Consider the following 61,440-nt stretch of genomic DNA (forward strand, 5'->3'; position numbering starts at 1 on the left):
GGGAAAAAAAATTGCACTCAAATTGTCACATGTTTGTGAAGGAGCATGGTATAACGGAATTATTACATCTTTTGTTGCCAGGCCATCCAGTCTTTAAGATCTAGGTCTGCCATTTACTAAATATGGAATCTGAGGATTTACCTAACTCTCTGAGGGCATTTGTTTGACTGTATCCTGGTTTTCATAATACCTATTAAAAGTGATGTTGAGAACACTATCAGATAACATATACTAAAATGCCTAGTGCATAGTAGAACTCATAGGGCATAATGCCTAGCACTCACAGAAGCCACCATACATTGCTTTAGGGTCCTATTATGTGCAAGGAACTCGATTAGGTTACTTAATCCTTACAAAAGTTTTTTCAGTCATCATCATGATAACCATCATTATTCCTATTTTATAAACAAACAAACAAACAAAAAAGAATTACAAGATAATCTAGGCAAAAATTCAAAGTCAAACCACAATAGTTTGAAGCCAAATGTTTCTACAAAGATGAGTTATCTTATACCTCTTATAGTTCCCATTTCAAGTTCCCTGGCAATTATGAAACAGAGGTTTCACTGCAGAATAACGTCCTCATTTAGTCAATATTCCATGCCTTGCCCTCTTTAGCTTTACTTCTTTCTAAGCAATGATCACTACTTTTATTTATTATTCCATCAGGACCTTGTTGGCAGACCTAATTAAGCAAATGTAAGATGCAGGAAAGTTTATTTTGGGTAACTTATCTCCATTTTTTCCTTCATTGTTCCAATAATTCTTTAGTGTTTCTGCTCTTAGATTTGTTCCCAGAGGGAGAGTGGGATCTGATCTTGAACTTCTTCTACAAAATAGATTCTCATCTTCTCTTACTATTTATTCTACAGAACAGAGGCTGTTTTATAAACTAGTTTCCATTATATTGTCAGTGATATAAAATGACATAAATGCCTTTTTGAGGACATTTTCTTCCTTACCTACACTGCCTTTATGGCAATGATCCTTGCCATCTCTCTCAAAATATTATGTTTGTCAAAGTGTCACTCAAATGTCATTTCCTCTATGCTTCTTTGCCTTATCCCCAGATTTTTCTTTGCTTCCAAATACCCACAATACTGCAAGTCACTTTTTTTGTGTTCTTTGCATGCTTAACTTCCTATATTAGATACTGCTTGTCTTCTCTTTTCCTCCACTAGTTTGTGTTTTTTCTTGTGTGTGAACATTTACTCCCTTACCATTCTTTTGGTGCTCACTTTTAGCTGGGCCCTCTTCAGGTGCTGCAGAGATTGGTGAGAAACCAGAAGTTCACAATCCAGTGATGTCAAAAGAAGCTTTGAGAAGCTGGGAGAGGCTTTGGAAAAAAGGTAAAGTGTGAACACAGTCTTGAAAAAATAATGAAAGCTCTCAGGTGTGCAAACAAGAAAGGGTATTCCAGCCAGAAGAAACAGCCTGTAAAATCATATGAAGCCGTGACAGCACATGAGTAAAAAGAGGATTTGCAGAGGAGGCAATACGTTTACCTATAGATGGAAGATCCGACACAGGAACACGGAATCCCCCGACTAATCCTGTGTAGACATGTTTGGCATCACTAACCCGTCAAGGTTCTCCTTCATCCTGAGCTCAGATGTGACTCCAGAGCTCTTTTTTTTTTGAGACGGAGTCTTGCTCTGTCGCCCAGGCTGGAGTGCAGTGGTTCACGCCATTCTCCTGCCTCAGCCTCCTGAGTAGCTGGGACTACAGGCGCCCGCCACCTCGCCCGGCTAGTTTTTTGTATTTTTTAGTAGAGACGGGGTTTCACCGGGTTAGCCAGGATGGTCTCGAGCTCCTGACCTCGTGATCCGCCCATCTCCGCCTCCCAAAGTGCTGGGATTACAGGCTTGAGCCACGGCGCCCCGCCGAGCTCTTCTTAATGAAACAGTCCAGGCAACCACTGTTAACCCATTGAAGTTTCCACAAGATATGAAATCTCTTTACCAAAAACACACTAACTAAAATGTGTAAGTTTCTATTTGTTAGAATTTCAGTCTACTTGTGGCATATATTTTACAGTAGGTGAGGTTTCAATGTGAATAACTCAAATTAGTTCTCATTGGTGACAGCCTTCTGTATATATGTGAGTAAGATAAGGGTAACAAGATGCTACTGTTGCTGAAGAGAGGGCTTGAGCCTGGAAAAGAGAGGAAAAAATGATAAAAGGGGAAAGAGACCTGCCATTCCAGCAGGGAGGCCAAAGCAGGAGGATTGCTTGAGGCCAGGAGTCTGAGATTAGTCTGGGCAACAAAGCGAGAACTTGTCTCTACAAAAAAAAAAAATCATAGCAGGGTGTGGTGATGCATGGCTGTAGTCCCAGCTACTCAGGAAGCTGGGGTGGGAGGACTGCTTGAGCCCAGGAGATCAAGGCTGCAGTGAGTAGTAACCAGGCCACTATACTCCAGCCTAGGTGACAAAGCAAGACTCTGTCTCAAAATGAGACCAAAAAAAAGTGAAGGTGGGGAAAGAAAGGGCATGCTGAGTCAAGCTTGGGGAATTCGGTTACCTTTTTGCTTTGTATCATTCAGAGGAGTGATAACAAACAAGCCAAGTTAACTAGAGTTTTAGGTGAGGACCTGAAATAACCTTCCCGGGCTCTGTAAGAACCTTACCTTTTGGTAAGTGTTTCAAAATTTTGCTACATTATTCATTTGATTCTGTTTGGTACATATTGTATTGCTCCTGGAATTATATCCCCAAATAAATAACAGTAATGTCTATATCTTTACCGTCACAATGTTCACATGCAATATTTCTTAAAGCTCATGACTGCCTCCAGCCGGTCTTGAGACCTCCCACTCACTCCACTCTTCACCATCTGAATACAGAGTTGTATGTGACTTGAGATACCCGGTTGTCTTAGTCAGCTCAGGCTGCCATAACAAATATAAACTGGGTGCCTTAAAGAACAAGAGTTTATTTCTCACAGTTCTAGAATCTGGGAAATCCAAGATTGAGATACCACCCCACTTGGTACCCCAGTGAGGGCTCTCTTCCTGGCTTGCAGATGGCTGCCTTCTCGCTGAGTCCTCACAAGGCAGGGAGAGGGAGGGTTCTGGTCTTTTCCTTTTCTTATAAAGATGCTAATTTCATCATGGTGGCCCCATTCTCATAACTTCCTCTGAACCTAATTCCTTCCAGAAGGCCATACCTCCAAATACCATTGCACTGATGGTTAGGGCTTCAACATAAGAAATTTGGGGAGGAAGGGAAACAAACATTCAGCCCATAACACCTGTCAGTATTAACTTAGCTTTATAAGGCACTCATAAGTTATTGAAGCCTTTAGACATTGTTTACAAGTTACTCCCCAGAGAGCTGCTGAGAAATCAGCATTATTATGGCCTTTTAAAGATAGGGAAAAAAAGGTCAAGTGTGGTGGCTCACGCCTGTAATCCCAGCACTTTAGGAGCTCGAGGCAGGAAGATCCCTTGAGCCCAGAAGCTAAAGTCTAGCCTGGGCAACATGGCAAGACTCCATCTCTACAAAATATTTTTAAAATATCCAGGTGTGATGGTGCACACTTGTGGTCCCAGCTACTCAGGAGGCTGAGGCAGAAGGATCTCTTGAGCCCAGGAAATCGAGGCTGCAATGAGCCTTGTTTGCACCACTACACACCAACCTGGGTGACAGAGTGAAACCCTATCTCAAAAAATAATAAGAGAGAAAAAAAGGCCTTAAATTTAGCAGGTTATATTCTAAAGGATTCACAATCAATAGCAGAGTCTTTTGATAACTAATGTCTCTTTTGCCTTTTGGTCATAAGCATTGTGATTGACCAAGAGAATCTAATAAAATAATTTATTTTCTTAGTTATCTTAAAATTCTATTAAATCTCCACAATATGCTAGATGTTGCATGGATTATAAATCTGACATATATTAAGATGAATAAGTGAAAAATATGCCAAATGTATAATGGCCCATATTTATCTCATATATTTAATGTGTTTTATATTTTGATTTGGGTGTTTAGACATAGTAAGATATTCACATTATGCCCTTCACCCTTATTTCGCTCTGTTCCCCAACCTGCCAGGTGACCACAGGAACCGTAACCAATGACAAAGATGTCATACTCTCTGCTTTGAGGCCTTAGGCTTCTTGGTGTACCACTGAGAACCACTCCAGCTCCTCTTCAGTGCCCAGTTCTGTGGTTTTATCATAGCAATTGGTAGATTAATAAATTTTTAAAGTAAACTTGATTTATAATGACAGAAAATGCATTTGAATATATAGTATCCATATATATATATACACACACACACAAACATCGTAAATGTACAGAAAAATCCTGAAAGATTAAAAAAATGCTTTTAGAATATTTAACTTTTTCAGTAAATAATTTCAAATGTACAGAAAAGTTGGAAGTAGAAGAGAGTACAAAAATAATCCAAATACTTGCCTTTTACACAGATTCACTTATTAAAATTTTACACCATTTGCTTTATTATTTCTTTTTTTGTTTTTGCCTGAACCATTTGAGGGTAAGTTACATAAATCATGGTCCTTTACCCGAAACTTTTCAGGATGTATTTCCTAACAATCATAATCATCTCTTACATAACTACAGAACAGGTGTCAACTTAAATAAATTCCACATTATATCATAGTGTTAAACATAATGCTTTAATCTACTATCTGAATTCCAGTGTTGTCAGTTGACCCAATAATATCTTTTATAGATTTTTTTCATCTTCCAGCTCACAGATCCAATTTACTACTGCATTTAGTTGTCATGCCTTTTTAGCCTCCTCTAATCTTGACTATATTTTCAGGGTTTTTTTTGTTTTATAACATTGGCATTTTTGAAGAATATAGACCCACTTCGTGTTAACACAGCATTCCTCATTTGGGTTTTGTTTAATATTTCCTCATTATTAAATTCAGGTTATGCATTTACAGCTGGAATCCTACGTAGGTGATGTTGTATCCTCACAGGATACCTCATCTAGAGACACACGATGTCCATCTACCACTCATTGATGGTGTTAATTTTGATCACCTACCTAATCAAGGTGTTCTTCAGTTTCTCCACTATGTAATTACTATTTTTTCTCTTCCAACTAATGAGAAATTTGTGGGGAGATATTTTGAACCCATGGAGATGTCCTGCTCCTCATCAAATTTTCTTCCTTGATTTAGTGTAAATTGATGAATCTTACCTTGATCCAGTTAGTGCCACGATGGCTGCTGAATGCTGATTTACAACTCAGTTTGCCTTTCACATTCGCCAGTCAGCGGTTACTCAGCACTTTGTTCTTAAGCAAGATTCCTCTCTTCTCTCCATTTATTTATTTTTTTAATCACCATGACTCTCTAGCCTTCTATATTTTCATTACTGTACCTAATTATGTAAAACAAACTTTTAATAGTGGTTATCTCTGGTGAGTGGGATTTGGAGAGAAGGCTTTGAAAGGGAGATTTTCACTTTTTATAAACTCTTTACTTTTTTTTTTTTTTTGAGACAGAGTCTCTCTGTCACCCAGGCTGGAGTGCAGTGGCGCAGTCTCATCTCACTGCAACCTCTGCCTCCTGGGTTCAAGCGATTCTTCTGCCTCAGCCTCCTGAGTAGCTGGGATTACAGGCATGTGCCACCACGCCCAGCTAATTTTGTATTTTTAGTAGAGATGGGATTTCACCATGTTGGCCAGGCTAGTCTCAAACTGCTGACCTCATGATCCTCCCACCTTGGCCTCCCAAAGTGCTGGGATTACAGGCGTGAGCCACCACGCCCAGCCAAACTCTTTACTTTTTAAGCTTTTCACAATAGCGCATATCCCTCCCTCTTTTTAAAAGATTGAATGAAAAAAATTTTTAAATGGTAAAGAAAGTATTTCCCCAGGGACACTGTAGAGGCAGAAGGAAGTAATAGGAAATTGGCCTTGAGACAGTGTACACTGTTAATACCTGTCTCTTATTTAAGATATGCACATAAGAAATGCAAATTTTTGGAGTTACACTGATGGCTCATGCCCTGTAAACTAATCTTCTTGTGATCAACTGGCTGGGTGTACATATTAACTAGTTAGAATTAGCTCTGTAGAGTGGGGTTTAACACGTGATAGATACTAAATTAACTGTCATCAAGATATCTACACTTATTACAGAACTTTATATGGTTTCAAGAAGATTTCGAGAAAATAATGAGGACATGAGTCTTCACAAAATGAGATATCCATGAATTGTCAAATTATTTTATTTTCTTTAAATGAAATTAAATCAAATCCAACCTGCCACTCAAATAGGCTGACAAAAAGATATAATTTAATATTATATTTCAATATTGTTCTACCTCATTTCCATAATCAATTAATATATCTCTATAAAGAAAATTTACACCTGTTTTGTTGTCCTCTTTACAGCATACAAAAAGAAACCATTTTTTTAGCCTGAATGAGAGATGTTTCAAGGACAGGAACCTTCAGAAAAATCAGTGGCTGGATGGAGGGGTGATAAGTTCTCTGAGTTCCTCAAGAGCTGAATATGTGAGCTGAGCACAGGGGACATTTCTTGCCTGTGCCTTTCAGAAACTGAGTCTTCTTGGAAATTTTTCTTTCTTCCAGAACAGTTCCAAATCCACTCATTGACAGGGCTACTCAGAGTCTATATTAGTCTCACAGAACTTGGAGTCTCAGATAATGGAGTAGCCATGTGGGGCTTAAACGGAGATATGAGGTTTTTCTATTGGTGGGAAGCCATGAATTGTTCATTCAAACCAAATCTTCAGTCAAGCCTCTTCATCCTTGAAGCCATTCCATTTCTCCTTTCTCCCTGACCCTTGGGTCATAGTCCCCTGCTCACATCCATCCGTGTTTGGGGAAGAATGAGAGGGTAGTGCCACTCTCCTTGCTTTTCATCCATTACCAGGTGAAGGTTTAGACTGTACTTTCCTGTTTCAAATTTCCAGTTTATTATTGTCTAAAAATCTTTCCCAAGCACAACCAGTTCCCTATTACACAGAAAGTACCTGGTAAGAGCTGGTTAGCTTTTCCCAGTTTCTGAGCACAGTGTGCAGAGCTGTGACTCAAAGTGAGTCAAGCAAAAGAGGTGTCAATTGCATGTGACCTCTACTGAGACAAGAGTGGCCCCACTGGAACTCCCTCTCCTAAAGAACCCCAAAACACACTCAGCTTTTTCATCAAAGCACTTACTGTGTGGTTAGTTGTGAGCATGTAAATTTTCCTCAAAAGCACAATAAAAGAAGGGTGATTGCACACCCCTAAACTCTAAACAGCTATCTTACACATGTGTCCCTTCTGATGATGAGGGTAAGCACACATTCACTGGGTATTTTGGTTGTGACAACTATTATTCCAAGAACTTTATGCACTTTGTCTCATTTAATCATCACAACAACCTTATAATTATTATTTTTTAAGAGCTGGGGTCTTGCTCTGTCGCCTACACTGCAGTATAGTGGTGCCACCAAAGCTCACTGCAGCCTTGAACTCCTAGGCTCAAGTGATCTTCCCGCCTCAGCCTCCTGAGTAGCTAGGACTACAGACGTGCACCACTGCACAGCTAATTTCTTTTCTTTTTAATTTTGTAGGATCAAGGTCCCATTATGTTGCCTGGGTCTCAAATTTCCTGGCTTCAAGCGATCCTCCCACCTCAGCCTCCCAAAGTATTGAAATTACAGGCATAAGACACCATGCTTGGCAAGAGGTACTATTATTATCATTGCCTTTTACTGATGAAGATACTGAAGAAACGAAATGGAAATTTGTCTAAAGTTGCACAGTTTGTAAAATTGAAACCCAGGACATACGACTTCAAATTTCCTTTATCCGGTCATGTCATCCAGTTTGCCTGGGACTAAGGCATTTCCCAGGATGTGGGACTTTCGGTGCTAAAATTTCAAAATGATACTGGTAGAGCTGGTGTTGCTATGGGGCCAGTCTTTTTCAGGTCCCAGGCTCTCTCCAGGTGCCTCAGGCCACCACATTGGTGGCAGGTTAAAGTCTATTGCAATTCAATGGGGGTACCAGCAGCCAAACATTCACAGAAGCAGATTCTCTGGTGAGAATGAGAGAAGGGTATCCAGTGTGGCTATCCAGGGGCCCCAGTTACCTAAAACTTTGAAAAGTAGCATTCAGAGATTTTAATTGCCACCTTAATTCCCCATCAACTCTCTCATGGGCCCTTGGGTCAATCCACAGAAAAGGATCTGTTTGCCTGCACCTTGTCTCCTGCTATGGAAGGAAACAGTTTCTTTTACCAGCTTCACCAGTTGAGAGAAGTTTGGCAAAGGGATTGGGTATAGTCAGATTAGGCTTTGCAGAGAGAAGGATATTCAGCTTTGCTCCTGCCCATACCAGGGCTGAATGGGCCAGTTAACCTTACTATGAATATAGTCAGCTTTCCCGAGCTTTCTGGCAACATTTGGGATGTCTACCTACAATCTTCTCTGGTTTTAAGCACCCAGAACCATCTGTCAAGTACCTTGAACTAGTCTCGGAAACACATGACGTGAGAGCACTAGTGGCTTCCTGAGGTTGACACCCTCAGGCGTTCCAGAGGTCATCTTCCTTTCTCAGCTACCTGCCACCTCATTATTGAGCCTTAATCAAGACAGAAATGTCTTTTCTCTTGGGATGGAAATTGTGTCTCCTAAAAACACTCTGAATTTCTGGTAGGTAATCATCTCCAGCTTAATCTAAGTGGCCTTTTCCAGGTTCTATCATCTGTCCCATCATGTTAAACCATGTGTCAGATGGCATGTCCAGGTTTGGGGAAATGATGTTTGCCTTGTGCCCAGGATTCTGACAACATGACTCCACCATCTTCAAGCAGAAGTTTAATTTTTAACAATCCATTCTGAAATGATGGTCTTATAGTCATGCCCCCCAAAAAGTATTCTCCCGGTAATTGCTAAACACTAAAATGGATTGTATTTACCCTAATTTAGTTTCTTTATCTTCTGCTGGACAATCTTATATGTGTAATTGTGTAGTAACTTTCAAACAGTCTCACCATAGTACTCTAGTCATATATCACTGGGGACTATATTCATAGTCACTGGGGACTATATATTTGGGTGAAAGTGCACACCCAAATCTACACCAGAGTCACAGCTAGGCTGACCAGTCATCCAGTTTGTCTGGGACTAAGGCATTTCCCAGGATGTGGGACTTTCGGTGCTAAAATTTCAAAATGATTTGGCTTCAGTGCTAAGAGTTGTAATCTACCCATGGCTCTGATATGGACCACACAAATACTTTGGTAATTCCAGTGGCAGGGGAGCCGGGGGGAAGGCACATAGAAGAGATATGAATCATAGCCCACATATTCGTGTGTGGTGAAAAAAAGTCATATAATGTATCAGTCAGGGCCCTGGCAGGAAAAAGCATGATAAAAGGCAATTAATTGAGAGTTTTAACAAAAAAAATACCCTAAAATGTGTAGGGAGGATTAGGGGAGATGAACCAGGAATGATGAAGCACCCTCAGGGCTAACAACAGGAAGCTTAAAGATCCTAGGGTTTGAGAGTGCAAAGAGAGGAAATCGTTTCCAGAACCCAACCCAGACTAGACAGGGCCCCCAGACAGGATTTGCTGCCTTCAGGAAAGGGACTCCATCAAACTATAGGGAAGGATCCTTGGAAATAAATATCCCAATTCATTCCATTCTCTTCTTCTGCAGTGCCCTCCAATGACTGGACCCAACTGGAAGCCAGAGCAAAGAAGTCTGTAGAAGCTGTTCAAAGTGGTTAATTCTCTGGGGCACAGAGCAGGGAGAAAAAAAGGTAAAGAATGGATGTTGGAGACCCCCCCAAAAAAAAATCAGCCTACATTATTTTCTTTCACTTAAAATTAATTTTATTTGGGGGAATCCACCCCAAATCCATCCCCTCCTCTTCACACCTATCCCATCTTCAATAGAGCATGCTGTTTAGTCTTTAATCTAGATTCTGACCACACTTACTGATGAGATGAACACTGTCCAACTTGCAGGAATGCCCAAGTCCAGTGGTTCTATGGCTCTGCACCACAGTGTTCATGGGAATCTTTGCTAGAACTGAGAACCTTGAGGAACACGATGCTACTCAAATGTGCCTACTATGAAGATATCCTCCACGTTTCGAAGTCCTTCCAAAGAACACAAGAGGGAACAGCCACAGTCCCAGTTACATAGATGAGCTTATTGTTTTTTCCCCAGCCTTGAGATTCTCCTTAACTTGAATTCTGCTTTTGTGTATCTTCTTTCAGACACTAACTCTTTTCCCCTTCCACTCTGAATTTCCTGGCATAATTTCTTCAGTGGGCTTGGATTCTCACAAAATTAAGAGGGCGGGGAAGGGGGTTCTTCTGGAAGCAGCTTCTGCTTTCAGTCCTGCAAACTACCAAATGCCAAACACTTAGCTTTCTAGAATAAGGAAAAAGAAAATCACCGAAACAAATCCAGTTAGTCAGAATTCTCTCTGACTCTTCTATTGCAATATGAATAACACGCAATTTAATTTACATAATCAAGTTGGAATTTTAAATGGAGTTGGGGTAGCATAGCAGAGGAGAAATTGATGTTAATTCTAGCTTGTATATAAGATAGAAACAAGAAAAAAATATACACATAAAATATCAATGCATATAAAAATGGAAAAACAGTCATAGCCTTGTCACTTGCCTGACTGCACATACATCCTTTCCCCTCCACTCTTTGCCTCCGTATTTCTGAGCCTCAGAGCTTGACAGAGATGGAGGGAGGCAGGAGGATTAAGGTAAGCATATAATGATGTAACTTCCCCTATAATATTTAAACAAACTTGCCTCTCTGAACGTGTACTTAATTACTGTCCAGAGCTGATAGTCTCACATAATCTGCATGGATAAGGACAAGAGGAATGAATGTCAGCGTAGAGCTGAGGAGATGGTCCTGACTTTGGACCCTGATGAATCTCAGTTTGAATCCCTATTTTATGACCTACTATCTTTATGATCATAAGCAAATTGAGTAACCGTTCGGAGTTTTGGTTTTCTTACCTATAAAATTGCAATAACACCAAACTTACTGAGCTGGTGTAAAGGTTAGAAATAATAAATACAACGTCCCTGTTTAGTATGTAGACCATGGTAAGTACCAGATGAAGAGTGCTTCCTGTTCATATTCAAGTAATTATCCCACCCTCAAAACCACAGAATACAGCAAACCAGAGAAAGGCCTAAGAAGTTAATGGATTAAAAAAATGAACTGGCCAAGTGTGGTGGCTCAAGCCTGTAATGCCAGCAGTTTGGGAGGCTGAGGCAGGTGAGGTGGGAAGATCACTTGAGGCCAGGAGTTTGAGGAACAATAGCAACAGAGCTGTATTCCCAGCTACTCGGGAGGCTGAGGCAGGAGAGGCAGGATCTCTTAAGCCTGGAAAATACAGTTTGCAGCGAGTTATGGTGGTGCCACTGCACTTCAGCCTGGGTGACAGAGCGAGACCCTGTCTGTAAAGAAAATAGAAAAGTAAAAAAGAAAAATGAACTGGACTGAGAGTTAAGGTCAAATGAAATTAAAAGAGTCTCTACTCATAAGATATTTTTGTCTCTTCTTTCCAGTTTTTGTTTGCAGGAAATGAGAGGGATCCTCTGATTACCAAATTTACTCTCAACAGGGGCTGGTCCCCATCTGGAGCAAAAGGCTTCAGTAACCCCAATCCAGCATTTTCCCGACAGACTTCTAACTCAAAGAGTACTGTGGCCTATTTCTGCAGGTATGTACAGCTTGCTTAAGAGTTTCAGCCATAATGAAGGTCAGGAAAGTGCCAACTAATCTTGAAGGACCAGGATATACTGAGATCAGAAACCAAGGATAAGGTGTGCCCAGTTATACCTGTTGAGTCTTCATAGTGAATCTTATTTCCTAATCTATAAAGAAGGGTTGAGCGATGGAATGGAGTGTGGATAACCCTCCACAGCAGATTCCTACTCCTGTCAAATCCGGACAGTCAAGTCCTAATTGAGTATATTTTAATGACCTTTTCACAAACAGCCCAGACTACATCCAACCATTAACCAATTCCCTGCCCACAAAGATTGTAGTTACCTCAAAGGGACACCTCAAAGTCATTTTGTCACATGATGGAATTTCTCACCCCTCACATTTTGATGCTACCAAACCAAGTTCCTTCTTGGTACAATTTAACTTGTGTTCTTCTGTTTTACACTTATTAGATACATTAAAATAGCTAGTTATACACATCAGTGCAATTCAAATAAAATGGCATTCTTCTATTTTCTTAGGCCCCAGTATGTGTAATGGGTCCTTTTAGATGTCAGCTTCTATATTTTAGGGAAATATTTTAGATTTCCTAGTAGTTATAGGTTATGAATCCTGAATTTGAAAAGAAATTCATGAAATCGACATACAGGAGAATGGGAGTAGCCACAGTCAAACAGTATATGTCTTTACTGGAACATACTTTTTAATATTGCCTTCTATTCTAAAATACAGGTTTTTAGCTTAGTGGGTCTTTTTTAGGATGGCCCCCAAAATAATAATAATAAATGTATATAAATCATCACTCAACTCACCAACAAGAAAAAAAGTAACCCCCTCAGAAAACAAACCAAACCATTCCAGTTGATTCTTGCAATCTTGTTTTTACAAATTAACCTACTTGAATTTAAGTTTATCCCTTTGATATTTCAAGACTCCTAGTTTTGTTTCTTAATTTTTCATGTAAAATTTCACTGTGGGTACTTCTAGAGTGGTATAGCTTTAAACGCTAAAACATTTATCTTGAAAAACTCTAAAATTGATCTGTCTTTATCAATAAGACCATTCTATTATTGATTACTCTTTTTCATCTTAAATGTAATAAAAAGTCAAAGAGAAGAAAAAGCTGGCTTGAGAGTTAATGTTGCAAATCAGTGTAGGCTGCAAAAAAGAATACCAATAGAATAAAAATTATTTTACTAAAACTATTTTAAAATACATGTTTTATGATTTAAAGTAAAATATCACTAGGTTGATGTGTTTCTGGAAATTGGCAACAAGCTGATCTGTAATTGGAAATGGTAGTAAAATACATGCTAGTCAACACATGGGTTCCATGGTCTGAACGTTTGTGTCTCTCCACAATTCACACGTTGAAGCCTAATCACCAAGGTGATGGCATTAGGAGATGGGGCCTTTTGGCGACATTTAGGTCATGAGCACAGGCCCTCACCAATAGGATTAGCACCCTAATAAAAGAGATCCAAGGGAGCTTGTTAGCCTTTTTGTCCTTCCACCATGTAAGGACCCACTGAAGGCAACATCTATGAAGAACAGGCCCTCACCAGACACCAAATCTGATGGTGCCTTGATCTCCGATTCCCCGCCTCCAAAACTGTAAGCAATACATTTCTGTTGTTTAGAAACTACCCAGTCTATGGTATTTTTCTGTAGCACCCCAAACAAACTAATAGGTATCCCGTCATAATACTCGTCTGTGCTTAAATTCTGCTCCCTACCATCCCATGCTTACTAAAAGAGCAATAGTGATGGATGCAAGGGATTTGACAAAAGCAGAATAAAAGGAAATAAAAAACTAGAAATATTTTGCTCACAGTGCAGTAAGATTTCTGGAGATCTAAATCCTTGGAGAAGCAGATATTATACTTCTTGTTTATATTTACTCCATAATGTCAAAATAAATACATATTCAGATCTACATTAACAAATACTACTATTTTGTGGTCGTGTGTGTGTGTGCGCGTGTGCGCGCATGAGCACGTGTATTTATTTTTTGAATATATATATATTCATTTGGAAGTTAAAACTCGGATTGGAATTTTAACAAATCTTTCTCTCTTGGAATTTTCTTAGGAGCCAGTTTTCTTTCTCCCAAATTTTCTCATTCTCAGTTTCTACTCCAAAGTTTCCATGTTAAAGGAACATCAAAATCCAATTAAACATGTCTCCAAAAAATGAGTATGAAATAGATCATTATGGTGAGCCACTAGGGATGCTAAAGAGATCAAATGAAAGTCTGACTAAAAGGAAGAGTTCAATTTAAAGAGAAGAGAAGGAAGAATTTTGAAGGGCAAAAACTGAAGAAGAGACATATTGGATGATTTTCCTCCCTATTTGCTGTTTGAGAGTGCATTTTCCTGTTTGCTGTTTGAGAGTGCATTTTTAAGAATTATCGTATCTACCAAGAAATAAAAGACTCTATATCTTCTAGACAATAATCTAGATTTGATAGTCTCTGAGATTTAATTCCTAAACAAGTACGGACATAAAGTGAGGTGATAAAGAAAGTTAAAAGAATAAAGAAAGTGGATTAAAACAGAAAAAAAAAGAGAAAAATAGTATTGCAAAAAGAGACAGAATAAAGCTTTTTTAGGAAGAAGAGAATATATTTTATTCATTGCTTCAGAAAGTTTCAAAATGCTTCAAATAAAATTGCACACAGCTGTTTGGTTTCCTCTCCAGAGGACCTAATTGGAAAGATCTGAACATTATCTTCTGTGGCCAGACAGCCTTGCTTTCTTTCTTTTCTTTGTTTTCTTAAGACAGGATCTCACTCTGTCACCCAGGCTAGAGCACAGTGGCATGATCACAGTTCACTCTAGCCTCAACCTCCCAGGCTCAAGTGATCCTCCCACCTCAGTCTCCTGAGTAGCCCTGAGTAGCTGGAACTACAGGCATGTGCCATCATGTCCAGCACAGCTAATTTTTGTGAATTTTTGTTTGGTTGGTTGGTTTTGTAGAAACGGGGTTTTGCTATGTTGTCCAGGCTGGTCCTAAACTCCTGGGCTCAAGCGATCCACCCACCTTGGCCTCCCAAAGTGCTGCCTTGCTCTGTTTTTGAGGGGACTCAATGATAGAGCATGGACATTTTGTCAGTCAGAATTTTATGGTGGCAAGGGCACTGAATTGGGTTTGAGGAGACTCGGGTTTTGGTTCTAGCTTCGCCACCAAATACATAAATTAGTTTGAGAAAGTCGGTTAATCTCTGAACTGCAATTCCTTGTTTCTAAAATGAGTGGGGTTGAGATGGATAAATTTCTTTCTAGTTCGAATTTATCGGATAATCTTTTCAAGTTCTTCACCAAAACTGTATCCATCTGCTAGTCTTTAAATAAACACTAAGAACACATCTACATAGTTGAGAAAATAAGTAAAAGCAAAACAAATGCAACAACGTCACTTAGAAGCTGGAACTTTTATATAAAATCAATATATGTTGAAATAATCAGGTTTTTTAAAACTTCTCAGTAATTGCTTTTTTTTTTCCTCCTGCTTAATAATTTCAGGTCTACAGGTGCAACATTTTCTGAACTCTAAATCCAGCTTCCCATAGGGGAGAGTAAAGTCACAGCCAATTCCCCACCATATTCTTAGTTCTCTTAATGAAAAGGAAGAAATCCTATAATACATTTTCACTATGGTAGGCCAATATATGTGAAAGTTAAATAAGAAGCATAGTCTATAAAGGCAGTGGTGACATGGAATGGATATTGTAAATTCACTTTGTTTACATACCCTAGAGATTATCAGTGACATCATTATAGAGTTATTCAGAATTACAGCATTATGGTTCATATTTGGATATTATATGTTTGGATATAATATCCAATTACATGTTTGGATATAATATCCAATTCTTTGGCTATTATATGTCACAAAGGAAGCTCAAACCAGCCCAACAGGTAGCATTATCCTGATGGGTAACCACAGACTAATGTATGGTCCACCTTTCAGGACCGGGACTTTTACCCAATGGAATCTTGAAGAATTATTCAGGCTAAACTTCTAATTGTCTAGAAGGCTTGTGCTACTCAATATGGTAGTCATCAGCCACACTGAACTCTTTAAATGTAAGTTCAAATTAAGATGTCTTAAAAGTGTAAGATACACACTTTGAAGACAGCACCAAAAAAAAGAGGAATGTAGAATACATCATTCATAGTTTTACTCTTGATTAAATGTGGAAATAATATATATTTTATATTGATTGGGTTAGGTAAAATCTATTAAAATTAATTTCATCTGTTTTTCACTGTTTTATTGTGGCTGCTTGAAAATTTAAAATTAAATATTTGGTTCACACTTGGGACTCAAATTATATTTCCATTGGGACAGTGTGGGTCTATACCATAAATTCATCAATACAGGGGCATTCCTGTCCTGTTTTGCATGATGTTCTCAACACTGAATTGGAATGATTAATAAATGTGCTGAATGCACTATTACTGAGTGCCAAACAGAGCATGATAACTAAGGTCCACTCTCCCCCTGAACATTGCTGGAGACATCCTGAAATACCTTTACTCTCTTATTCTTGAAATTTTCTGTTCCAAACTGATCATTTCCCTCATGTTCTTTTTTGTATTAATTAAGTTTAGATTAATACTTCACTGTTTTCCAGTTTCAAATATGCTAATATACAATGCTTCCTTACTTTAAGCTCCAGTCCCTTGAATAACTTGAATTCTCCTCAATCTCCTTAGTCAATTAATTGCATTTTCTTCCTTAGGGTGATATGCTAGTCTCTTCTCAATTTAGCATCAACCTTAGCTTCTTCAAACGCAGAGACTACATTTCCCAGAATCTCCCTCCTGGCCTGTGTATTTCCAAGTTGGAATCTGCAAATGAGAGGCTTTCGCTCAAAGTTTAGAAGGAAGAAGAGGAGGAGACCACTATATTCCAGAGTCAGTTACAGAAAGATGCATGGGCATCGAAGCTGCTTCCAGATGAACTTCTTGAGGACTTACTGCATCTGTGGTGCTGACTGAGATAGCAGGTACAGAAGTAAAGCTAATGAAGTTTAAATTTCAGGGCTCCTATCTTGTGCCCATCCTTTCTAAGACTCTAGGAGCAGTCCTAGCAATTTAGTATTCATAGCAATTTAGTATTCATAACTTTAACTCAAAAAGGGCTCTCTAAATTGTATGAGTTTTAAGTGTCACAAAACCTCAATCCAGCCCTGAATTGCTGAGAACTTCCGAAAGATCTTGTGGCTCCAGTGGCTTCAGGAGAACTCCTGAGAACCACTGTCTTGGGGACTGGAGTCTGAGATCTTCAACGGAGCTTCTCTGAGTTTCCCTCCTTCAGCTCTTCCAAGAGTTGTGAAAGCTTTAACTTCCTCCATGCTAGGAACAGAGTGGCATTTGTTTTTATGATCAAATCAATAATTGCTTTAAAATGATTGCTGTCAGCAATTAGATTATAATTCTTTGTTGACTTAAACTTAATAAATGATGATATTGTCTTACAATAGAAATGTTGACAGTGAAAAATAATTTAACATCACATCAAAAGACCTTATGACCAGCTCCATTCTGGTCAACATTGGATACTCATAATGGTGTACTTGACAAAGTCTTTGCTTAGCAAATATGCGTGTATGAATTAGTGAATGACGGAATGGATAAATTTATGTGTATCTGTATCCAAGTTGCTTCCTAGTTATGATTATGAAAACAACATAGATCATGTTTGTTCTAATTTTCTTTAGATTTATTTAGCCCAGTACCAAGAACTTCCAGCTGCTCACTGCTTTTTTTGGATGACAATGATATGTAGTTTTGGGAGCCAGTCCAGCACAAATTCTAGGAAATCCCAGGGTGCATCTGTAATTATTTTAGGGTCTTCCAGAGGTTGGAGACCACACCTGTTAGTTATGAATTATTTCCAAGGACGAATTTTTTTAAAAGGCTTTACTTTTGGATCGGTTTGAAGAGTTCAATCGCTTTTTTCCTGTAATGTAATTCTGAAAGGTAATGGCAATGATAATCATTTTGCTGAATAAGAAAGTCAATGGTCAGTCCTCACCAGAATAAATCATTCTTATAATTTAATTGTAATTAAGAGCATAACCTTTCAAATTAAGAAATAATTTAATCATTCTCAGAATTAGACCAGCATTTTAAAAGCATCTGCATTTATATAACATCGCTGTATGCTCCATATTGAAGTCAAACTAAAATATGAATCTAACATTTAAGAGTTTGTAATTTTTAAAATATTGATGAATTACATAGAAAAGCTCAAAATTCCATAATTTGCCATTTTTTTCAAATAATTTCTTTGTGTTTTTTGTGGATGAAACATGAAAGTAAGAATTCAGGAAAGCTTCATAATTGATAGCAAATGTGCAGTTAAGTAATTGAGTTTGGAAGAATCTGGTCTGTTTTCATTCTGTAAAAATGTATTATGTCCAAACTCTATGCTACATACTGTACTAACCAGTGAAGATACAAAGATGAATTACACTTGATAGTTACCCTACTGATGTAAGGTAGACATCGACATTACAGATACATTCCTGGAAAAAATTTGGTAAACTGTTTGAGGGAACAGGCAATAACTTAAAAAACAAACAAAACGAAGGAGCTTTAAGTGGACCGGACACTGGAGTTACACATGATAATCTCATCTACTTTTCATGTCACCTTTGAGAACCTCTCATAAAGAAGGAAACCGACTCTGGGACATTGAATCTCTGTCCCAAGTTAACCTGGTTAATAAAGAACAGAACCAGAATTTATACCTCGTCTGTCTGAACCCTAGGGGCCAAATAATCCTGTATTCCAGACAGTCTTTGGGTATAGATCCCAGACCTTTTGGCCCTGTGTTTAGTACCATCCAGTCCATTCTCAAAGGGCCATGCGGGCTCGTCAAGTTGGGAATAATGTTGATTGGGTGATCTGTTTCTCTATACCTCTCATCCTGGAGGCTAAGAGGGCTCAGTTCCTTAAGCTTTCACCAGCTGGCAGAGGCAACTGGAGCAGAAGGTAGGACGTGGATTTATTCAGCTTTTTTCAAGTACCTTATTAAATATATATTGACAGCTCATTATTTGTCGCGGTTAAATTGGTGTAAACTCTGAATTTACATTAAATCTGTGAGGTCAATTTCCTCATCTGCGTGTTACAGATGAAATTATCCGTATATTACCTTTCAGGAGTAAGTTGCCAAATAGTCTTAAGGTTTTATTATTCCAGTTCTTAATGGCTGTGCTACGAATAGCTGCTGAAGCTTGATATATGTTGAATGACTGACTAGATGCAAAGGATTTAAAAACAAGTGTTTGAGACAGTAAAGCGCAGAGTAGTTTGGGTGCCCTATTTTACCTCTCCTATAGGTCAGCTGCGGGTGTCAAGATGGGTTGAGGGAGGAGAGCCCCTGCATCCCGCTCCAACAAAGGGTCAGCAGCGCGGGCTCCTCGGAACGCTCCAGACGACCACCCAGGCGCCTCGTTCACCCTGGCTTTCCTTGGCTCTGCAACGCGGCCCGCGCGCTCGCGTCCCGGCGGATTGGAGCCATGGAAAGGGCACCGGGCGCCTTTAAATGCTAATGAGAGCCCAGGGCCCGACTCCCAAGCCAAGTTTCCCCACCCTCTCCCCTCGCCCGCCCTTCCCTCCCGGGCCGGTGCGCCGCCTAGAAAAACTTGTGCGGGGCCATTTTTGGGGCAGTAAGATCGAGCGAGGAGCCCAAGAGCGAGCGCGCAGCCCAAAGCTCGAGCCGCCTCCGCCGCGCGACCCCACCTCGGCCGCCGCCGCCTGCGCCGCGAGATCTGCCCCGGCCTCCCCGAGAGCGAGCCCGGGCCGCCGCGACCACCAGCCGCAGTAACCGCCGACCAACCGCCACCGAGGCGCCTGAGCGAGAGCAGAGGAGGAGGAGGCATGAGCGAAGCGGGCGAGGCCACCACCACCACCACCACCACCCTCCCGCAGGCTCCGACGGAGGCGGCCGCCGCGGCTCCCCAGGACCCCGCGCCCAAGAGCCCGGTGGGCAGCGGTGCGCCCCAGGCCGCGGCCCCGGCGCCCGCCGCCCACGTCGCAGGAAACCCGGGTGGGGACGCGGCCCCCGCAGCCACGGGTACCGCGGCCGCCACCTCTTTAGCCACCGCCGCCGGCAGCGAAGACGCGGAGAAAAAAGTTCTCGGTGAGTCAGGCCGGGGAGGGCAGGGGATGCAGTAGTGGGGCGGGCCCGGCCGGCCGCGGAGCACGTGTGGGCAGCTCGCGCTACATCTCCCACCCGGGTTGGAGACGCTGACAGCACGGGGTCCCCGGGGGTCTCCGCGTCCCCAGTTCCGGCTGCCGCTGGCCGCCTCCCTTGCTGGCGCTCCCAGGTGAGCGCGCTGCGCCCTGCGCTCCTCGCCGACGCGTGCACCTACCTTCTGGTTCCGGGCCAGAAAGTTTAGGTCTTAACTTCTGTCTACCAGACGGGCACTGTCGCGGATTGCCGTGGTGGAAAATGCCTGCGTTTGGAGAGGAAAAGAGAGGCGGTCTGGGAGAGGGGACCTTGGGTAGAGATGGATGTGGACGTAGGGGAAGGACGGACACGTGGGCCTGGCACTTTGGGGTCCTTGCTTGGGATCTGGGAAAGGAGAGCATTTCCTTTGGGGAAGAGGAAGGCGCTAGAAGGAAACGGGGAGGGAAAGATAGAAAAGTTTCTTGCCAGAAAGGGTCGGGTGTCTGTCCCTGACGCCCTTCCCACATGGGCATGGGAAAGACGCCATGCTCCTGTCGGCCCCATGCCAGCAAAGAGGTGTTGCAATCGTCTCCGGGAAACTTGGATCTTAGTCCCACGTCCTCCTCCCCCTCTCTGTGCCCACTGCTGCAAACAGCCATTCAGTGTCCACCAATGGCTACACGCTTCCCTCTTCCCGGACTGTGGGAACGCACGTGGTGTAGCAGCTGAAAAAACTTCGTCGGAAGTAGGAGTATGACGTTAGTTCAAAACATTGTTACCTTGGCACTTGTAACCTAGGAAGGGAAACAGGAAGATGAAATGTTCAGATTTGGAGGGGAGCAGTGGATGGAAAGGGTTTCTGTGATGGTTGTTGGTTTAGTCACGTAACTTAAGCGTTCTGTTCTTAAGTAACGCCCTGTGTGAGTTCTTAAACGCTTGCAAAGCAGGTGGGTGGTGAATAACCTCCCTAAAGGGTGTGTGTCCATATCGTTCACTCTTAAACAGGAACACAGGAATGTTAACAGATGGTGTAGGATGCTTCGGAGACATTTTCACTATTTGGGGTGCGGCATGTTTGTCTGATCTCTCTGAGCCCTACTTCCCCTTTGGGAAGAAAGTTGAGGGAACAATGTGAGAAAAGTGTAACACCTTTCAATATTTCCCACCTTGAGAGGACTATTTTCCTCTTTTTTTTCCAGGGCTTTTACTAAGTCCCTACCAAACAACATGGTAATTGTAACCTGTGTAGGTTAAGAAACAAAATAGGCCTCATTTTGCTGGACTAAAAGTTGCTTAAATCTAGTCAGTAGTACATTGTGATGTTGTTTCTAGCAAATATTTATTGGAACACTTTCTGCCAGATGTCTGAGAGAGACAACCTTGTGTTCTCCAAAGCACTGTTAAGATAACATTCTTAATGATACCTTATTTTTGTAGAAAGCTTTTGCGGTTTTTCACTTAATCCTGTACTCTTCTGAGATTGGGAAAGCGGATACTACTATCTTTAAAGATGAAGGGAACAGATAAATGAAGGTTGATTTCCTCAACCAACTGCCTCTGCAGATCCCTGGTGATGAGTCTGATGACTTTTATCTTTCCATTTTTACTGCATCTCTCTAAAAATGAAGGACAGCCCTTTCTACATGACGCCTCAACACTGTTTGTCTCTGTCTAGTGTGTCCTGCCATCCCCTTTTCTTTGCCAAGCAAACACATAGATGCCTAAGATGTGCTAGGCACAGTGCTGACTAAAATGGATATGTTCTAGTATTTGCAAATGGGCCTTAAATTGAGTTTATAGGCACATAGACCAGGAAAAATTGTTTTCACAAGTGCAAAAAAATTTTCCTTCTGATAAATATTATGGAAATCTATGGTGTTCCTCCCCAAACCTTCCCCTTAGTGTATATGTAGTGGGTTTATGGTTTAAAGCAAGAAGTGGGAATGAATTTGATCATATGAAATCCTCGGAGAAGTATTTGTGGAATTACAAAACTTTTTTTTAAACTACATTGGAGAGTAAAAATAACCTACAGCCTGGATTGAGGCTAGCCCTGAGAATTATTTATCATCTTTTCCCTGTATTATTAGTTTTGCCTTTTTAATCAAGATTATTCCATCAACAATGCTAGATATTAAAAAACAGTTCCAGTCTTTATATTTTCCCAGGTAATTAATTTTTTGGGCAAATAAAAAGAGGCACTAAAAGCATGTTATTTGGAATATTGCCTGACTTAAATGCATATGCATGTATCAAAAAACGGGCCTCTTCTGTGTACCTTTGCATCTAAAACATCAACTGTTTTTTTTTTTGTCCTTTGCCTTGCTGCTCCAATTAGAGTGGCCTCAAGCGTAAGATTGCCTGGGTTTGATCTCCCCTTTGGAGAGATGAGAGATCTTTGGAATTGAAGCTGGAGAATGCCTAATCAATGTAGACTGCATAACTTTGGAGATATAAAGACATGTTTTTTGTTTTTGTTTTTCTTTCCCCCCACAAAGAGAGCTAAAGTATTTTCCCAAGTATATCAGTCTAGCAAAATTCAGAACTAACCCTGCCTACAACAGAGCGAGTCCTAATTACTATTTTAGTTTTGAATTTAAAAGTGAAGCCTTATTGTTTATCCTTGGAAATTATAAACTTTGTATTTTATGAAGAGACAGCATGGATTGATGTTAATAATTACTTTCATTCTCTACTGAGCCTTTTTTCTTTATTTTGTCTTTAAGGTAATCTATTATCAGGTTTCCTGTTTCATTAAGTCTCGATAATTGCTTTTTGCACTTACTGAATTTAGACAGGGACATTTCCTAGAAGTACTGAATTTGTCATTCACGATTGATTCCAAAGATCATATATGAAATAGTTGAGATAAATATAAACCTACAAAATACAAGTTACATGAAGTTTTATTTTGTTTAGATTCCTTCTCTTAATTCTGCTAAAACCAGGCATTGTAGAGAAGTGGTCCTGTTCATGAGGTAGAGACAGCGATCACAGTAAAGAGGGGGATTTTACGGAAAATGCTTAAGTTTGATTCGCACAACTGTAGAGAGCAAGGTAAACAGAGAAACAAACCCAAATTCATCATGTGGTTTGAAAAGACCTGTTATATCATGTCTCAGGGTGGTAAGTACCGAACTGGATTGAGACAGAAGCAGTTCTATTATTATTCTTGACTCCTCTGATGGGCTCCCATTTGGCAACTGGACAAGTTGCTTTACGTCTTTCTAGAGTGCCTGTTAACAAGGAGCCACCATGTTTCTCATTCAAGTTTGCCTAATATTTCGAAGTATGAAAGTGATGTATTAAGGTCTTTCACTGTTTTGTGAAAGTAGCCCCTCTTTTGAACTTACAACATTTGTCTAGCTTAAAACTTGTAACATTCTTCTTGAACATTTTTTTTTCCTTCAGTGTTTCTCAATTTTAATGATTACAGAATTGTATAGACATAATCACTGCTTATCTTGTGACTTTCCTGAAAAGTTGAATAAGGAAGAAAGGTTTAGTCTTCTGAAAAGTGTTTCCTTAGACTGTCTTGGCTTGCTCCATTTTCTTTTTCTAATGTATTTTGGAATTAAGCTTTTAATGGTTTCTTTAGGTATGTTTAGGCTTTGTCTAATGTTATCAAGATCTTAGTGATATGAGCTTTATCTTTTTGTAGGTCAGATACTAATTTATCTGCTTAATCCTATTTTAGCCACCAAAGTCCTTGGCACTGTCAAATGGTTCAACGTCAGAAATGGATATGGATTTATAAATCGGTATGTGTGTGTGTATATTTGCATGTTTTAAATTATACTTATATTGTGGCACTAACAGTTATAAATCCCTTATCATACTTCATTAATGGCTTATATAAATTTTTTAGGTTTCTAAGCACTGTAAATATTCTTATTTCTAAGCTACTGGTTGTTAAATATTACTTAAAATACATTTCCAGGACACTAATAAATAACTTATTTCGTAAAGTCTAGTCATTAAGGAAAAAAAGGAGGAGGGGATAAAATCAGAAATGGGAAGGGCCTTAGGATAAATGAGACAATATCCATAATTTCACAGATGGAGAAATGGAGTCTTAGACTGGTTAAGCTGCTTTCCTAAGGTCACCCAACTAGTCAGTACTTGAGCTGGATCTTTAACCCACTTCTGGTCCAGTCCTATGTAGAAACTGTAAACTGTGGCCGCTTTTAACCATACAGGAATGAGAACACAACTACAAGATGTTGGGAGTATTCTGAGGTTTTTACATGATATCGACATTTTCTTGCTTTCCCACCCTTTCTTAAAGTTCCTCCAATTTCTTGTCTCCTTTGGTGGGGTGGGGGTGGGGGACTGTTTTAAGTTTCAGTGTAAGGAGAGCCTAGTTCACAGCTGTGCCCTGTCCTTTTAACTGTCTTGCTTTGCTTTTGCTGGGAGGAAAATCTAAGGCTCTGATTACACACCATGTGATTCAGAAAGAGACAGAGGAAGGGGATGTTTCTGTATGTTGAGTCTATGAGCTTGGATCTAAGCACTGTGGCAATGTGGAGGAAGAAGGTGGGTGGCTTGTGGAGTTAGAAATGTTTAACAAGGATTGATTTTAGGTGTCTGAATTGAGTGTAGAAAATAAGTGAAAATATATGTTGTGTTTTGAGGACTTGGGATTTAAATTCATAACACATAGGTTCTTTTAAGTTTTTCCACATACCTACTACCTTTAATTGTGAGCTTTTTGTCTTTCAACAGAAATGACACCAAAGAAGATGTATTTGTACATCAGGTAAGAGGGATTATAAATACTACATTTGCTATGTGAGGAGGGGTATGTAATCTTCTGTCATCCCTTTCCCAAAAGTAAGTCCTGTGGATTATTATTTTAATCTAAACTCTTTCTGTGAATTATTTTGCAACAAGAGCTCAGTTCCACATTTTAAGATTGGCAAATAATTTCTTCTGTCCTGTCATATTAACTGTTTTCAAATAGTTTTATTTTTGCAGTTTTATAAAGCAATATTTGGTTAGACCACTTTCTAATTTTTAAAGACTTTGAGTCCTTAGGCAAAAAAAAAAGTCTGTTTCCATATTAGCATCCTGTTCTCCTGATGTGGTTCCTCCTTAGTGTTTGCCTGGAGCCAATCTGGCTTCTGCCTGGGTAAGTGTTGGTTAAAGCTCTTCTGTCAAAGCAGCTCTCAATTGAAGTAAATAGCACAGAGAAGCAGATAGTAAGATGAGAAAACTTCCAGTTTCCAGGGTAGCCCTCACTCTTGTTAAATGAGGCATGTTAGGACATATCCAGGTCAAAAGATGCAAATTCCCTTAGATTTGCAGGAAACAGAGGCAATGGGTAAGATATGGAGCTTCTCTGCTATTGGTGCCTCAGTTTTTCTTTGCTTTGATAGCCTAGGATGTTATTTATTTTGTTATTAATATATCCTAGACTTCCTTTATAAAATAGGCTAAGAGAAGGAATACTATCCTTGGTGTTCTTTTTATTTAGTTTTCAGTGAATTGTCTGAAATATGTGTTCTCAGAGGATAACAGTAAGGAAGATATAGCAGCAGGTACTAATGCCAGCCCGTTCTCTTGCAATGCAGAAGTCAAGAATACATCTGATTTTCTGTGTTTTTGTTTCCTTCTGTTTAGGTTTGTGTGTGTATTGGAGTGGCAGTAGGAGTTGGAGATAGTGGTATCTAGCTATGGTTTCTATTGTTTATATTTCTACTTGACTGGATATATCTCAGTTGTACCTAGATAATTTGAGTAGATTTATTTTGTTGAGATACAGTGACTTTTAGGGTCATAATAGAGTTGTTTATAATACTTGGAGGTTTGAGGTTAATAGACCTTTTGGGGTAAGAATGCTGAAGACTGCTAGAGGTAAAGATCCTCAGAAGTTGCTATATTGGTGGCTGGCTTTATTAGCCTGTGAGTATATGACCCGATTCCAGCCCCCGTGAGGTTGTGTGGTGAGTCACCTCAGTGTGTTGAGGCCTGCCCAGTTTAACAGGAAAAAGGGAGAGAGCCGGCAGGGAGGGGCTGTTTTTGGAATGGCTGAATGTTCATGCTGCGTGCGCATATATCCCGTCCTGAACTGCCTTTTTTCCTCTATGGGTGAGGTCTCTGCTCTATTGGCTCACTATTTCTTTTCCCTCCTACTCAGAGTTAGGGGATGGGCTGGATTACACATGCTTAATCGCTTTGTAAAATAAGGTTGACCTAGTTCCATAGAAACTCAAGCCCCTTTAACTGTTTAGAGATACCAGCCAAAGAAATGGAAATGCATTGCAGGAATTATTTTCTGCCTTCATTGATTGAAAAAGAGAGAACAGTACCTATTCATAAGGAGATACTTAGATGTAGATGTTTAATGAAGAATAGCATCTTCACTAACCTTTTAATGTATTATAGGAAACATAGGATTTGTTGACATATGAATTGTGTGATGGGGGAAATGTTGAATAAATATCATATAGGTAGACTACAGGGTTATGAATTCCCTCTCCTCCACTTCCCCAATCATCCCTGGGGCTGTTACTTTTGTGACTTCAGATAAATCACTTTAACTGTTAGCTTCTTGTTAACTCATCTGCAAAATGGGAGGGAGGAGGGGGGAGGCCAGATTATTGCTAATACATTCTGATTCTTGAGACAATTTTGTTTACTCTGTCAGAAATAGTTATCCCCTTGGCATTTTAATTTTTTTTCTTTATCACTGCCTCCTTTCCCCCTCAAGCCTAGCTCACATTTTAAAAACCCCTATTGAAGTGAGTAGTTTCTGTTGTCTACAGGAACCTCTATCCCTAAAATATGTGTTTGTGTGTGTATGTAAGATCTCACAAAAGCATTTTTTTGCCCTTGCTGATGGAGCTACAGCTTCATCTTTGGTTTGAGGTAATTAATACAGCTAATATGATCAGGTGATGAGCCTGGGACAGTAGTGTGTAGTCACTGCACATACTGCAATTATAGGAAAAACATGTTCTGTTTAATCTACCTGTCAAGATGAATAGCACAAATCAAGAAAGTAATGTGGAATATAGTTTTATAGTGGTTTTTTTGTTGTTGTTTTAGAGCTCCAAGTTAGTGGGAGAATGATGGAAAAAAAATAATTGATCAACAGTTTCTTCAGGTTCCTTCTAGTGTACTTGAAAGCAGTGACATCTCTGGCCAGTATTGAAATATACTTTGAATAAAATTTTCTGTTCTCTTTACTTCAAATAAAATTTTCTGTTCTCTTTCCAGACTGCCATCAAGAAGAATAACCCACGGAAATATCTGCGCAGTGTAGGAGATGGAGAAACTGTAGAGTTTGATGTGGTTGAAGGAGAGAAGGTGAGAGGAAATCGTGGTTGGGTATCAAAGTGCTGGCACATAGTTTTGTTGCACAGTAAATTGTCTGTCAGCCCCTTATTAATTGACATGACTTTGGAATTTTTGTACAATAGCAGGAAGTGACTTTTATACAGAATCTTTTTTTTTTAGATGGAGTCTCCCTCTGTTGCCCAGGCTGGAGTGCATTGGCGCGATCTTGGTTCACTGCAGCTTCTGCCATCCAGGTTCAAGTAGCTGGGATTACAGGCACCCACCGCCACGCCCGGCTAATTTTTGTATTTTTAGTAGAGACGGGGTGTCGCCATGTTGGCCAGGCTGGTCTTGAAACTCCTGACTTTAGGTGATCCACCTGTGTCGGCCTCCCAAAGTATTGGGATTACAGGTGTGAGCCACCGCCCCCAGCCAGCAGAAATATTTAAACATTCTGCAATAAAGATACTTTAATTCTTATTTAATAAATGATCGACTCTGATTATGGAAAGAAAAGCTCATTTCTCAATTTAAAAATAACTTTTATTTTTGTACCAAAGGTATGTATTTTGAAATGCAGATTAAAATTTAACTATCTTATTATTACAACTGCTTTGCAGCTGGGCGCGGTGGCCCACACCTGTAATTCCAGCACTTTGGGATGCCGAGGCGGGCGGATCTCCTGGGATCAGGAGTTCGAGACCAGCCTGGCCAACATGGTGAAACCCATCTCTACTAAAATTACAAAAATACCTGATTGTGGTCGCACACCTATAATTCTGGTTACTTAGGAGGCTGAGGCAGGAGAATTGCTTGAACCAAGGAGGTGGAGTCTGTACCTCTGAGACATTGCACTCCAGCCTGGGTGACAGAGCAAGATTCTGTTTCAAAAACTAAAAGAAAAGAAAAAAAAACTGCTTTGGGGCAGAAGATTTCTTTTATCAAAGTAAAGTTTTCAGGCTGACTTGTAAGCACTTCTACCTACAAATAGTACATGGTAAAGTATATTTTAATCTCAATAAAAGGAAATTGAAATTGAATATTAATCATTTTGTTTTCTGTTTGGTTTGGATTTTGGGAAGCTGAAGATATCCTGATAGACCCTAAAATAGTTTTGTTCAGGTGAATTGAATCCAAGAAGTTGAGGGATTATCCTGAAGACTAGCTACAGAAGTTTTTAATACTGTTATATATTTAATTCCATGTCAGTAGTATCCTTTATGCTTTGTGTTTAGTCTATTATAGATATTAGTAAAACAATGTTGAGTTAGATTAAAAACACGCTAAAACTACATGTAGCACAACTGCCATGGCAGGTAGTCGTGGCAGCTGAATTAGAAATTAACTGAATGAATGACAGGTTAACTCCCTGTATGTGTTCCTCCCACGTACACATATACCATTCCATAGTTCATGTTCCTGATGGCTCTCAAACCATTGTGTTTTAAAAGAAAACACTTCATTTCATTTGATGCAGAAATTTAAGTGATTATCTTTACCAGTGTGATCTCCGGGGTATCTTGTAAGTCTTTCAGATTTCCAGGTCACTCACCGGCACATGCCGGTCTGTGAGGATCTCTGATATCCCGTCCAATTTTTAAAAAACTGTTTTGGGTTGATTTTTCTTCTGTATGTTTTCAGAACGTGGGGTTTTACAAATTGATGTAGGGTGTGAAATACATTCTCAGAGATCTTCTTGGTCTACATTTTTTTTTACATTTTTGAAACATTATCCATTTGTCCATATGAGAATAAGAATTCTAAATCTGTTTCAAGGATAGTCTAAAGAAGGAAAGTGTAAAGAAGGACTACATGTGTGGAGAATGTTATTCATCAAAGACCCTTCTTGTTGCTGCCAAAATGGGAGAAGTTTCACTCAGTACCTTTGTGCTGGACAGAGAATCACGTGAGCCCATGAATAGGGATTCTCTTGGTACCTCCTAGACTAACATAGGTTTCAACACATTCTAGGAAAGTAACAGTATCTCAGATATTTCCCATTGAGGAATAGTCTTCCTGGTCTAGCATTACTTCTACTTTGACAGTTGTATATTTGCTAGTTTATGTTCTTTAAAGAGGTTACACGTTGCTTTTGCGATTGGCATAACTAGGCAAGAAAGCAAAGCTCAGGTTGTGGGAGCACACAAGTCATGCATGTTTAAATCAGGTTGTGAAGTGCCTTGCTCACTTTGTTTAAAACCTCGATCTGTTTTTAAACTCACAGTGTGAATTCTTAGTATGTTCTGCCAGTCTTACACTCTTGCAGTCCAGGGCTGTTTTGTGAGTTAGCTTATGTTCTTTTTGATTTTGAGGCCATCTTTTTCTTTTCTTCTCAGGGTGCAGAAGCTGCCAATGTGACTGGCCCGGATGGAGTTCCTGTGGAAGGGAGTCGTTACGCTGCTGATCGGCGCCGTTACAGACGTGGCTACTATGGAAGGCGCCGTGGCCCTCCCCGGAATGTACGTTGCTTCTGTTACTTACCAGTGATTGAGAAATTCTTCCTGCATGGAATTAAGTGTATGTACTTGGAGCAGATAAACGCCTTGTCTTCTCCTGGAGACAAATGATTTAAGTGATTTTTATTTTTTCTTTAGAGGAAATTTTTATCTTATTTTTTAAAATGTTTATTATTTATTTCCATAGGTTTTTGGGAAACCGGTGGTGATTAGTTACATGAATAAGTTCTTTAGTGGTGATTTCTGAGATTTTGGTGCACCCATCACTGGAGCAGTATACACGGTACTCTAAAGGGGAAATTTTAGTGCTCAAAATTTTTAAAGAGCTACTGGTCTCATTAGAAACTTGCCATTCAGAAGTTGTATCAGTCAGGATATATTTGGCTACAAGTAATAGACATTTAATTATCTTGGAACAGGAAGACTTAAGGGAGACAGTGCTGAGGTTTTAACAAGGTTTCTCTTCATTTGGCTCTTTTTTCTGGCCAGAACCTAGTCACACATTCACTGGCAAAGAGGAATGCAATTTCCATCATTGACTTAACCTTGTTGTTCATTCCTTGGTGCCGACACTGTTGACCTCTAAGAAAATAAAAATTTCGGGGCCGGGCGCGGTGGCTCAAGCCTGTAATCCCAGCACTTTGGGAGGCCGAGACGGGCGGATCACGAGGTCAGGAGATCGAGACCATCCTGGCTAACACGTTGAAACCCCGTCTCTACTAAAAAATACAAAAAACTAGCCGGGCGCGGTGGCGGGCGCCTGTAGTCCCAGCTACTCGGGAGACTGAGGCAGGAGAATGGCATGAACCCGGGAGGCGGAGCTTGCAGTGAGCTGAGATCCGGCCACTGCACTCCAGCCTGGGCGGCAGAGTGAGACTCTGTCTCAAAAAAAAAAAAAAAAAAGAAAATAAGAAAATAAAAATTTCATTGGTGAAAGAATGGGAAATAACTTGTGAATAGGCAATAAAAGTGCAGGCCAGGGAACTATTAACTAATTTGCCTTGGTTAAGAGGCTGTTTTATTTAGCATAGCATTTTTTCATTATTTCAAAGGAAAGAAGCAATAAGTGATTCTGTGGATTTTTAGTTCTTTAAATTGGTTTCAATGCAGGGGAAAGAGTGTGTAAGCAAATCTGGCTGGAGCTTTCTTGGGAGGCTCAGTTTATAGGAGTATTCTCAAGGCACCCAAAATGGACCCGGTATATTTGTGGTCATGAGGAACTTACTAGATTTGAATCAGTTCTTGGTGTTTCTAGAATTAGAACCAGGTACTGGCACATGGAAGAAAACTCCGAATGTTTGTCAGCACAGGATTGTGACTACCTATCTCATCCAAAGAAAAACGCAACAGAATTAAATATCTGCAGATTGAGAATGACCTATCTTTATGTTTTGATAGATTTACATCTTTCTGTTTACCTAACTACTTTTCCTCTTTTCTCTACCATCATCACACCCTGCCCAAATTAATTCTGTCAGATTCCTTAGGACTTCTCACTTGTTTCTTTGTTTTTGCTTATCTTATTTGATTTTTAATAAGCTATGAGGGGGTAGCTAGGAAAGAGCTGCTATAGCGTTTCCTACATGTTCTCTTTCAAGTTCATCAGAGTCACAGAGCTCTAACTGTGATTATTTTGACTCCTAGGTTAATTCAAAAGTAAAAGTGGTAGAAAAACATTCAGTGAAAAATTTTTCTTAAAGACTTCCCCTCCAAAACCTGAAAATTCTAAAGTTATGCATATAAAAGATATTTAGAAACAAAATTGTTAAAACACTTAAGAAACAAAATTATTAAAACTCATAAGTGTAGACATAAATGAGTTTTTTTGTCGTAATGTCTAAGTCCCAACAATTTGTTCAGTATCTCTCAAAAGAGCATGTTCAGCAGTGCTGGTGCCATTATTATGCTTTGTAAAACTCTTAAAGATTTGATTGTGTGAAATGCAAAAGAGAAAGATAAGCCTAAGAAGAAAAACAGTTTATGTTGTCTCACACTTAGTATTTTGGTAAGCATTTTCTGTGCAAATAAACATTTACATAATTGTGAATCTCATCTTTGGTAGAGGTTTTATGAAGAGTAGAAAGGCTTGTTTTTTTTGAAGTTACACTAGTTGAGGGTTTTTTGGAGGGGGAGTTTGGTTGCACATGTGGACTTGTTCTGGAAGGGTCCAAAGCTTAAATACACTCCTGTAAAAAAAGTAATGGGTCATTATTTTGCTTTTTTTATTTATTCATTTTAAAATCTAGTTACTTCCCATTAAAGACAATTGCACATCCCCTTTAAAGTCAGACATGAAATCACATAGTCTTTGTAGGATGTTTGGTTTTTTAAAATGTAAAATAGTAATATATGATATAATTTAGAGGAAAAATATAAAATGAATCAGTAATTTCCTTTGTTAATAAGTTCTGTATTTAGAAACCTCCAGTATTAGGGCTTATTACCATCAGAGTATGGTTAAAGGTTTACTCTTAAACATATAAAGGGAGTCATGCCATAGGTCAGTGGTTCTCAAACTTCTTGGATTTGGGATCTGTTTATATGCTTACATGTTATTGAGGATCCTAGAGCTTTTGTCAATGTGTATTTATATTAATATTATATTAGAAAGTAAAATTTAAAGTATTTATTTAAAGTAACTATATGTTCATGAAAATAACAGTATTTATGGAAAAAACTATTTAAATTGAAAAGAGTGGTATTGCTTTATACTTTTGCAGATCTCTGATGTATGGTTTAATAGAAGATAGCTGGATTCTCACATCTGTTTCTGCATTCAGTCTGCTGAGAGACCACATGTCATTGTAGCCCTTGGGAGACCATATACTTCTGAGAGAATGCCTGGGAAAGGCAAATAGCATCTTAGTAATATTATGGCAATAGTTTGACCTCGCTGACCCCCTGGAAGTTTTCAGAGATCCCATCCACACTTTACAGACTGTTGTAGGAAGAATACCACTTGGGTCAAATATGTTGGTAACATCATAAAATATTCTTTTTTGGCTTTTCCCTGACATTGCCTCAGTGGATGGTAAATCCTGGGAGACACGCATTTGATGGAGCTAAACATTATAAGCTTTGCAGATACTCTTCGGGTGGTTGGTTAGCTGATACCAGTTCTAATTAGATTAATATTAAATTGATTGTAGATTGATTGCTCTTGCTTTTCTGCTTCTTGGTATTTTATCTGCACAGATCTACTCTAATCTTAATGTAGTTTATCCCAGGAAATCACATGATAATCTGGGTTAAATGCATTTTGTCTGTATAATGGAAAGGATTATTGCTTTGGGGAGATTTTCTTTTGGTGATACTCATCCTAAATGGTGTTCTTTGGTTCTTTCCTTGCTAAAACTTCTTCTGAATCTCTGTTTCTTTGCTTCGCTAGTACGCTGGGGAGGAGGAGGAGGAAGGGAGCGGCAGCAGTGAAGGATTTGACCCCCCTGCCACTGATAGGCAGTTCTCTGGGGCCCGGAATCAGCTGCGCCGCCCCCAATATCGCCCTCAGTACCGGCAGCGGCGGTTCCCGCCTTACCACGTGGGACAGACCTTTGACCGTCGCTCACGGGTCTTACCCCATCCCAACAGAATACAGGTAAAATTGCAACTGAGACTTCTCTTCAGCAATCCTCACCCTTCCGTCCTTCTCTGCCTCCTCTTCCTCCTCCTCCTCCAACACCAGCTGCAGAAACCTTGCTTATGGCTTCCTGATGCTACAAAAGCTTGAGGCAAGGCCTTCAGTCTGCTTTTTCAAAGCAGTCATTCCGGTAACATTTCTAAAAGCAAAACCACGTGTTCCATGCCTATAATAGGGAACCCTCGTGGCTAAAGTTTCTAGTTGATAGAAGAATGAAAAAATAATTAAGGTAACAAGACAGGTGGAGCGTGTAAGAGCTTGGACTCTGAAGTCAGGCTTAATTTGAATCCTGTTTCTGCTACTTACTTGTGAGCTTTTGAGTAAACCAAGTTTTAGATTAAGTTCATCCATTAAATAGGGGCATTAAATGCCTGCACCATAGCGTTGTGATGGTTAAATATAAAGGATTTAGCAAAAGATGCCTGCAGCATAAATAACGTTTTTAAAGTATTAGATTTAAATGAGGTACTGCTGATTTTTAAAGGCAACCTATCACAACGGAGGTTGTTGATTATTGATTCTGCTTTTTTACTGCAAAATATTAGTGCAGCTGCTGTGAGTTTGTTTTGTGCTTAATAAACTTTACATCAACTTTGCAGTTCCTGGGGAACTTGGAAAACTAGGGATAGGTCATCATTTTTGTTATCACTAGCCACAACTTTTTTCTCCTTAGTGTCCTTGGGGTTTCTTTTTTTCCCCCCCACTAGATGTTTTGACTGAACATTATGTTCAGTCTGTTCTTTGCTACCCTTCTCCTGTCCCATCATGCATGACTGTGTTCTTTCTTGTTTTTTTCCTTCTACTCTTCAACAGCTGCCCCTGACAAATGTGCTAAAAATAACAAGTAGACTTACATATATGGAGAGATTGGGTACATGAGACATAGTAGCTTTAGGGCAGCACTCGGGGCTTCTAGGAAACAAGGACAGGAAAAGTCAGTGAGATTGTAATATGCACTTATTTTTTGTGTCTTAATAGTGCTTTCCTGAAATATTCCTCCTTGGTGTTTGGCGTATACAACATATGTGATGTTTGCTGAAAGCGTGGTGGTTCTTTTTCTTGAAATAAAATGTATTTCACCTTAGGAATTGAAGTTTCAGAGCAAAGTCATTCCTTAGTGCCACGTAAAACATGATGTGCAGAAGCTAATCGAAAGCTCCTTTTGAACATGTACACTTATTCCCGTAACCTAACTACATTTAGTTGTGGACTGAATGACTGACTTTCCTACCTATTCCATGTCAGAAGTAAAAGTTGTCTTGATCCTTTAAACAGTATTTTTTAATAATCTGTATAATATCTACTAGTTCCCTGACTAAGTAGTCTGATTGAGCCAGTCAAGATCATCAAAAGAAAATTCCTAAAGCTCTCATCCATATAACTAAGCTACTTCAAAGTTGTCAGTGTGATGTCTTAAAAATATATAGATGGATCTCTAGGATGGTAAAATTACTGAGATCAAATAGAAAAGTCTTTGCCAACATTTTCTATTAAACAGTGCTATGAAATGTATTGGGCATAATAGAAAAAAATAGGAATATATAGAATAGGCCTGTGGTATTTGCCTTATGCAAGGACATAATATAGCATGATTTATTAGTGACTGAATGACTTCCATTTTTAAAGAAAATAGTTTTGTAGATTTGAAAATTAAGTAGAATCGTTCACTGAGCTACTAGGTACTTGTTGTCTTTGAGAAAATAATTATATGATGGAGGGAAGGGAGCAACATTGTGGCATCTACCAAGTGACAGATATTTGGAATCGGTTCTTTAGTTCTCTCTATAGCCTGAGGGAAACAGTGGTTTCCATATTTTTTGTTGTCACAAATGAAGGAATTTGATTATTTTTAAAAATCAACAACTTTTATTTTACATGGACAAGAAGTGGTAGAACTTAATTTTAATTCATTTTGTTCATGTCACCCAGTCTTTCTGCCAGACTCTCATCCTTTATACACCTTAATTGCTGTTTCTGTCAGTCTTTTTTTGTGACTCTCAGTTTCTGAGGAAGAAATGGCCGAGCTTACTTAGGAAACTAAAGAGAGGCTCATGTGATGGGGATGATGTGAGTGAAGCCGGGGAGGGTATGAGGTGAGATCTCAGGGGAGGTCAGTCATGCTGGTAGACCACTGTAAAGACTTGACCTACTGTAAATGTGATGAGAAGCCAGTAAAGGGATCTCAATAGTAAAGAAACATTTAAGAGATTATTGGACTGTTTTGTTGGGACTAGACCACAGAAGGCAAGAGTTAAAAGGAGGGAGAACAGCTGCTGTAATCTTCTCAGTAGAGAGATGAACATGGGCTGTTTTAGAGAAGCTGTCAGTGCAAGGTCTCATTAAATGGTTAGATTTGGAAGATGTTTTAAGCATACAGAGGTGTCGTCATTTCATGATGGATTGAATGAGGAGTATGAGGAATGGCAATGTATTGTATGAGGAGTAAATAATACCTCTGTAGTTTTGATTTAAACAAATATGGGATATTGAAGAAGATTGGGTTTGGAGGGAAAATTCTTTGGAGGTCTTTTTCTCCTATTAAATTCACCTACAAGTGGAGGTGTTAAGTAGGCAGAAAAAATAAAGTAGAGGGAGGAGGTAGGAAGTGGCTAGAGGATGGAAGGTGTAGCCTTAGATACAGTGGTTGCCAGCGTTTTGGGGAGTTCGTTAAGTTGTAGTTGAGAAGAGACCTAAATGGAGCAAGGGATCAAGTCCATCAGGTCCCAGGAAAAGCATGAATGGGAGTCTGAAAGGGAGAAATGGGATTGTAAATAATGATTTGGAGTTATTTTTTTATTTCTTTTTATTTATTTATGTATTTTTTTGAGATAGAGTCTTGCTCTGTCACCCAGGCTGGAGTGCAGTGGCGTGATCTCACCTCACTGCAAGCTCCGCCTCCCAGGTTCACGCCATTCTCCTGCCTCAGCCTCCTGAGTAGCTGGGACTACAGGCACCCGCCACCACACCTGGCTAATTTTTTTTTTTTTTTTTTTTTTTTGTATTTTTAGTAGAGATGGGGTTTCACTGTGTTCGCCTGGATGGTTTCAATCTCCTGACTTTGTGATCCGCCCGCCTCAGCCTCCCAAAATGCTGGGATTACAGGCGTGAGCCACCGCGCCTGGCCGATTTGGAGTTATAAAACAGGATATTTAAAGACATAGGGGCAGGATGAGATTAACTATAAGGTGAGTGTAGGTGGAAATAGGATTCCAGCATCAAGTTCTGGGACACAACAACAATTAAAGATTAGAAAGATGAGGATTGTCTAGCAAAGGACAATGAGAAGGAGCAGCCAAGGAGAACGTATCTCAAGAATGAAATGTGTTAAATGCTTGTTGATAAGTAGAGGAGATTAAGCTGAGAACTGATTATTAGATTTGGTAACTTGGAGGTTAGTGGTTTGGTGAAGACAAAAGTTTAAATAGAATAAACTTAAGAAACAGCAAAGGGTGGGAAGAGGAGACATATCCCCCATTGAGGTTTCTGTAGTGGTGGTCATGGTGTTTGGTTTTTCTTTAGTATGTATGTCTATAAAGAAATGGGGTAGTAGCTAGAAGAAGATACGAGAGCAGAGCAAGATGTTTGCGTGATTTGATTTGCTTTTTACAATGCAGAGTTGCCCCAGTCTCTCCCTTACCCCTTATCTCACCAACAACTTATAAAGCCATTAGATGGGCAGATCAAGGTAGGCATGTGTGTTTGCCATACACGCACATACATACACATACACAGACACACATATATATGTAACATTGTGTGTATATGTGTTCCATAGTTCTGTCTATTAAGTTCCTGAAAGCAGTGATACCTTAGTAACAGCATTGAGCATACCTGTCCCCCAATTTTTTGTTTTTAAATAACATTCTCAAACAAAAAGAATTCCCTTTGGAGAAACGGCTGATTTCAGAGCTGGGACAGAGAAAGTACAATATGAGCCTGGAACATCATGTTGTGCCAGAAAGGGAAGAAGTACTCCAAGAATGTTGGAAACATGTCAAAAGGATATGAGCCAGCTTGAAGGGGTTCCCGTTGGCCAGTAATGATAGTAACAGATTACAACTCATTGAATAAAATAGAAAACCATGAGTCCATAAAAATATAAATAAATAAACCAATATATTGAAAAATATGATAAGGAATAGTATATTTACACACTTTGTAAGTACTTCCTCACAAAGGACTCATTAATTACAAAGAAGGAAAGAGTCAACTTACAGAGGAGGACCCTGGTGGCAGGTAACCACCTTAACCACTTATCAAAGTGAACGTTGTCAGTAATGGCACAAATTGGAACTATATGCCACCTCACAGGATGCAGTGAGGAGAATGCAGTGTCACTTTTTCTGGGGATGCAGAAACAAAATCTAATCATTAGTGAACACTAAATAACCTAAGTTGAGGGATATTTTACAAAATAACTGGTCTGTCATCTTTAAAAAAGCATCAAGGTCATGAAAACCAACGTGGTGGCTCATGCCTCTAATCCCAGCACTTTGAAAGGCCGAGCCGGGTGGATCACGAGGTCAAGAGATTGAGATCATCCTGGCGGACATGGTGAAACCCCATCTGTACTAAAAATACAAAACATTAGCTGGGCATGGTGACACACACCTGTAGTCCCAGCTACTTGGGAGGCTGAGGCAGGAGAATCACTTGAACCAGGGAGGCGGAGGTTGCAGTGAGCTAAGATCACGCCACTGCACTCCAGCCTGGTGACAGAGCGAGACTCCATCTCAAATAAATAAATAAATAATTGCTCCAAACAAAAAGATATAACTTACTTCCGTGCATAATTCTAAATGGTGTTTTTGCTATAAAGGGCATCATTGGGACAAATGGTGAAACTCGAATGGGATCTGAGAATTACATGTAACTTTTCTGTAACTTTGTGCTTATTTCAAACTTTTAAGAAACTGAAAAGTATGGGTGCTATTTCACTGGGTATATATGCTTGGATGGAAATGATAGAAAAGGCAAAAATATGTAGTGAAGAATAGAGTTAACATGCTGTATCTACTTGATGAGAATAGAGAGGCTGTTGGTTTCAAATATGAGCTTGGATCACTTATCCAGGGTAATGGGAGACAAGAACATTCTAATGTAAATACAGGGAGCTTGGTAGATTTGCTAGTGAGAATGTGGAAACTGTCTTCTGACTGTGTCTCTTTTCTTGACGAAATATGAAGGACAGTATTTGGCTCCTAGGAGGCGGAAGGGATGTTTTGAGATAAGAAAATAAAGTTAAGCTATGGCTTGTATGGTAAAGAATTGCAGGCATTGTTGGTGGGTTTTTGTTTGTTTGTTTTTTAAGTTGTTCTTTCTTCCCCCTGGAAGTAGTACAATAAGTTAATTTTATTCCACTGGCTTAAAGTAACTTTGTTGTAAAGAAAAATAAAAGAGTATTTTATTTAAAGAGATGAATGAGATGTATCCGATTTCAAAATGTTAAATTGATGCACGAAATTAAAGTGAGGTGCTCTGGGATTAAGCAAATGACTGTTCTAGTCAGACTAGGTTTGTCTTCCTTTTCAGTCGTTCACAAAGATTTACTCATAAATAGTTTGTGTTACTGCTGAGAGTGCCTAGCTTTGTAATGAAGCATTTTATTTTTTACTTCTCAAAACTGTTCTGAACATAGCTGTATGCACTGTATCTTATCCCCTGTGCTGTGACACTCACTGTCAGCTCTCATTGCCTCCCCAGGCTGGTGAGATTGGAGAGATGAAGGATGGAGTCCCAGAGGGAACACAACTTCAGGGACCGGTTCATCGAAATCCAACTTACCGCCCAAGGTACCGTAGGTATGTGGCATTTTCCACTAATGGCCCATTAAAGGACTTGTGTGCACAGTGGTAGAATGAGGACCGTGTGGTTCTGTTTTAATGGATTCATTGTATATCTAGAACATGTGAATGCTTTGATTGCATGCCAGAGTTTTCAGGTGGTGGTGTGACACTTCCCCCCTACTTAATACTAGATTTTTTAGTTATCTCTGCGCCAAAGCATCATTTTGTATTCTGGAACTATAATATGATGTAAATTAATACTTAATTTTTATCAAAATATATCAGATAAATTATTGGTGGGCAATTCTGTGGTAATGCTGCAAATGGAGGAAGAATTGAGTGTCAGAGGGTGTTTGGGATACTGAATATTGCTCCTTGAGGCAGTCCAGTAGAGGGTTTAAATCAGGGTATAATCGGATCACCTGAATTTATCTTCCTACTCTACAATTCATTAGATGGATGTTCTTGGACTGCATTGCAGCCTGCACAACAGTGTGAGACCCTGTCTGAAAACAGAGGTATTCTGTAGTTGGGGATTAAAGGTACTAATGCAGCTAAGATAATTAGTGTGGTACCTGATAAAGACCTCAATATGTATTAGATATTATTACCACCATTGAGGTTAATATTAGTGAATGCTGGGTTATTGTATTTGTGCTTTATTCCTTTTGAAGACTGAGTTGGGCTAGACTCCCTCCCTAAGATCCCTTTGAAGCTTTTTATACTATAAGCCTGCCCATTCTTTTATCTTACCCTTTGTGGTAAGTGGGAAAACTACAACTTCCTTCCTGAATGGTGTTTATGCTACCTTGAAATGTGTCAATATGGGTTTATTAAAGGGAGAAAAAGTATATTATACTGGGAAAGGATTCTACCAATGTAATTGTAAAAGGATTGTATCCTTTTTCTTCACAAGGTTCCCTCCAGTTTTAGGCATAATCACGAATGATTAAGTACTAAGGACTTTCAAATAAAAGAGATGGCATAGAAATGTCTTATTGGAACAAAAAGGACGCAGCAGCGTGTGTGAGGTTCAGCTTCGTCAGCCCCTGGCTATGTGATCTTGGAAAGTCATAGTTGACCTTTTTTAACCTATAAAAGCAGCACTTTTATACAGCTCAACCGTACACTTTATCGTCTAAACCTCTTGGTTTTCTCATTATAAATCTCATCCACAGAATTACCATTCAAATTAAATATTTAATTTGAAAACCGACTAGCACAGACTCTGACACGTAATATTGTTTCTTTTCATGTTTAATTCCCTTAGTCTCTACTAAATTCTATTCATGGAAGGCAGATGCCAGACTACTCTTCTTCTCTTTTTTAATTTTCCTATTCTTAGTGCTTATCAAAGGGTCTGATAGGAACAGAGTATGTGTTCAGTATGTGTATGTGCACTGCAAATAGGTATTCAAATGATGGAAAATTAAGTGTTTTTTTGTTTTGTTTTGTTTTGTTTTTATTTCATGAAACCTCGATTCCTTTTGCTGCACTGGCCTGTGAATAATTCTAGCAATAAGTACTGATCACTTGACTTTTTTTGTTTGTTTGTTTGTTTTGTTTATTTTGTTTTTTTGAGATGGAGTCTCCGTCTGTCGCCGAGGCTCCAGTGCAGTGCCACAGTCTCTGGTTGCTGCAACCTCTGCTTCATGGATTCAAGCAATTCTCTTGCCTCAGCCTCCCAAGTAGCTGGGATTATAGGCACGTGCCACCACACCTGGCTAATTTTTATATTTTTAGCAGAGATGGAGTTTCACCATGTTGGCCAGGCTGGTCTCAAACTCCTGACCTCAAGTGATCCGCCTGCCTCAACCTCCCAAAGTACTGGGATTACAGGGGTGAGCCACCACGCCTGGTCCTGATCACCTGACTTCTTAATTTTTAAAAATAAATAAAACCTTATTTTCTGGAGAAGCCCTGTCCCATTGGCACTTGTTCTATTTTGTTCTATTGGCACTTGTTCTCTTTTGTCCTGTGTTCCCTCCAGCAGAGGACCTCCTCGCCCACGACCTGCCCCAGCAGTTGGAGAGGCTGAAGATAAAGAAAATCAGCAAGCCTCCAGTGGTCCAAACCAGCCGTCAGTTCGCCGTGGATACCGGCGTCCCTACAATTACCGGCGTCGCCCGCGTCTTCCTAACGCTCCTTCACAAGATGGCAAAGAGGTCAATCCAGTCAGGGTGGATTGTCTTTAATCATGTCAAACTAGCATTCTAAGAGTGGTTTTATCACATGATAACTTGACACTTAACAAATACAAAAACATTTTGCTCAAGATCTGTATATATAGGGTGTGCCTTACACATAACACAGACCAAATATTTGAATCCAGTTAACATTCTCTGAAAGAATGACCCATACTAATGGGGATTCAGAGCTCATACATTTAGGGCTCTTCAAATAAGAGAGGCATTAATCGAGAGGAAGCTGCCTCTAAGCACGAGTTGAAAGCAGTTGTATGTCACAGACTTCATGGAGAGTAGCGGTATTTAGTTTGCCGTTTGTAAGCTGTTCTTCTATGGTACTAATTTTGTTTTGTTTTTTGTTTTTGTGGGGTTTTGGTTTTGTTTTGTTTTGGTAGAAATGCCAGGGACTGAATATGGTACTAATTTGTGACTCATACATAAGAGTAATTTTTTGCATGCTAATTTTCCTTTACAGGAAAATTCAAACTTTGAAGAACTTTCAGTCTTGAACTTTCCACTGTCATGTGACTTTATCTGATTTATGGCTTTGTTTTGCATTTTAGGCCAAGGCAGGTGAAGCACCAACTGAGAACCCCGCTCCACCCACCCAGCAGAGCAGTGCTGAGTAACACCAGGCTCCCCAGGCACCTTCACCATCGGCAGGGTAAGCGCTGGGGCAGCCCAGTCTTGAGTTGGTATTTTCTGTTTAGTATTACTGGTTTCTCAACAAGAGTGCAAATTAGTCTAAACTAGTTCTGCAGTTCATCTGTGCCAACTCTTTGTCTCTGTTGGGATTCTGTGGCAAGAGTGATTTGGTGGTTAAATATTTCTGGGATTGACCTCATTTTGATAAGCTTTGGTGAGGGTATAAGCATTCAGACGGAGTTGATGATACTCAACTTCTTTTTTCTAGACAGGCAGTTTTTTAACTGCCAGTACCACTTAGGAAAACTGATGCTGAAAGTTGCTAACAAAGGCCTGGTTTTAGTAATCAGAAACAGTTTCAGAACCTGTTAAGTAATCAGAAACAGTAGAATAAACTAAAGGGTTTTTTTTTCCTTCCCTTTTCGTTTGATAATCAACTTTATTTATTTTGAGGCGGTGCAGCATAATGTATAAGAGCCAAGGTTTTTCTATCCAATGCAGGCTCTACTGCACCTCTCATTTGCTGGGTGATCTTGAGCAGTTTATCCTCTGTCTCAGTACTGTCTGCTACTGGTAAGAATTAGGATACTAATTATATTTACTAGGGTTGTTGCAGGGATTATTAAGTGAAATAACAGGAAGTGTTTACAATAGGATATGGTAAAGAATAACCTCTCATAAAAGGATAGCTTGTTATTTTCTTGTCATTTTCTACTTTTTTCTGTCTTTTAAAGATCTTGGACATTTTATTTACATAGAAAGGATTTTAGCTAGAAAGATCAACTCAATTATAAGTTCTGGGCTTTTTTTTTTCCCTCCTATAACCCTTTTAACTGAGACTTTAGTTCTTATACTTCTTGGTTATCACCCTTTCCATTAGCTTTTAGTTAAGAGAGAAGTTGTAAACTCGGTGTCAATGCTGTTTTTCAAAAATTGTTAACATTTCATAAATGAAGTTTTGGGATTATTATAAGTTCTTGTGTCTTAAGGCCATCTGCTTTTATATCCAATGATGTGGGATTTTAATCAGCCTTTGATTAGGTAGGCATTTGCTATGAGGGCAATATTCTGTTTTATCTTGGGTAGCATGGACAGTCTGTCACAGAAATAAGTTCCCTATTCAAACTTGGAATTAACTGATTTAGAGTAGCATATTAATCATAAAAGTGATCATAACCTTTTATGGAGTACCATTATTTCTAGGTATTGTTTCTAAGGAAATAATTTTAAATATTAGGAAAAAATATTTTTACAATTTAGTCTGTCTGACATTTGGTAAGTAGCTAACTAATTGTGGTATTTTCATATTAGGAGATAGGGTGCAGCCACTAAAATGATTTTGAATATTGTTCATTAGTAATGGTAATTTTCATTTATACAATTTTATAAAATTTTCGCTATTATGTACTGACTTCTGGTTTATAAAAATACTTTATTAAAAAGCGAGAGTTTCCATTTAATTAACATATTGCTTACAGATCTATACAAGATGTGTTTGTATTTAGAGCATTTGAAGTACTCTTTTTCTAATTATATGAAAAGCAGATAATTTCTGCCTTTTTATTCTTTTACTCATGATTACTTTGTCGTTCTTTGTAAGTTTGATTTTAATTTTTCCCAGGTGACCTAAAGAATTAGTGACCATTCAGAAATAAAGCAAAAAGCAGGCCACAACCTTACCAACACCAAAGAAACATTCAAGCAATAAAGTGGAAGACAAACCAAGATTTGGACATTGGAATGTTTACTGTTATTCTTTAAGAAACAACTACAAAAAGAAAATGTCAACAAATTTTTCCAGCAAGCTGAGAACCTGGGAATTCCTGCACAGAAGACAAGAGAGCAGCCTCCCCAGTTTCAGCGACCGCTAGGTTTATATTTTTTTTCCTGGTTTTTACTGTTTTGGTAATATATATATTGAAGAAATATTAATACCGCATGGGGAGAACCCCAACCAAAGAAATCTGAAATATATAGTAAATGCTTTTTTTTCCGTTTTTGTTCATTTTGGATGCTGGTGCTAAACCTCCAAGTGTCATGATTTAAAAAAAAAAAATTTATGTCCTTCTTATTTATTTCTAGGATGAGGGGAGGATAACATTTTTGCTTTCTTATGTGACTCTCTTTGAAAATGTGCAGTAAGAAGTTCCTCAAAAATAAAATTTTTACCCTTCAAAGGACAAAATGTTTAATAGGAGTGTATTTTTGCCGACCTTAGCCTGTGTTTGTCTTCTCCACCACTTCTTTTACTTGACTTGATTAGTGGCAAATTCAAAGCCAAATGTAAATTAAATTAATGCTGTTTCACAAATTTAGGCATATAAGCTTCAGATGATAAAAAATTGGATTCCTGTTGAAATGTACAGCTGGAAATTCACAAGTTCATGTCTGAGGTCAGTAGTAGGCATGAATTATTTGGTACTGTCTCTTTGAGTAATCTTCATTCAGTGGGGTGACAAGGATATACAAGGCAGCTCTTGCCTTTTTGGGTTCATTCACATTTCTCCCCCACTCCCAGCCATGGTGCCCCTAAGTTGAGAAAAACTATAGCAGCTGTCAGTGCTATATAGTTATTTTTCAGATCTGCTGCAACAGTACATATTGAGTCTAGGTTTGTGGTAAACATTATTCTAGTGGCTGGGACGGAACAAACCAACAAAATACCATTGTTTCAATGACCAGGCACATATAGAAAATAAACAAATATGGAATTTAATTCAGATGGCAATAAGTGCTGTTAAGAAACAGAAGACATGGTAGGAGGATAGGGACTGGCATAATTATATGGGTATGTTGATTTTAAATAGTGGGGAGGGTCTCCTATTTAAATGGAGTCCTAAGGTGAGGGGTCATTAAACATTTGAGTATCTGCAGGGAAGAACACTGCAGGTGGAGGAGGCATTGTTTGCCTAATAAATGGCAAGCAGGTGAATGTGAACTGTTCAAGAACCTTGTATTATCTTGAAGTTAAAAGGGTTGGTAAAAATTGGTAATAGGCCAAAGCAAAAAAAATCAACTATATAAAAAAGTATTCTATTAAAAAAGTCTCCCATCTTGGTTCCAGTTTCCTCCAGGCAACCAGTTAGCATATCTTAAAAATACATCCATTTCACATATTTCATGTGTGTGAGTCCGTGTGTGTGTATGTGTGTGTGTGATTGGCAGACTAATGCAAATTTGAGAAGAGGAAATGAGCTTAAATTGTGCTTATGTTAACAACTTAAAAACAATCATTAGACATATCCGTGTTTAAAATTCTATGGATAATTCAACTATACTATTTAGCCAGTCTTCTTTTTCCTAACTTCCCCTTCTCTGTTCCTGCTCACTTTAAAGCTATTCTAGTATAGAATATTTCAAACATACTTTAAAAAATGTTTTTTAAATGTACCGTATATTTTTTGGCACCGACTTTTTTTTCACCTAGTATTTTTCCTGTTATCAACATGTGTAGAGTCCTCTCATCATTTGTATTGACTATATAACATTCCATTACATAACTATCCATAATTGTACTAGCCTTCTATGATGGAATATTGAGGGTATCTTAATTGCCATTGCAAACATTTTGCCTGATATAATCCCAATATCCTTACTTCTAGATACTATTACATACTGTTTCAGGATTGTGGCTATTCTATTTCTGGAGAAAAAAAATGGAATGAATGCAGAGTTGGGGAAAACACACTGGTTGTAGGTACAGAAAGAACACAAATTGGATGTGATGTGAGGATGGGCCAAAAGCACGTTATTTCACAGCAGCAGACCAGGGACCTTGGATTGCTTTATCAAGAAATACATGCTACTGGGGTGAGACCACAGCCAGAAATTAACTGGAAGGCTATCTGTCATACTGCAATCACAGCTTAACTGTGTGGTTGTTCATATTTGATGGCACTGCACCTATTAGAAAGCAGCACTATGCGGATCAGTATTTGAGTGCCTACTATGTGTAAGAGTGATGCTGGGTGCTTTCAGATCACAAGTAAATCAGCTGTAACAGTGTTATAAGGGCTCTTGTGTTTATTGCAAAGATGCAAGTTTTGAAAGATTTTTGCTCTTGGAGTGGATAAATGTGTTTATAAAGACCAATGTTTTGAGATTTTAAAGAAACATTTTAGAGCTAAATTAGATTGAAGCTAGTTTTGGGTAAAAAATGGAAAAGAATCTCTTAAGAATGATTTTGTATATTATGGCATAAGCATCTTGTTTAATAAGAAAAAGTCTAGAAAGGATACAGGTACTGATACAAATCTCTGGAAATGTGGTGACCTTGTACAGCAGCAGAGATAAGAATTCATCAGCTTTGTGATTTTCCCATAATGCTTTGTGAAAGCATTTCATTTTAACTGATGACCTAGCTCCAGAATCACCCAGGCTTTCAGAATGGGGATGGTAAGCTCTAATGAATGATCCACACTGGTCAAATAACACAGGGAGCTTAGTTTGCAGATCCCTCCCTATGTTTCTAGTTTGGACAGTATTCTAGTAAAAGGGGTATAGAATAGAGGCATGTGATAAAAGAGACTAGAAATCACCACTTTGCTATTGCCATAGTATTGTTCTTTTATGCATTGATCTCATTGTTAAATTCATGAAGACTTGCACATAAGGAGTTCCAGGCAACACCTGTGCCTGCCACATGGACTTGGCACCACTAGTGAAAACTCCCTCTTATCAGTTGAGAACAGAATTTCCCGAGTAATAAAAATGGTGGGAAGAAGCTTTCGTGTGTGTGTGTGTGTGTGTGTGTCTGTGTGTATTTTAAAAAATTCCTAAGATGTTTTCCAGCATGGCTGTTAAGGGCCTAATTGTGTCCCCCTAAAACTCAAATGTTGAAGTCCTAACTTCCAGTACCTCAGAATGTAACCATATTGGGAGATAAGTTGTTTTAAGGGGTGAGAGATGAGTTTAAAATAAGTCCATTTTAGGGTGAGGTCTAATCCAATAACCATATTGGGAGATAAGTTGTTTTAAGGGGTGATATAATGAGTTTAAAATAAGTCCATTTAGGGGGTGAGGTCTAATCCAATACGACTGGTGTACTTGTGAGAAGCAACACCAGGAGCATGCATGCACAGGGGGATGACCATGTAAAGCAGCTGCAAGAGAAGGCCATTTGCAAGCCATGGAGAGAGGCCTCAGGGTGAACCAAACCTGCCAGCACCTTGATCTTGGGACTTCCAACCTCCAGACCTGAGAAAAGGAATTTCTGTTGTGTAAGCCACTAATCTGTGGTATTTTGTTATGGCAGCCCTAGCAAACTACTACAGAGGCTATGTCACTTTACATTCATGGCAGCAGCGTATGAGACCTGGTTTCTTAACATATTCATCAGCATTTGGTATTGTCACCGTTATTTGCTTAACTTTTATAGGTGAGGTGATATTTATTGTGGCTTTAATTTGCATTTCCCTAATAGCTAATGACGTTGAATATATTTTCATGTGCTTATTTGCCATCTCTCTGTCTTCTATGGTGAAATGTCTTTCCATGTCTTTTACCAATTTTCTGATTGGGCTGTTTGGTTTTTGTTACTGTTGGAATTTTGGGAGTTCTTTATGTAATCTAGATGAGTTCTTTACTTTTTTTATTTTTATTTATTTATTTATTTGAGACGGAGTCTCACTGTGTTGGGCTGTTTGGTTTTTGTTACTGTTGGAATTTTGGGAGTTCTTTATGTAATCTAGATGAGTTCTTTTTAAATTTTTGTTTATTTATTTATTTGAGACGGTGTCTCACTCTGTTGCCCAGGCTGGAATGCAGTAGCACAATCTCGACTCACTGCAACCTCTGCCTCCCAGGTTCAAGTGATTCTCCTGCCCCATCCTCCCATAGCTGGGACTACAGGCATGCGCCACCATGCCTGGCTAATTTTTGTATTTTTAGTAGAGACTGGGTTTCACCATATTGGCCAGGCTGGTCTCGCTCTCTTGACCTCGTGATCCATCCACCTCGGCCTCCCAAAGTGTTGGCATTACAGGTGTGAGCCACCGCACCTACCTATCTTTACCCCTTTAACAGTATGTTGTGCAGAAAAAAATTTTTAATTTTAGTGAACTCCAGTTTATTATTATTTTTTTTCCTTTATTGATTGTGCTTTTGGTGTTATGTCTAAGAACTCTTTACCTAGCCTCGGTCTTAAAGATTTTCTTCCATGTTTTTCTTCATCTTTGTGTATAAGATATGAAGTTTAAGTTGAGGGTCAGTTTTTCACCTGTGTCTGTCCAGTTGTCCCAGCACCATTTGTTGGAAAGACTGTCTTAGTTGCATAGCTTTTCTATAGCATTGCCAAAATCCAGTTGGTTCTGCTTGTGTGGGTCTTTTTCTAGGGTCTCTATTCTGTTCTACTAGTCTTGTTTGTTATCTCTCTGCCAATAACCTATTGCCATAATTACTGTAAATCTTAATATCAGGTAGAGTGATTCTTCCCACTTGATTCTTTTTCACAATTGTTTTAGCTATTCTAGTTATGTTGCCTTCCTGTGTACATTCTAGAATAAGCTTATCTGTTTCTAAAAAAAAAAATCTTGCTCGGATTTTGATAGGGAATGTGTTAAGCCCTTGATTAGTCTGGAGAGAATTGATGTTGAGTCTTCCAATCCATGAACACATACATCTATTTATTCAAATCTTTGATTTCTTTCGTCAGCATTTTACTTTTCAGCATATATGTTCTGTACATATTTAATTAGACTTATACCCAAGTATTTCATTTTTAGTGATTGCAAATGGTACTATAAGCTTTTACTGTTCATAGCTAGTGTATAGAAATAGATTTGTATATGTTGACCTTTTATGCTGCAAATTCACTGAACTTAACAGTTTTAGGAAATTTTTTGGTAGATTATGTTATCTGCAAGTAGGCACAGTTTTATTTTTTCCTTTCTAATCTGTGTGCCATTTATTCATTTATTTTCTGTTCTTTATTTTTATTTTTAGTTGTTTTTTGAGACGGAGTCTGGCTCTGTTGCCCAGGCTGGAGTGCAGTGGCAGATCTCGGCTCACTGCAAGCTGGGCCTCCCAGATTCACGCCATTCTCCTGCCCCAGCCTCTGGAGTAGCTGGGACCACAGGCGCCCGCGACCACGCCCAGCCGATTTTTGTTTTTTTTTGTATTTTTAGTAGAGACGGGGTTTCACCGTGTTAGCCAGGATGGTCTAGATCTTCTGACCTCATGATCCGCCCGCCTCAGCCTTCCAAAGTGCTGGCATTGCAGACGTGAGCCACCGCACCCGCCTATTTTCTGTTCTTATTGTGCTGACTGGTGAGGACATTCAGTGTTACATTAACTAAGAATAGTAGAGTGGATAATCTTGCCTTTTTCCCAATATTAGGGAGAAAGCATTCAGCCTTTCATCATTAAGTATCACGTTAGCTGTAGGTGTTTTTGTAGATCTTCTTTATCAGGTTCAGGAAGATCCTCTCTGTTTTCTAGTTTGCTGAGAGTATTTATCATGGATGATTATTGGATTTTGGGAAATGCTTTTCCTGCTTCAGTTGATATGATCACATGATTTTTCCTCTTTAGCTTGTTAATATAGTGGGTTATATTGATTTTCAAATATTGAACCAGCCTAGCATTCCCTGAATAAATGCACTTGGTCATGTTGTATAATGTTAAATATATTATTGGATTTAACTTGCTAATATTTTATTGAAGTTTTGTACTCCTCTGTGCATGAGGGATACTGGTGTGTAGCTTTTCTTTTTTTCTGTACTGTCTTTGTCTGGTTTTGGTATCACAGTTAACATTAGCCTTCTAAAATGAGATGGAAAGTGTTCCTCCCTCTTCTATTTTTTGGAAGAGATTATGTATAGTTGATGTTAAATTTTCTTTAAATGTTTGGTAGCATTATTCAGTGAAACCATCTGAGCATAGAGGATTTTTTTGAGAATTTTTAAACTACAAATATAACAATTATAGGTCTATTCAAATTATCTATTTTATATTGGGGGAGTTTTGGTAGTTTGTGCTTTTTAAGGAATTCATTACCTCTAAATTATTACCACATTTATGTATGAAGAGTTATAATGATTTTTTAGATTTTCCTTTTATGTCTTTGGGGACGGTAGTAAAATCTCTGTTTCAGTACTGATATTTGTAATTTGCATCCTTTTTTTTTTTCTGTTAGTCTCATAAGAGGTTTTCAATTTCATCAAAAACTTTCAAAGAACCAGCTTTTTGTTTTATTGATTTCTCTCTGGTTTTCTGTTTCACACTTTATTGACATCTGTTCTTTATTATTTCTTTTTTCCTGCTTGCTTTAGGTTTATTTTGTTCTTTTTCTGATTCTTAAGACTGGAGCTCAGATTATTTATTTTTGACTTTTTTCCTATTCTAATATAAACACTTATGCTATAAATTTCCTTCTCAATATGGCATTAATTGTGCCCACAGATTTCAAATGTTCTATTCATATTTTCATACAGTTTAATGTATTTTAAAATTTCTCTTGAAATGTCTTCATTGACCCATTAAGAAGTATGGTGTTTAATTTCCAATGCTTGTTGGTTTTTCTGTTATTCTGGTATTAATTTCTACTTTTATTTCATCATAATCGGGGAACACACAGTGTATCATTTTGATTATTTTAATTTGTTGAGTTTTGTTTGGTTTATGATCCAGGATTAGTGAATGTTCCATGGGCTCTTAAAAATAACTCTGCTATTGTTTAGTGGTTTTAGTGATATTATTAAGTTATTTATCCTTGGACCAATAGAAAGACCATCTAATCATGTAGGTCCAGTAGTTTCTGCTCTATGAACATGATAACTGCTGAGTTTTGGGGGAGACAAGGGAATCTGGGGCCATATGCTGACTGGGGTGGCCAAAAGACCTGGTTTGAACCAGCCAATTAAAGCACCTCTCCCATTTTGAAACTTGCCTTGTGGACTCAAGTAAATCTAACCAAAACCTGTCTTGACTACTGCAGAAGTCAGAGAAATTCGGTGAGGCAAAGTGAAAGATTATAAAAATTTTGTGAAAAATGTTGAGAGGCATGGTATGAAGTTATCTTTAAATTCTCTTGCATAAATGAACAACACATTAAATACCAATATTCTCAACATTGCTTTAGGCCTCCACAACAATCCTCGCTAGTCTCTTTTGTTGCCATTTAGGAAATGAGAATGTTGTGAATGCTGGTTACACAAATGTATTATAAGACTGAAATTCACAGAAAGTAGGCTAGATGGAGAACAAGCTCAGGAGCTACATGATTTAGGTTCAGGTCTAAAACTCTCATCATCTATAACCTCAGGCTGCTCACTCAAGAATGTGGTTTCAACATGTTTGAAAGGAACAATGTGGTTTTCAACTAAAGGTAAAGGGGAAGACATTTCAGACTATCCCAGCTCTCCCTCAACTAGAATATGCCATTGTCTTTTTGTGGATGGCTCTGTTCTGGTCTCATCTAAGGATTATGTTTCACTGCCTGAGACATGTAATCTATACCTCTACATAATTGTAGGGCAAAGGATAGTGGAGGCCACAGCCAATGTAGAGTAATCCAAGTGTGTGCCAATGACATTGTATCGTAAGTATAGCCGACGAAAATAGGTAAGAGAGAAGCTAAACAAGGATCAAATACCTTGCTCGTTCTGGTCATTTAGTTTCTATTTAGAAAAAGTGTATTTAAACTGTGATATTAGATCCTTTTTGACAAGTACAGTTTGAGATAACCCTGATGATGTTGTGAAAGTAAAGTGTGCTGATAATGACTTTTTCCTTATTATTTTTATTCCTGAAGTCATTTTCTTGACAGACTCAGAACTTTCAGACCCTTTCCTCCTACTTTTTCTGCTTAGTTCTTCTCCTTTTTCTTTTTAAGGTTAAATTTTAAGGTTATATGACTGCTAATGGCATGTGCAATTGTTAATCATTTCCATCATCCCCAACAAGCAGCATTTGGTGGGTATTGAGACCTTCCTTTATGAAGTTCATTGTAGTTGGGAAGGTTTTGATGATTAATTTTGTGTGTCAACTTGACTGGCCACAGGGTACCCAGATTAAACATTATTTTGAGGTATGCCTGTGAGAGTGTTTCCAGAAGATATTAGCATTTGCACCTGTGGATTCAGTAAAGTGATTGTCCTTCTCAGTGTGTGTGGGCATCACCTAATCCATTGAAGCCATGAATAGAGCAAAAGGCAGATGAAGGAGGAATTTACCCCTTTTTCCCTGCCTCACCACTTGAACTGGAACATCTCATCTCATCTTCTCTTGCCTGAGACTGGTATTTACACCACTGGCTCCTCTGACTCTCAGGCCTTTGGACTCTGACTGAATTAAACCATTGGCATCTCTGGAACTCCAGCTTACAGGCAGCAAGCAGTTCTCAGCCTCTATAATGAGCCAATTCCTTATAATAAATCTTTTATATACATATATAGATCATATATATACATCATCTATACATCATATATACATCCATATATACATCATAATACATTTTATATGTATATATTATATATACACATATAAATATATGCTACTAGTTCTGATTCTCTGGAGAACCCTGACTAATAGAGATTTTGGTATTGAGAGTGCTTCTAGAAGAATAGAATTTTAAGTATGAGTTTTCAGAATTGCTTCTGGAGTTCCCAGAATTGACTCTAATCTGATTAGATTTAAAGATGCTAATGGCTACTTCCAGTAGTAAATAAAGCATTGATAGTGTATGGCATGAATGATAGTGTACTGATAGTTTATGGAGATACGCAAAATCTCTCTACTGGGTACTCCTAGTTCACCACTTACAAGGAAGCAAGGAGCTAAGTGACTATGTATATGATACTTTCAATCACTTTTGGAAAACTAAGGAAAATAATGATGTTAGTTGGTTGTTCCTATGTTGCTAGACAAAGTAGTGAAAGAAAAGGATGAGCTTAGGGATATGAAATCCCAGCTTAAGCACTACATAACTGTCTCAAGAGTTTTTATGTTTGCGCTGAAGGAGACTCTTATCTCCTGTAGCTGTAGGACTGAAATTGCTGAAAATTGAAGGCAGAACCTCATCCTGTGACTGGCTGAGTACACGGCAAGTTGAATTCCCAGCTTTGCATGGTATGTTTTATTGAAGTGAGGGCATTAAATGGAAAAGTATGGGATCCTATACATTAGGATGTGGCTGTGTGGGAAGACCCTGATGAAGCTGGGGACATTGAGTCCCTCAGTTCTCATAGCATTCTTTACAAGTAGAAGAGGTCTTCCTAGCCCCAGCAGAAGTGGTCCCCTCAACTCCAGAAGAAGCAGTACCCCCATGCCCAATACAGTGGCATCCTTACCCCCAGTGGTATTAACCCTGAATTGCCTTGAAAACAGTAATTGCCTTCTCTGAGACAGTGGCCCAATGAAACAATTGTTGATGCTCAGGACCCACTCCCAACACCCTTACTTTCTTCTAGACCTACAACTAGACTGAAGTCCCTGCAGGCCCCTAAGGGTGAGGTTGAAAGTATGACCCTTGAGGAGGTGCACTACACTCCCAATGAGCTACTTGAGTTTTCTAATTCATACACACAGAAATCCAGGGGATATGTGTGGGAATGGATACTAAGAGTATAGGGTGATAATGGAAGGAACATAAAATTGGATCAAGCTGAATTTATTGACATGGGCTCACTATGCAGAGATTCTGCATTTAATGTTGCAGATCAACTCAAGGAGTTAGAATGAGCTCTAAAAATTAATTTGATTGTTTGGCTAAAACATTAACCAAAAGGTGGTTCACCATGAGTGAACTGGAAATACCAAAAATGCCTTGGTTTAATGTAGAGGAAGAAATCCAAAGGCATAGGGATATTAGAATTAGAGTGAATTCGTCATTTAAGACATACTCACACTGAGAAGTCCAGAAGACATATCTTTCAGCAATACTGGAAGAAATAAATTTGTGAAGGAAGTTCTGGCATCCTTGAAGCGTTCTCTGATTGCTCTGCTCTCTATAGGCCAGACCTCATAGTGGGAACTGCAGTCACTGAATTGGGAAACCCAAATGCAGTAGGAGTAATTGGATCTTGGGGTAGCGGGGCGAAGGCAAGTTGGGCATAATTACATTAGAGGGCATCAGAGTCAAAGCAGCAATCAGAATAGTCTGACTTGTGTAGACCTGTGATATTAGCTAATTGCTTATAGTGCTCTTAGAAGGGAAACAAATAGAAAGTCTACTACATTTTTTACCTGTTTAAGCAGAAAAGTTCTAGGTCAAGTGAACAAAAATCTAAGCTGAATCATAAAAACAGAGAGTCATGGCTCCTCAATTGATTACCAGGCGAGCCAATTTACAGACCCAGAGCCCCTTAAATGAAAGGGAGTCCAGGTCCTTTTGAGGGAGGAGCCTGGTATCCTATCAAAAATGTATACTGTTAATCTTCTCCAAGCCCTCCACAAAGAAACCTACTGCCTTTTGCTGGGGTAAAAATCACTGGGGAAAATAATCAGACATTTGGGGGATTACTGGACACTGGTTTTGAAATTACACTCATTCTGGGAGTCCCAAAATATCACTTTGACCTACCTGTCTGAGTAGGGGCTTATGGAAATCAGGTGATCAATGGAGTTTTAGCTCAGGGTCATCTCACAGTGGGTCCAGTGGGTCCCCAGATCCATCCGGTGGTCTTCCCAGTTCCAGATGCATAGCTGGAATAGACATATGCCATTATAGCTAAAAGAATCCCACATTGGTTCCCTGACCTATGGAGTGAGGGTTACTACGGTGTGAAAGGCCAAGATGAAGCCATTAGAACTGCCTTTACCTAGGAAAATAGTAAATAAAATCAATACTGCATTCCCTGAGGGATTGCCAAGATTCACGCCACCATCAAGAACTTGAAGGATGCAGGGATAGTGATTCCCCCACATCCTCATTCAACTCTCATATTTGGTCTGTCCAGAAGACAGACAGATCTTGGAGAATGATGGAGGATTATCACAAGCTTAACCAGGTGATGCTTACAGTTGCAGCTGCAGTATCAGATATAGTTTCATAGCTTAAGCGAATTAACTTATCCTCTGGTACTTGGTATACATCTATTGATCTATCAAATCCCTTTTTCTCCATACCTGTTCATAAGATTCACCAGAAGCAGCCGGGCGCGGTGGCTCAAGCCTGTAATCCCAGCACTTTGGGAGGCCGAGACGGGCGGATCACGAGGTCAGGAGATCGAGACCATCCTGGCTAACACGGTGAAACCCCGTCTCTACTAAAAAATACAAAAAACTAGCCGGGCGAGGTGGCGGGCGCCTGTAGTCCCAGCTACTCGGGAGGCTGAGGCAGGAGAATGGCGTAAACCCGGGAGGCGGAGCTTGCAGTGAGCTGAGATCCCGCCACTGCACTCCCGCCTGGGCGACAGAGCGAGACTCCGTCTCAAAAAAAAAAGTAAAAAAGAAAAGATTCACCAGAAGCAGTTTGCTTTCTCCTGGCGATGCCATTAATGCACTTTCACTGTCTCAACTAAAGGGTAGGTGTATGAATCCATTTTCAGCTGCTATAAAGAACTACCTGAGGCTGGGTAACTTATAAAGGAAAGAGGTTTTTGGTCTGCATTTTGGTCAAAACCATTCAACAAGATACCAGGAAGTTCTAAAATTCCCCCTGTCTTTCTATCTTTTTCTGAGCCCTCCAAACTGTTCCAAGTTCTGCCTGTGACTGAGTTCCAAAGTCACTTCCACATTTTCGGGTATCTTTATAGCAGTGCCCCAAATTGCCAGTATCAATTTTCTGTAGTAGTCAATTTTCACACTGCAATAAAGAACTACTGAGAGTGTATAATTTATAAAGAAAAGAGGTTTACTTAACTCACTTCTTGTATTAGTCTTTTCTCATGCTGCCAATAAAGACATACCTGAGACTGAGTAATTTATAAAGGAAAGAGGTTTAATTGACTCACAGTTCAGCAGGCTGAGGAGGCGTCAGGAAACTTACAATCATGGAGGAAGGGGAAGCAAACATGCCCTTCTTCACATGGTGGCAGGAAAGAGAAGTGCCAAGCAAAAGGGGGGAAAGCCCCTTATAAAACCATCAGATCTCATGAAAACTCACAAGAACAGTAACATGGGGGTAACCAACCCCATGATTCAATTACCTCCCACTGGATCCCTCCCATGACACGTGGGGATTATGGGAACTACAAGATGAGATTTGGGAGGGGAAACAACCAAATTTTATTAGTTCTGCGTGATTGGGGAGGCCTCAGGAAACTTACAATCATGGTGGAAGGCAAAGGGGAAGCAAGGCACATCTTACATGGGAGTAGGGGGCAGGGAAAAGTGCACCACTTTTAAACCATCAGATCTCGTGAGAATTACCTTACTATAATGAGAATAGCATGGGGGAAACTGCCCCTATGATCCAATCACCTCCCATCAGGTCCCTCCCTTGACATGTGGGGATTACAATTTGAGATGAGATTTGGATGGGGACACAGAGCCAAACCATATCAGTAGGTCAACTTGCCAGACCTATGTTTTAATTTAGTTCTCAGTGATCTTGACTGACTTTCTCTTCTTCAAGGTATCACAGTGGTTCATTACATTGATGGCTTATGTTGATTGAACCTCATGAGCATGAATTGGGAACTATTCTAGACTTGTTGGTAAGAAATTTATATGTCAGAGGGTGGGAAATAAATCTGATGGAAATTCAGGGATCTTCTCCCTTGGTGAAACTTCTAGGATGCAGTGATGTGGGTCATGTTGAGATATCTCTTCTAAGGTGAAGGATATGTTGTTGCATCTGGCCCCTTCTACAAGCAAGAAAGAGGCACAATGCCTAGTGGGTCTCTTTGGAATTTGAAGGAAAATGTTACTCATTTGAGTGTGTTACTCTGACCCATTTACAAGTGAGCTGAAAAGTTGCTGGTTTTGACTATGGCCCAGAACAAGACAAGGTTCTGCAATGGGTCCAGGCTGTTGTGCAACCTGCTCTGCTACTTGGGCCATATGGAGCTTGAAGTATCAGTGGCAGATAAGGATGCTGTTTGGAGCCTTTGGCAGGCTCCCTTAGGTGAATCATAGGACAAGTCTTTAGGATTTTGGAGCAAGGCCCTGCCCCATCATCCACAAATAACTACTATTCTTATGATAAACAACTCTTGGTGTGCTACTGGGCCTAGTAGAGACTGTCTACTTAATCATGGGCCACTAATTTAACTGGACCTGAGCCCCCAACCATGAACTGGGAGTTATCTGGCTCCTCAACCCATAAAATTGGGTATGCCAGTAATACTCCATCATCAAATGGAAGTGGTATATACATGATCAGGCCTGAGTAGGCCTAAAGGGACAAGTAGGTTACATGAAAAGTGGCCCAAATGCCCACTCCGACTATACTGCCTTCTCTCTCCCAGCCTACACTTACAGCCTCACTGGGAGCTCCCTATGATCAGTGGTCAGAGGAAGAGAAGACTTAGGTCTGGTTTACAGATGGTTCTGCACTATATGCAGGCATTACCTGAAATTACACAGCTGCAGCCCTAAAGCCCCGCTATGGAACATCATTGAAGGACACTGGTAAAGCAAAACCCCCCAGTGGTTTGAGAAGTGCACCTGATTGTTTACTTTGCTTGTAACAGAAAATAGTTAAACATGTGGTTATGTACTGATTTATGGGCTGTGGTCAATGGTTTCACTGGATGCTCAGGGATTTGGAAGGAACATGATTGGAATATTGGTGGCAAAAAGTATTTGCAGAAGAGCTATATGGATGGACTTCTCCTGTGTCCCACGTGAATACTGACCTTAGCAGAGGAAGATCCTGACTCCTAAGGCAAAATGGGACAACTGCTTTGCAATAGAAATAAGGAAGAAAACATGTCTGGAATACAGTAGATCCTTTAGGGCATCTCTTAGATTACATGCTCTGTCATTAAGGTCAGTGAAACTATAGCAACCCAGTCTAGGCAGGAGGACTAAGGGGGCAGATCCTTCAGAAATGAAGGTTTTGGTCACACCACCTCATAAAGAATCATGACCAGCTGAGGTGTTGCTAAAAGCAAAGGGAACACAGAAAAGGTAGTGAAAGATGGTATTACAAACCAGCTACAACCACTTGACTGTTTACAGAAATAAGGACTGTAATTGTCATGAGTACTTCCTCCTTATTTTGCCATGAATACATTTGTGTTTATGTGCATCTTTGTTTTCTTTCCTCTCTTATTCCCTTATCATGTAACATAAGATATATTCATTGTATAGACATAGTGTTTAAGTACAGTTGTTCCTCAGTATCCATGGAGGATTGTGTCCAGGACCTCCTGCTGATACCAAAACTCACAGATGTTCAAGTTCCTTATATAAAGTGGTATAGTATTTGCATATGACCTATGTACATCATCCCATATACTTTAAATCATCTCTAGCTTACTTATAACACCTAATACTATGTAAATGCTATATAAACAATCGGTATCCCATATTGTTTAGGGAGTAATGACAAGGAAAAAAGTCTGCATATGTTCAGCAAATATGCAATCATCCATTTTTTAATGAATATTTTCAATCTGCAATTGGTTGAATCTGTGGATTTGAAACTCACATATATAGAGGATTGATGTTTATTTTATATCATAGTATTTAAGTCATGGGATATCGTTTGCTAGGTAGCATATTCCTGCCAGTACTTATCAAAGAATAGAGCACAAAGTGGGAAACTTGACTTTGTGTAAAGCGAAAAATGAATAGCATTTTGAACGTGATAATTCTTGAGTATTTTGACAGATGAAAGCAGTAAAAACAAATAATTATAATTATTACTCCTGTCATTTTATGGTTTTGCTAAGATCACACTATTTATTGGTTTTTGTTTTATAAACTAAACCACACTGATATCATCATAGGCTGCATTATGTTAAACAGGTATGAACAAACGCATCTTGCACATGAGCAACCCCTTCATTCCATGTATTGCTGTCCTACTCACCAGGATACTAGATGAGTATCTCGTCTTCCATACATAATACACAACCCTGTGACATACAGACCCAGTGAGGGTGCCACTGTCATTTCATGATATAAAATATTAGTAAATTTTAGCAAAACCTTATTTTCATATATTTCAAGACATGTATATTTCAAGACACATATATTTTTTCCTCCTGCTTTACATATTACCTACCAAAGTAACCAAAATATCAAGCATTGTAAATATACTATCTTTTACCTTTACTGAAACACATTCTATTTCCCTTTTACTGATGTGGAAAACAGTGGCTCTTGCATCCTAATATGTTTGCATTCCTCAAGATAATGCTAGCTGCTGTAATCAACAATCTTAAATTCCAGTGGCTTAATCTATTTTTTTCTTGTGTGTTTGGTTTGGTGGCTCTCTCTGGGCATTTCTCCTTCCGGTCGCTACTTAAGAATAAAGTCTCCTTCACACTGTGGTTCTATCACCTTTAACGTGGTTTCAGCCTGTTCTGTGCTCATCCAGCCAGTAGGTGGGGAAACGAGGGAGCCCCTGGGCTTCAGACTGGAAGTGACAACGCACTAATGCTTATGGTCTCTGGACAAGAGCTAGTTACATGGTCCTACCCAGATGAGAGGGTGCTGGGAAAGTGTACCTAGAGGGAAGAAACAGGTGAGGTGGCAGAACCTACCACAATCTCTGCCACGGTTCCAAAGCATGAACTGTTTGGAGGTGGATTTAGGTTTCATCCACGGTCTTTCTGATTACAATATCCATGCTTTTCTCTTCATGCTACATTGTCAGTGCTAGGCAAAAGGAAGAACCCATGAAAAGATTAACTGCCTCTTCATGCTGCACTTTGTAGGGGCACAGCATGGTGACAATGAGATCTGTCTTTAGCTTTGCCCGTTCATAAACTGCTAATTTTTAGTTCCCCAAGGATTGTTTAATACTATGTTTGCAAAAATCATTTATAAGAAGTGACATTTTAATAACTTTAAAAAACTTCTTTCGTTTATTGAATTTTTCTCCTTCCTATTCTAGAACAATTTAAGATGCTTTACTCGCTCTATAGTATATGATATACTATATATACTTTATACATCGTATACTGAAATATATTACAATATATATATTATATAGTATATATACTTAAATTTACTATAGTATATATGATATATAGTACACTATATGTAGTATATACTATAGACCATATTTACTATACTATATAGTATATACTATATATTTACTGTATGCTATATTTGTATTTAATATATACTATATTTACTATATACTATATATAGTAAAGCATCTTAAGATTTTATTTTGTATATATAAAATATATATATGTATATATATATGACACCAAAAGATAAAAATAAGTAAATTGGAAAGATAATGAAGTAAAGGGCAAATAGGTTGAAGTTAAAACTGAGGCAGAGCACAATATGTTAGCCATGAATCCTATACATAATAAAGTGGGCCATAAATTTGGTTCTGATATTTTGTAACAAATTTACTTCTAAGAAATACAAGTAGCTATAAGTGAACTGCGTCTATAAAAAGAGTCAAATAATTTGCTTCCAAAATGTACAACTACACCTCATGCTTAACCCAGAAGGAAATATATCCCACGGATCGTTGACTCATTCACTCATCCATTTCATAACTATTTATTAAGGGGCTATCATGTACCAGATACTGTTTTAGGTTTTGGAAATACTTCTGTGAACCAAAAAGGACTCTGACTTTACAAAGTTGAGGAAGAAAGATGATAAATAAAGAAGTAATTGTATAGTATGTTTGGGTATGATAAGCTCTAAAGGGAAAATAATGGCAAGGATGACTATATGTGCCAAGATGGAGTGGGGTTGGGTGGTCAGGAAAGGCCTCACTGATAAGATTACATTTGATCAGAGACCTGAAGGAAGTGATGGTGGTCGGTAGCTGAGGAGAAATCCAGAGTGTTCTAGGAACAATAAATCACAAGTGCATTGCTCCGGGAATATGTTTAGAGTTTTTGAAAGATATTGGGAAGCCAAGGAGACACAGTCTCCCTGGGGAGACCTGGGGAAGGAAGTACTGGGAATCTTGTGTTATGTAGTAATAGCAACCTTATGCTACACAAAGTGTTCACATCATGTGATAAAAGCATATTTCCCCTTGGTAATGTTGAATACATAAAAAATTTCACTCTGGGGGTTTTTTTTTTTGGACTCTATTCAGACCACAGCATTATTATGATATAAATGAATCCTTAGTGAGATTTGGGCTTCCTGATCTCAATGCATTTCTTAATTACCTCTTAGAGGCTTTAGCACACAGTTACATTTTTTAAGTTTATTTTACAAGCAATTTTTATGTATTTGGGTACAAACATGTATTTAATAAAGCATTTAATTTGGCAAATATTGACTTTGCAGCTTACTTTCTGTGTGACTATGGACAAGACACAATCACTGAATCTCAATAAAAATTACATATTTTTTACAGTATCTGTCCTCTCTGCCTCACTAAGGTTTTATAGAGATCTAACAAAATGATAAATCTGAAAGTATTTTGAGACTTCAATGTAAGACCATCACTTTTTCTTATACTCTTCCCATATTTGACAAACACACCACGGCACTTTG

General features: G+C 39.0%; 1 protein-coding gene across 4 annotated transcripts; it reads left to right on the plus strand.

Annotated features, from left to right (window-relative positions):
• Positions 1 to 19,287: 19,287 nt before the first annotated feature.
• YBX3 (Y-box binding protein 3) lies at positions 19,288 to 44,086 on the plus strand. 4 transcript variants are annotated; one of them, XM_003905989.4, is made up of 10 exons: positions 19,288 to 19,880; positions 23,608 to 23,671; positions 24,636 to 24,669; positions 27,132 to 27,221; positions 29,528 to 29,650; positions 33,036 to 33,242; positions 38,988 to 39,085; positions 41,061 to 41,235; positions 41,820 to 41,920; positions 43,523 to 44,086. In XM_003905989.4, exons 1-9 carry the CDS (start codon positions 19,619 to 19,621, stop codon positions 41,883 to 41,885), a joined length of 1,119 nt encoding a protein of 372 aa, XP_003906038.1. In that variant the 5' UTR covers positions 19,288 to 19,618; the 3' UTR covers positions 41,886 to 41,920; positions 43,523 to 44,086. The 4 variants fall into 4 exon arrangements, with proteins under 4 accessions (XP_003906038.1, XP_009178469.1, XP_009178470.1 ...); XM_009180205.3 differs by having other exon boundaries at positions 41,064 to 41,235; XM_009180206.3 differs by lacking the exon at positions 33,036 to 33,242.
• The last annotated feature ends 17,354 nt before the right edge of the window (positions 44,087 to 61,440 follow it).

The sequence above is a fragment of the Papio anubis genome, chromosome 9 (assembly GCF_008728515.1).
Source record: "Papio anubis isolate 15944 chromosome 9, Panubis1.0, whole genome shotgun sequence".
NCBI lineage: Eukaryota > Metazoa > Chordata > Mammalia > Primates > Cercopithecidae > Papio > Papio anubis.

Excerpts from the sequence above, each read along its gene's own strand:
- YBX3 (XM_003905989.4), top strand. The coding sequence starts at position 19,619 with ATGAGCGAAGCGGGCGAGGCCACCACCACCACCACCACCACCCTCCCG. Across the intron at positions 19,881-23,607 it reads CGCGGAGAAAAAAGTTCTCG|CCACCAAAGTCCTTGGCACT; the intron begins GTGAGTCAGGCC and ends ATCCTATTTTAG. Across the intron at positions 41,236-41,819 it reads CTTCACAAGATGGCAAAGAG|GCCAAGGCAGGTGAAGCACC; the intron begins GTCAATCCAGTC and ends TTTGCATTTTAG.